Source organism: Pieris brassicae, chromosome 8 (assembly GCF_905147105.1).
Source record: "Pieris brassicae chromosome 8, ilPieBrab1.1, whole genome shotgun sequence".
In the NCBI taxonomy this organism is placed as follows: Eukaryota; Metazoa; Arthropoda; class Insecta; order Lepidoptera; family Pieridae; genus Pieris; species Pieris brassicae.
The window spans coordinates 3,868,517-3,928,507 of NC_059672.1; the positions used below are offsets into that span (position 1 = coordinate 3,868,517).

The following is a 59,991-nucleotide window of genomic DNA, read 5'->3' on the forward strand; positions in this document are numbered from 1 at the left end:
GTAATGTAACGCAGCAGTCGACGCGCGTTTGCCGGTTTGCTTCAGTCAATTCGTGAGGTACCCACCTTTCAAGCTTTTTAATCTTCCCAATTTGCTTCAAGTGAATTAAAACAGTTTTATCACTAACACCGCAGCCTGCAGATAACTCGAACGTGGTTTGCGATGGATCCGCTTCCACAATAGCCTTCAATACTTCATTATCAACTTGGGTTTCAGGCCGTCCACGGGGCTTGTTCTGTAGGTCGAAATTTCCAGAACGAAAACGTTGGAGACCAAAAACGAAGTGTGTTTTCTTTTGCAACATGACCGCCCTACACATCATTCACCCTTCGAGTCGTTTCCGCAGCACTAGTGCCACGGCGGAACTCGTACTCGTAAATAATGCGATACTTTAAGTTTTCCATTTTGTAAAATGAGTGACGCAAACAGAAAAAAACAGAAGAAAAAAACAAATGAATGACGGTCATCGAAGCACAAATACATGAGTAAATAGCTGTACAAATTTGAATTTGGAATACCTTACCAAAGAGGAGAACATCGTGATTAAAGTGGCCAGTACGAAATCCGCCAATTTCATATGTAAGGACCTAATATTTCTGTTATCGTAACATTCGTAATATCGTAGTTTTATTTAGTTTCCTTAGTTAGATTACTTTCTTTCAGAATGTAAAAATACTCGGCAGGTATTGAAATATTCTTGATTGCAAGTAGGTAATGTAAGAATTTCAAAATTATTTCGAACTTTGGGTTATATTGCTGCATTTTTTTCTGTGGTTTCACTGAAGCAGATTTCTGTTAGTACAAGAATTATTGAAATCGGTCCAGTGGTTTTTGTGTCAAAACATTACAAACATACATACAAAAACACAATTTTTTCCTCTTTATAATATTAGTATAGATAAGTGTGGACCAACTAAAGATCAGTTTTGACCGCAACTGACTGGTCCATTTTTGATTGGTTCGTTTAGAGATTCACAAAAACAAGATATATTCATCTTTCTATATTTCAATCTTTATAACAATGGAAAATGATTTTTGTAACATTGTCTTAAAACTATAAACACTATACTATATATATATATACTAATAAATAATTATATAGCTTATTACATTGTGACTTACTCAGAGTCGTTCATTTAACAATCCCGGTATTGAAATGTAATGTTGTGATTAGTTAACGGCTTCCGATTGAATGTTCAAGTACTTAAATAAAATCAAATAATCGTAAACGACTCTAAGAAATATTATTTGCAAGTATTATATTAAAAGCAATATCAAAAAAGAAATTATGAGTTTCCAAATTTTAATGTAAATCATGTCTGTCAAGTCTACGTTTACCAATTAGTTAAGGCACGTTAAGGGATTTCAAGTGATCAAATATCACAAATTACAGATCAGTTGAAAGTTAATTAAAAATAATATTTTAACATTAATTGTTATTAAATTTAAATTAATTTGGTAAGCATTTATTACGGCTATTTTCTTAAATACTTTAAGTGATCTATCTTCATTACTATGTATTACTATCCTTTTAAACCAAAATCAGTATATGTTGTTACCAATCCATAAATATATTTTGATAATATAATCAACTACCACTACAACTAAATATTTCGACCGCATTTCACTCATACATAAGTAGCTTTATTGATTTTATAACGTACAGATTGAGCTTTATATTTTTATTAATAAAACATATTATATGTGTATTTTTTTAAGTACATATTATATGTGTATTTTTTTAAAACTAATCTTATTACATTATTTTAATTTAAAAAAAGCTTCTTGTCCGCTCAACGCGCTTGACTTGGGTAGGAAATGTAAATATAGAATCAATTTAACATCTTTTCTGTTGACGTTCATAAGTGTTTACCTACATTAATAAAGTATACAGTATCTCTTTTCATCACAGCGTAAACTTAATTTAATAGAAAGAGATGAAGAACTTTTGACCGGAATGCAATGGTTTCGATTTACTAATAAGAATATTGAAAATTTTATTTATCTGAGGATCAGAAAAATGCTTCCAAATTAATCGCTTGTACGACAAAGTGTTCTGAAATAAGCGAAAAAGTAATTACCTATTTTTAAATACCACGTCATACATTTAAATGTAACATTATTTTCAATATAATTTAGTATGATGTAAAGTTCGGCAGATTCAATTTCTGCATCTGTTACAATGATTATCGAACTATAACCACTAAGCGACGGCAAATGAACTCAATAATTTCAATTTAAACATTAATTTTATATTGGAGTTAATGTAATCAAAAACAATATTTTTAGAGGAAAATTGGGTGCTTGCTAACTTACCTTATTATTGAGATTTGACAGTTGACAAAACAGGACATTGCGTCTACCATAATCGTCAATATTATGGCAATAGTTTTAACTTTTTGCCAGTTTCAAGTAAAAGGTTGGGAAACTAAACGCGAGAAAAAAGCTAAGCTAGTTAAAAACAAAATATGTACATAAATATACTCTTCTTCTTAATATTATAATTGATTATGAAAGATAATACAATAAAGGATAAAGCACCCAAATCCTTTTAGACACTGCTTGAATGAAATGCTCGTGTCAAGGTTTTAAATTGATTTGACTTTGACGTTTTAATATGAGATCTGACAGAATGACAATGACAGCTGAGAGTAACATTGTTCCGGTATAATACAAGATAACTCACCAATCTTGATATATTTCTTTTTGATAAATAAAATCGTGTATATATTTTTGTAACGCATTAAATGCTATGTGCTATGCGCGTTACTGCAACTTTAGTATTCAATATCGAAGTTCTCTGTATATTCGTAGCGCTGACATCGCTTAGAATCGCGCGGTACAAACCTTCATTTTATTTCCTTCATTATTCGGGCGCCTTTAAATTTGCCGCAACGTGCCGCGCTACTTTGTAAATCTATGTAAATAAACAACGCGCGGTTGTAGCGCATCAGTTCATCGATCGACTAAGGCTGCGCGCACGTATTTTTTGTAAAAAAAAGCAAAATTCAAAGCAATAATATAAAACTGTGTATAAATGTGGTTTACTTCAAAAATAAAACGATTATATTATGGATTTGGTGGCAATTTTTACTTACCTGAGTGTTATTGATTGACTCTTATATTAGTATTTCCTAACCGGGGAGTAATTCGTAGAATTGTGTTCTTGACAATCTTAAATAATTCTAAAATTGTTTGTGACTGTAGCCTTTTACTTTAGAAAATTCAGTTTGTTATACAAAATAAAAACAACGTTTTCTTAGGTTTCTTTTTTTGTTTTTTGCCTTAAATCTTTTTCGCTTTAATAGTAATACTAAAAGTAGTGTTTCTTCGTCAGAGTCCATCGTGAAAATATGTACGATTCTCAAACTAGTGACAGAGCTGTGCTGCCGCCGCGTGGCACGTTGCGGCAAATTTGAAGGCCCTCATCACTATAGTATATATCGCATTGTATTAGGAATTACAGAGTACCTACAGACACTGAATTGAATTATATTTAGTACTAAGAATGGATGCTATGAGAAATATACACTCAGCATACATATATGAAATGATTTTTACTATTTTAGTATCCAGAAAATATATTGTTTTTAAAGATAACACTTATGTTAATTAAAAAATATATAAATTATTCGATATTCGAGAAACGTACTATAAACGTTAATTAGCTATTGAATCTTAAAGGTTCTAAGCTCGACTGTGCATCTGTAAAGTTCTTTATACAATTACCTTGAAGGAAAACTTAAGCGTGATTTTAATTAACGTTTATAGTATGTATAAGATACAAGATCCAATATTAGTCTTAATCATATCATTCGAAATTTCTTCTCTCGTCCTGCCATAAACTTAAATCTATTGATGGTAGACGGTTGCAGGGAACTGGTGTATTTCTAGAAAAATATTTATTTAAAATCAGTTATCATTTTTTTTATATTAAATAAATATAAATATTGTTTATTTTTAAAGAATTTAACTGAAGTACTCATCTGCTCTTTCTATCAGAGCAAGACACGATTGGACAAAAATAGACGAAAGATAGAAGGTTATTGTGAAAAGTCTAATTGCGTGACTGAGTGAGATAGCTCCATGGAACTTAAAATTGATTTCAATAAACAAAAATTCATAAAAAGAAAATTAGTGTAAAATGAAAAATAGCAAATCTTTTTGATAATTATCAAACCTATTACACAAAAATTTAAAAGCTAAATGAGAAATAAAAAAGAATTGTATTTAATATAAGTTAGTATTACGTTAGGATAGATTATAAAATTGTTCTAGTGCAGAGACAATTTACTAAAAAAATATGTCAAAGATTAAAAATATTTACCCAGCACTGATAAGTTCAAAGGCCCGTGGCTGCATAAAGTGAATATCGTTCGCATTATCGCAAAGGATTCGTGCCATTGACGCTCCTTTACGAATAGATTGCAGTTGACCTGATAAACATACCAAAGTATTAATAAAAGTTTTTTTCAATTATTTGCAAACGTTTCTCGTTATCGTCATCAGCCTCTTTATTAAGTCCATTTGTGGACGTAGGACCCCTTCATTTTCCTCCAGTATGCCCTGCACTGGCCTCTGTATATCCACTGAGAGCAAACCTCCTCGACGATGTCGTCAGTGCACCTAGTGGATGAGCCACGCGGTCTTTTGTACTGTCCAGTTCTTCATTCAAGGAGCCTGCTTCAAATGTTTTGTTAACCACGCGAACTTCGTTTCGCCATTATAAGTTTTACGTTCGTTTCAGGCCGTTGACACTGCTGCCAATGCTGGACAGCTGCCTCTCACCTAAATTTCCAGTACAACGGGTCCAGGTGATCTGATCACCAAGAGGGAGACATTCTAACGCTTCAACGGCCGCGGCCTCTATTCCAGGAGTTTTTCCCCCATCGGCCATCCGTTTTTCGGGAAATGCATCTCGCCCACTGCCATTTATGGTTATATATGGCTTATACGCCTTGTTTGCTATTTTTCTTTAGTTCTCCTACGAATCTCTTTATGTCTAATACGATTCGTGTAGAGAAACACCGAGAGATTTTTTTACATTCTTTCAATTTTTTTCCAAAAAAGGCTTCCTTAGTTTTCAAAGAATAATTTAAAGAAGTATATATATAGTCTTCGAGTTTCGAGCTTAGCCACATATTTTTCTTCATAAAGTCAGGCCTCATTAAAACCAGTAAATATATTCAAGAGTGCAAGTTATCGAATAATAATAATAAACTTTATGCATAACAAAATAGATCTGAAGCTAGTTCACACACTAGGGAGCTCGTGTTGTTAGTGACTGGGTATATGTATAAAACCAAAGTAAGATAAGTTATGTATAAGCATTTTTAAGAAAAAGTATTCTTTACTTTTTTCTAACAAAAAATCGTTACTTAAGAAAACTAGATGATTTACAAAAAAAATATACTAAAATAAGATTATAAAGAAGTTTGTTTGAACACTTTTATCTCAGAAACTACTGGTTGGGATTAAAAATTAAAACTGCGAGGCATAGGTGATATTATATGGTGTTTAACGGTACTTACTTAAGGTAAAGGCAACTTCAGGATCTCCATTTTCATAGAAATATCTATCACCCACTCTGGTTCTGTAGAATTGTTCAGTGAGGATGCATAGGAACGTGGGACCAGCTTGCGCTCCATGTGCGTTTAACTCCAAAGATCCAGCGACGACCAATTCGACGTCTCTCACATCGCTGTATATAGTTTCGAGTAGGTGTACACTCTGAAAGAAAGGTTCTCTTAAACGTGTAAATTGATGACTTGAAGAGAAAAGAAGAGAAGTAGTATAGTATATTTGCTACTAAAATGAGTAAAAATTTAAAATAAATTTGATTAAGAGCGAAAATTTTAACAACAATCATTAGCGACTCTCATCCCTGTGGTCGTAGGTTCGATAAACAGCTGTGCACCAGTCACTAATGGAATTTCTTTCTATGTGCGTATTTAACACTCGAACGAAACATCGTGAGGAGAACTCCTCCTTAGACTCTAACAATATATGACGTATCCGGCACAGAATGCCTATTAGAAAAAACTAATGTTCACGAAAAAGATACACAAATCTGAAGCCCAGAACCACATGGTTGTACCAGTTTCTAGGTTAAGACTCTAAATGAAGACTCTAGATGAAAAATTAATCTCCCGATTGTCTTATGTAATTACGTTTTTAATAAATGCTCAAAAAGTGGCGTATTTCCAGGACGTATAGCAATCGGGAAAAAGCTCTACTATGTAATTACATATATATACATCATACGACGAATTTATTGCATGGAGAGAAGAAGAAATAGCAAATAGTTTCATTTTTTTGCTTCATTTTTTTGCAACTGTATGAAAAATAGTTGTTCAGTACACGCGCAAAACCGTCGTTGCAACTTGTTCCAACTGTCAACCCTCACCTACGGCTGCGTCTCGGCTTTGGTAGACATTTGTCGGAACTCTTTGCAATGACAGGCTTTCCACACTCGTAATGATATACTATTTTGACACACAGCAGTTTTATCGCGAAGTCGTGATTCTAAATCTTTTGCATAGTATTATTGATATTATAATAATAGGTTAGTTCGTGCTTAGAATATTATTCAGACGAGACGTAACTCGAACCGCCATACCGATTTTTACAGCAGTTAGCTAACTCTACACTCGAATTAGTATAATGAACACTTTATTTACATCTGAAACAATATCAGAAAACAGGTAAATACAAAAAGAGACAAAGGAATCAAATACGCTTACTGCTAGCAGTTTCCTCCAACCATAATTGACTCTGAATCTTTCTGCAAAATGCCAATTTCAATTGACAATTAGAACAAAGCACCAACGTGGGATGCGATGTAATTGATCCAAATTTAGCTAATGTCGTTACGCAAACAAAACATTCATGCGTCTTTTTTTTAAGCCAGTAAAACGCAGTAAAACCTTCACTAGATCATTGTTCTAAGCGTTGTTAGTCTAATCGTATAAATTGCATTGCGAAGCTCTCGATACAATACGCAGCAATCAAGACTTGTTCGTATGGTGAATAAAATCAACACAATTGAAGTATAACAAGCATGGGGATGTGGCGCCATTTTCATGGCAGACATTATTTCATGCTTTGCACCGGGCTACACGGTGATCCAAGGCTTGTTTCCCGGCTACAACACATGTGTGTTTCGAAAGGTACAGAAAGCGATAACCTTGCACTAATGATTTTTAAATGTAAAATACTATCGGTACTTCAAAACATCTATTTTACTTTACGCATAGCGTCACTCAGCGTTATATACCGTTACGTCACTTTATATATATTATATGTTATATAACGTGAATTTCAGGTCGAGTAAATGGTCTTAGCAATCTGAACGAAGGAAGTCTCAATAAATCGCAGAAATAATAGCAAAGACATTCCTCAAGAGAGCATTCAAGCCGTCTACGTGTGACGAAAAACAATTGGAAGCCGAAGTGTAAAAAGAAAAGTGTTTTCCGTTTGATAAAAACGTTGATAACGTTTCATTTGCTAGTATTTCCGCAAATATTTTGATTTAGTGATATTAGTTTCTTAGACGGTAATAAATTTACTAAAATAATATTCAGTAGGGTGGCAAGTTTTTGAAGGGTCGAAATATATTTGCGGGACTTAATAAATATTATTTTTAACATACATTGGTTTATCAGAACAATTAAGTATTAATTGGGAAAATCATGTTCACAACATTTTATAAATCAATCATTATTAAAATGACAAAAATTCAATTACAAATATTAAATTTCAGTAACAGCTTACGATGGGCTAAAATATTTGATTAATTTAGTTTTTAACTAATCTGACAGTCAAAGTCTAAAACAATATAGTTCATTTATTTTAAAATATTTTAAAAATCTCCAAAAAGAAAAACACTTTTTGAACGGATTAAAGCTATGTAGTATTATTAAAAACATATATAATTATTTACATAATTTCAAATTTTAATTTTTTTCCGACGATAATATTTTAGTCGATATCAACTTCGGGGCAATAAATACAGATAACACAACTTTCTCTGCAGTTGTGATACTTTTGACATTTAACACCTTTTGTCTTGAGTCACCGTGACCACGCACGCTGAAAAGCACGCGAAACGTTGAAAAATTTTTTTTTTATAATTATAAGTTTTTAATAATAATAATACATAGCTTTAATCCGTTCCGTGTTTTTCTTAATGTGTAAAAGCTATTTTAACAAAAGACTATACAATCTCCAAAAAATCAAAAATGTATTTGTTGTAAATACATTTTTGATTTTTTTCCATATTTTCTACCACAAGGAACTTACTTCTTTAGGTATGAAATCTCTCATATCCTGGAAGTTTCGGGGTACTGGGAGACCGCAGGCAGCTCTAGTGTCAACGTAGCTACCCAAGCCATGGTCGCGACCACGTTGTATGTCTGTCGCTCGTAGATCACCGCCAAATGTTTGGTTACGGCTAAACAAAGCATAAAAATATTTAACCAAAATGCCGGAAAAGATTATAATAATAGATTTAAAATCGAATTGGTACATCAGTGCATATTCTTTTCACTGCAAACTCTTTGCACGGACTAATATCAATTAGTCCGTGCAAAGAGTTTAGCTTTACTAAGAAACATACAAAAATAAATAATATCATTTATTCAGCCTCTCTGAAATACTAAACAGAGGTAAGTAAAAAAGTAGAACACAAGAACTCGTCTTTTCCTTAATTTAGATTGTAAGTAGTTTATTGGGCACTTTCTAATGTTAAATATGCTTTTAAGTAAATAAGGTTACACTTAAATTACTGATTTATGTTAGGCTAGATCGTTATGTTCCATGATGTCTCAGTGAATACATACGTATATATAAAAAACTAATTTATTCTGCACAACATGCCATTTCACATTATTTACGCTTAATTATTAGTTAATTAAGAAATAATCTAGAAATAAGCTTTGTTAAAGGCTAAATTTTCTGTCATTTTGGTCCTGAAAACTAATATAAATAAAAAATTGCTAAACGAAGGATGTTTGAATACAATTATATACTAAACTTTAGTAAGTAATTGACTGCTAAATAAATATATTATTATAAGCAAAGCTTTCAATAACTATTCAAGCTCGAAGGCTATAAAAGTTATTTAAGATAGTTTAAACTTCTGTGTAAACTATGTTCGTAATAAAATTTACGATCACTCTCAAAAGTTTCAAAACTGTGTTCTGTAAACACTTAATGTTATTTGGAACTGTATTTGGAAAATTGTGTACATTTATATTTCTTATATAATACAATTAGTCAGAAACATTTCGACCAATGTTTTTTTTTAATAATACGTATATATAGAAGACCTCATCCAATAACAAAACTTAACGTGAATTTGTTCAGCAATCGTGAGCAACGTCGCATAGCGGTGTTGGCCTAGTGGCTTCAGCGACTCTCTATATAGGAATGTATATAGATTAATTTCCCGGCTGTGCTCCAATGACATTTTGTCTATGTGCGCATTTAACATTCGCCCGAACGGTGAAGGATAACTCCGTGAGAAAACCAACTTGCCTCAAACTCAAAAAGGCTCAGGAGTTTTTCTATCAGACGTGTTTATTTGAAATTACTTACATAAATCAGTGTATTATAAAATTGATTTAGTTTTAAATTTTGCGGGATAAGGGTCCATAAACAAGCTTTCTCCTTCGCATTTATCAAAACAATTTCTAGCTTTCTTACCTAGTATAGCTGTTTTAAAAATTGCATATCCTACAGTTGTTATTATCGTTATTTGTTGTAACATTAGGAGATGTTTTCAGTTTACTATTCACTCTTGGTATTACCGCAAAATAATTCTATAATCAATTTTTTTCCGGGTCTATTTGGTTTAAGAATAAAAACCTAGTAACTAGGCATGTATGTGATATATTATTCCTTAAATACATATGAGTTCGTAATAAATGAGGATGCCGTAACTTACCGGAAAAGGAACTGTGTTATTTCGCTATCCCAAAAGCGATCGCTGAACCCTTGTGGCTGAGATGTAAGTCCCAAAGTCAACTTGTCGAAGGTGTTCTCGATTTCTAAAAGTAGTGGTCGATTGAACCAATCACTCAAACGGGCGTAGCCTGCAAGCTGTCTGTCCTCCGTTATCAAGCTATGAAACAATAATCGTTTAAGTACCAAACACCAGTAAGGTAGCCGCAAATAGTAGATTTTTACAAGGAAGAACTTTTATACAAAAGCTCATCATAGTCGTTCTTTTATATAGACAAATGTAAAGGTTAAAGTATAATTGAAGAGAGTATAATAATTATTAATGAATAAAATTAAGAAAACACTTTTTAAACGGATTGAAGCTATGTAGACGTTTCGCGTATGCACGCACGCTATAATTTAAAATTATGTAAATAATTATAAGTTTTTGTTAATAATACATAGCTTCAATCCGTTTAAAAAGTATTTTCTTAATGTGTAAAAGCTATGTTAACAAAAGACAATACAATGAATAAAATTACTTGTTTTCTTTATATAATGCATAAATATAATATAAATCAAACTAAAATCTGCCTGTCAAATTTTCATCATAAAGTTATTTTATATAATAATAATTTATTGCAAGAATATGGTACAAAAATGTGTAAGGTGATACAATAGTAAGTTCGCATATTCTGCCACACAAAATGGCGCGCAAATCTGTCCTTAAAGGAGTTTTACATTTTACACTATTAGTCATATGAATTTGTCAATTTTTATATTATTTGTATCGTATTAAACGTAAAGTCTCCTTGATACTTGATAGAATTGTCAAAAACACGCTTTATTTGTTTGCACCGACTATATACATACAAAGAAAACTCGAAACTACAGATATAGTAATATAATAGTCTAGTATAAAATGTTAACAATAACACCCCACATATACATATATTATACATACATAAAGCAAGCCAAACCAAACATAACAGTTGCTCGTATAGTAAAGAAAAACGTGGAGGACTGATCATATGTCAAAACCAAAAATTTACGACATGTCTGACAGACTTTTAAGTAGATCAGTCTCGAAGCCTATGAGATAATGATCAATAAAATGAATGCAATCTTAGACCAAACCCCATTTAGAGTCGTAGCGCCACTGGATAATTAGTTTTTGAGATTTAATTCAATTATTTTGTAACCAAATAACAGTAGACTAACAGAACATTCGTAATATATCAAATCATATTTACAAATCCTGAAAGCCGAGAAAGATTCTCTTGGATTTTAAGGGTAAACTTGTCTGAAAATATTTTGGATAATATATTGTAGATGAAATTACCTTAACGTACATTGGATACAAACCTCTTTGGTTGGTATAAAAATGAATGGAACAACTGGATACACGTTTTATATATTTTATTTAACAGCTGTGATGCAATTAATCGTTGTATCTGAAAGTGCTGTGCACCGATTGATATTAAATTACATAAAAACTCCTTTAGCATAATTTAAACAACGCTTAAATAAATAAAAAAAACAATAAAACAGATGCAGCCCATGCCTTATTAAAGTAATGGGGGATGTCATACTTAGAATCAAAGTAAAGGCGATCATCAGATCATAAACCATAAAATGAAGTATATATATGTATTATTGTCTTTTGTTAACATAGCTTTTACACAGTAAGAAAACACTTTTTATACGGAGTTTATAATAATAATACATAGCTTCAATCCGTTTAAAAAGTGTTTTCTTAATATATATATGTAGTTGTTTTTCAAACCTCAAAACCTCGCATTCAAGTAAAAATAACTTGTACAGAATCAATAATAAAAACGAGATCATGTTGTTTTATGAAATAAATACTCACTGCAAATATCCACGTATCAAAGTATGGAAATGTCTGAAGGCTGCCGTAGCATGTTCGTCCAGAACGGATGGATCCACTCGAGCGTTGTAGTCGGACACGTATAAATCAACACCGCGATATATTAACTTGTTCTTTAACATGTTTTCCAATCCTACAAGATATAAGAATAATTTTTAATTCCGTCAACCGCTAATTCACGTTCACGGTGACGTTTCGACTTTCAGTTCAACCAATCACAATCGAACGAAAGGCTCTATAGTTACTTTTTGTCAAAGACAATTGATTTAATTAAGTTATAACCCTAAAAAGGGGTTCCTTTAAAAAAATCTATTTAAAGATCGAATACATCTTTAGCAATAATTTTTTTCTTAAATTTTGGACTATTACTGTCACAACATATAGTATACATACGTATAGTAACTATCTACATAATTACTATACGTATGTTTAGTAATTATGTAGATAGATATTGTCGAGGAGGTGTTTTTACTAATGTTTATATACCTACATACTACATAGTCTTTATTTATATAAATATTTAAAAAGAAAGTGTAATCCTATTTAGGAAAAATACCTAGCACATAAAAACGTTCGCTACTAATAACGAGACGTTGTAACAAAAGGAATGCCTTGAAGTTCAATAAACGTACTTAATTGAAATTCTTTAAATATCTAATTTAATTCTCGTACTTTGACAGTAACATATTAAGACCTACTAAAATTCTTATAGCATTAGAGAACATATCTCGTGTAGAAAATTAGAAAATACAATCTTTTTTCTATAAAAGAAGCTTAACTATTAAAACTTGTTAAGAATTGCCTCAGACAATAAGGAACTATAAACGTTATAAAATCTAATTTTAAAATTCTTGGTAACTTGTACTTTGCAATTCTGCTAAGAATATAAATAGGTATCCGTACATCGTACTATCGGTGTGTAAATAGGTTGCCTTATCAAGTCTTACAATATAATGGTGTTCATATTGGGAAATACTATTATCCTCTAAGTTTCGAGATTGATTTATATTTAAGCCAGTTTGAAAGGTGATAATTTTACGAATATACGTAACAAGTTTTGTTTAGAAGTTCTAAGCAATGTGTGCTTTACAATAATTAAATTCTTAAAGATTAGTTGAAACCATTAATACGAAACTATACAATTCGAACGAGTAGCTCCCGAGATTGGCGCAATTGACGCAATTGGCGGTTAACAAGCAAAAAATTCTTTATATAACCTCTCTAAAAGAATTTGTATGCTTTTGGCGCCCTGAATCGTTTAGATTCACAAATCAGCCCGGCAGATGGCGCTGTAATCGGTATCTAGGTTATCTATATAGCAAATAAACAGCTGGTATATATATAAAACGATGCATGTGTTCGTTATTAAACAGCTAAAGGCTGGGCACATTTTGATGAAATTTGTGTGTTCAAGTGGAGTGGAGAATGATTTACATAATTAGATATTTTTGTACGTTTGTCGCTCCGCTAGTATTAGTTTAAATTGAAAAGTTTACAGGTATAAGAGATACCTGTAAAATTACGATGAACTGTCAAGAAATTTCTACTCAACATTCTTTGAGACAAGACAGCTAGGGGAGCCAGACTTGTAGAATAAACGAAAATTAAATAATGTTCTGTATTTCCTACTTGCTCGATTTACATACCGCTATGATTTTAACTTTGAATACCGGAAGTCAAGATGGTAATTATATATGGTATTCATAGTATCCAAAATGTCAGAATTACATTTGATTGCCCTTTGAGTAAAGTATAAGAGGCATGAGTCACACCTTACCTTATACCATACGTACATTTAGCGTCAGCTTAGAATATAGCAATGCATGATGCGATTTGTATCTATTTATTTATTAAAGTTTACCACATCATACATAGTCCTAAATCTATTGCATATTTTCAAAACTCTTTCATCTAAAATGTATCACAATTGAAGCAAAGATAGGTGTTTCAAAAATACAATTAAAACATATAATGAGCACACAATAAAATTAACAGAATTTTTTGGTAAAAGAGAAATAAAAAAAATCATCAAAACAGCGAATTACGTTCGAGATAGGCACCCAGCAATGCTTTCTCTAAGACCGAAACCGTATCAAAGTAATAAAGATAATTTTAATTTAAGTTCAAAAAACTATTGAATCCAATATCCTGATTTGTTACAATAAGTAATTTTATATTGTACTAGCTGCCCCCGCGAGCTTCGTTTCTCCTTAATGTGATTTTACTTAGGCTACCTTTTTAGTACATACTAACAGTTCAGTTTTCCGGAATAATTTTTTTTAGGTTTTTTTGTGAATATTTCTCTATATAAACCTCAGAATTAAAGTTATAAGATTTTAACAAATAAAAAAAGGGATTGATCGTAGAAGGGTGAAAGCTAGGGTTGTATGTAAAAACAAAAAAAAATGAGATGTCAAAAAAATTAAATTAGGACCGTTAACATTTATAGGCATGAAAAATAGATGTTGTCCGATTCGCAGACCTAACCAATATGCACACAGAATTTCACGGAAATCGGACAAGCCATTTCGGAGTAGTTTAATTACAAACACCGTGACCCGAGAATTTCATATATTAGATTTGGTCTATATGAAATAAATAACTTTTAGGTTGCCTTTTATACTATTTTAACTTTCCATATATATACAAATATGCTTATAGATTGCATGCAAACGTGTGACAACGTAAAAATCAATTTTATGGCAATATACAAATGAGATAACTTAATATGAAGAATGCTTTGGTCGTGGTACTCAAAACGTAATGCAAATAATGTAATAAAATTGCATTTATATAAAAATTATCTTTAAAAGTTTTTTAGATGTCTATCTTGTAAAATTATTTTAGTAAACATTATAGACAAGCCATTACTTACCAAGGAATATAGGAAGATATTCATAATAATTAATATGCTGTATTTGTGCGATATGAATCCGTCGCGATTCTTGGAACGTTGTCTCATCGCTCCACCAGGGATTCATTGATGCGAGCTTGTTCGCGATGCGATTATGTTCGCGGAGCAAAATAACTTGTAGAATCGTTAACTGTGGATTCTGATTAACACGTATGTCACCTGAAAATGAACTTTATTATTGTAATATCTTGAATTTGCATCAATGAACTGGGACTATAAGGATTTTTGTTAACAATATTTTAAACTAAAAGCACCCAGGGGCCTTAGTCAAGATGCCTTAACATAGTAGTAGTGTATGTAGAAAGACGTAAACTAAATTTTGTTTGAAGATGACAGTTTTTTTTTGTTTCGTTCAATTACAATTTTGATTTCTTTTTCATTGACAATAATAATAATAGTTTGTTACTGATTTCATTATCTGTCTCTCTGAGTCAGTAAACACATGTGAGAAACATGGTCAGGTGTATAGTGGTGCTAATAGTTTCCTCCTAGTTTTTCTTTGTGTCTTGATCGGTTCACCGGATCGCGAAAGACCTCACTATATTAGTGTTTAAATCTGTTGTTGCATTTATAAGTTGACGCATTACGAATTTTGCACTGGTTACGTACATTTTAAAGTTTATATTTAAATGATTTGATTATTACAATTACACACAATATGCATAAATAACCAAGGATTCTATATAGAGACATTTTACTCCATTAATTTTTCATTATTGTTAAAACGTGGAAATGAAACTGGGGTACTTTGAAAATATTCCTGAATTCTTAACGTTGAAATTGTAAGGAGCTTAGTAATTTATTCGTACAATTATTTTAGTAGAAATACTTTACTTGGTTTACGGGTACTGTTGTTATATATGTTTAATAAGACATGTATACAGTTTCTATAAAATATATTAGTACTCTTATAGTCTAGCATACAAGATGCAGTCATTTAACGCCATTATGTTTATGTTATGTGATTCCATTTCTTCATGTATTTCATTCCATTTAACCAAGGCGTAAATTGCTTAATGTTTGTTCTCGTTGTTTCGAATGAGATTTATATCAGGATAAATGTTATCTCAGAAACCATTACTATTTTTTTTACAAAGAATTTATATAGAACTGTACGGAAAGATAGATCCGAAATTTCACCACCGTAAAGCGCACACATCTTCATAGTTGGTCTAGCATTTTATTTATAGTCGGGTACACCAATTTGTGATTCCACGAAAGAATTACAATTGGCAGGATTCAATATCTCCGACCTGAGGTTTTTAAAATAATTGGAAACCGAGGGCTTGGAGATATGTCATCTTAGCTGATGCCAAGAATAGATTTTCATTTGCATAACTAATGTCATAAAATAATAACTTTACAACCTCTGATCAATTTTTCCATTTACATGTGAAGTTTGCTAAAAGCTAACTTTTAGCAAACAAAACATTTATTAATCAACATTTAATACTCATTAGGTTGCGTTCTCAGGCGATACTCGCGCGCAACGCTGAAAATTGCATACCGCAAAACTAGGAAACTGTGAACTCTTACCATATACAATATATATGATGATCTGTTTTTACGACCAAATATGAGTAGTCCCTTCGATGTCTTTATAATAGATTTTTATCTTACCAGCCAAGTAGCACGGTTCGTTCGGTGACTGAGCAGATTCGCACGTCGTTGTGACATTAGGGTCCTGCGGGGGCCACTCACGGCCATTCCTCAATACTGTCAATAATCTCCCGCCACGGAATTCACGGATAGACCGCAATTGGCTCTCACTGTTTCCATAGACTAGCGAAAGATCCATGTATGCGGTGACAGTTGACAGCTATTGACAAAGACAATTGACTAAAGTAGCATGACAGGTGTTTCATGATTATTAAGCCAAGTACACTAATTAAATAAACCGAGAAAAGTATGGTTTCGTGAATAATCGAATTCAAGGACCAAGAGTGATACGCAATATTAGTTAGTTCTAAAGATTTACAAATTAAAATTATAGAATAAAATTTCGTTGCTGTTTGGTCTATGGAGGCTTTCTTTTAGTATTGGGCAAAGGCAATAATAACAATCTTTGACAGGAATAAAGGCTTTGACAGATGACAGTTTAAATCTATTGAAGTTCTAGAATAAGTGCCTCAGAGTTACGACTTAGGGATAAGCATGAGCGCTTGTTAAAAACGTATTAGATATTGACCAAAAGGGAATCTTAGTCCGCGTCGTTTAAGCCACATTCGCAAATGACGTACCGGCTGCGCAGGAGCATTGGCTGGTGTGCACCTCCTGTCTCTCGTTGTTCCAGTTCTGACAAAATTCATACATTGTGTGCCCTGAGGTGCGTGTATTGGGTCATTTGGTGGTATAAGAACAGGGGCGCACTTTGGGTTTTTCCCATAGTCCGACGCGAGATTACCGTTTTCATCGCAACAAACGATTGGATTACGATCTGCAAAGAGAAGTAATCAAAACTATAACATAAAATATCTCTATATCTTTGTAGTTTTAACTTACATTTAAATTGTTATATTATATTAAAATATATTAAAAAGTCAACTGTTTTAATTTATTATGTTTCTAGTTATAAGATATTATTGTAATGCTCGTTGGCAGACCTTTTTATAAATAAATAAATATATAATGTCTAATCAGATATTCATCTATACTACATTGCAAGCAATAAGCAACATTCTTCATTAGACTTAACGAAAAAACATGTTTAATAGACATAAACATAAAAAACTTCTTTAACAATCAGTTTCAGTCTAATTGCACTTTTTTATTAAAATATTATTTCACCTTTGTCTAGCAGTTTGTGTTTACACTGTGGTGAAAACAGACAAAAGAGTAACTAATTGAACTTATTAGGTTTTTATGAACCAGGAATTCTTAATACATATTTACTTAATTTGTACCTAGTATCAAGATTTAATTATTTAAAGTTAATAAATTATTACCCTTACCTTCTACAATATTTTAAAAAATATGGAATACGTTACCTTTTAATGTAAAGTTGTATTTTTGAATTAACCATAAACTGTAGATATTAAAATTCTACACGGGTTGTTACTAACGAACCAGCATTCATGCAAGCAATTTTTAAACTATAGTCTGCGGGAAATGAATCAACGAATATATAGTTGTAGTAGTGCTATATAACCTATTTTGATAACACTGATAATATGTAAAAAAATTAGTTCATAAAATGACGCGTAATTACTTTCTGTATATAGTTTGGCTCACAACTGGTTTTGTGTGTTGAATTCATCACGATAAATTAATTAATTTAAATAAATATTATTTAAAATTAAGACTCATAAATTATACACTGACAGGTAATATGACGTTGTTAAACATAATTGTACAAATATTTATTCATTTTATTGTAATGTTCTGTTATCCGAACTGCGTAAACGTTAAAAGTTTCTTGTCAATGAAATAGATACTATACCTAATAAACACTAGATAACTATCACCAAAAATAATGTTTCATCCAGATGTGAGAATAAAACACTGATATAGTATGACTAGTTAAGTTAAGTTAACAATATTTTTTACTAAAGTCAAGAGAACAACAATTGACTATTACTTAATGGCGCGAAAAGCTTTTCGGCGCCCAAACGTCAAAGTCGCTGTACCGTAGATGATTTTTTTTTGGATTTTATGACCTGGTATCTACAACCAATTACCGTAGATAAGTAGTATATAGTAATAGTATTAGTTAGTTACATAGACATAACAAGTCACGTATATGTCTATGGATATTTATTTATTGTTTTTGATATGATATTGATTTTTTATTGTGCTGTTATATGTCATTGTGATCTGTTCCGCTGTTAATAATTATAATTAGATAATATTTCGATAATTTTTTGTTAATATTTTATTTAGACCTCCAAAATGTTATGTTATTTTATCTTTGTTCTGTAAACTTATTTCAATTAATTATACTCCTAAACATAACCCATGATTAAATTATGTAATATCAAAAATTCTTACGACTTTGCGGGTTTCCAGCAGTTAGAGACATGTCATGAGTGATGATTTGTCCCCATTGCTGGGCGTTTAAGTTCCATTTAGGGTCTATTAGAGGCTTGTCTGGGAAAGCAGTTATACTGATTTCACGTGCATTTGGCAGTTCTTCTCCAGTAACCGACTTGGGTAGTTGGCTAATACCTATAAAAAAAATATGAATAAGTTTTCAAATAAATGTAAAAATTTCTTTGTCACTTATGAATAAACAAAATTATGTATTGTAGACAGTAGATTGGAATGTCCATAGAAACTTTCACCAAAAGAAATTTATACAAGAAAAACAAAATTGTATAAAATTTAATTTATGTATATCTGTATACCTTTAGTAATAAAATATGATATAAAGATAGATTTGTATTTTTGAATTAATCAAATATAAACTATTTAATAACAACTATTGCTAATGCAATCATGTTCAATAAATACACAACAAAATAAATTTAAATGCGATCATGTTTAAACTCGTGTAACCGGCAATGGGACGTGGGATAAACATTGTACTTTTTAAGGCCAGTAGGTGAAGCTAAACAGACGCATGACTTTCAAACGACGTCGATATTTTAGATTGATATTTACTGTAAATAGTACTTTATTTTATATATATTTCTTAATTTACATTTACATTGCGTAGATATTATTATTAGTAGCTGAGGCAAACTAGAAATCAATCAAATTATTATGAACACGGGAACTACACCGTAGTTATATAATGCAACTAGCTGCCCCCGCGAAACTTCGTTTCTCCTTAATGTGGTTTTCGTTAGCCTTAATACCGAGACACGAAATAATAATTTCACTGTATTATCGTCACTATAATTTGAATTTGATTTACACTTCGGTCTAAGTAACACGTAGTTGGCTATGCTAACACCAAAAATTAAAAAATAGAAATAATTGAATTTCACGGTATTTCGTTTACTACAAAATAAATTTAATAATACTTTAGCCTCAATAACACGTGGTAATCATGATATTGAATTGTAGCTTATATGACACGTTTGTCGGTTTACCATAGCAGTGCCATCTATTGTTTACTTACTCAATTAAGTCGAAAAGTATCGACATCTGTTAGAATCATTTGGAGTTAACAGATAATTGTGATTGTCAATAAAATAAAATTGCTACTATAATTAAAGATCTAAGCTATCCTATCTCTTAAGTTGGACCAGACTGCTCACGGTGTGCCAATTTAATTTAAAATCGGTTAGGTAGTTTAGGAGTCCATCGCGGATAGACAGGAGATTTATATATATTAGATTAAACAATATTTAAAATTTTCTTGACCTACAAAGTAAAGATTAAAATTATTAAAAAGGAAATAAAAGAAAATCAAAAGTCTCTACTCCAAATGGAACACAATTGAAGTTGGAGGAAAGACTCTTATATTATATAGACCGTAGTTATATACGTGCCTTAATATAAATTAACAAATGCAGCAACCAAACACACGCTGTTACTACATTCAACTATTATATGTGAAATTCGCCTCCAACTATAAATTTTGTACCGTCCCAAGACTACAATGAATTAATCAAGAGTAAAATTAAATACAATAATTCAACCTAAACCTTACATGTTTCAAAGACAACGTAAGAGTTCTAGACACTGCGCACAAGTTTACTTAATTATACTAAGCATTGTTCTAAGTGGTATTGTATGTCTGGGAAGGTCCCAAAGCACGGATTTTAAAATGAACTTTCTTCATTAGGGACAAATGGTAAAATGACAACGATAAGACAGAAATATTCTGATATATTCCAGACTTAAAAATGATTTTATGGTTCTCGTCTAGTTTTAGTTTAAAGATTGAGTTTGTTAATTGCTTTTTAACAAAAAATATAACCTTCTCCAAAATGAACTTTAAAGTATTAAACATTTTATTTATATGGACGTGTATTATAAGAAATGTATAAAGTGTTAGTTAAAAATATGCCCGTCAAAAATTTATTGGATTTTAACATATAAGAGTCGCCAAATCTCATTTCTGAATCTCAGCCGGAAATGCGACGAAGCTTATCTGTTGTTGTCTTTTTATGTTTTAAGAATTAACGTTTTGAACACTCGAAGCGAGTGTACACAAAATTGTAATGCTAAATTAATACATAGCCTATTATTTCATATATCAAACTAATTATTATTTATGGTACAAAACGTTATCGCAGTAATAGTGTCACAGCTAAGATGACAAAGTATAATATTGATCTTTATAAATGTAGCATGAAAAAATATAGTTAGTTTTGTATATTTTATGTATTATTTTTTTAAACAGATACCATAAATTATAAATAATAAACAACACTTATTCTAATATTATTCTAATATATTAATTTATGTATGATATGTATTAATTTTTTTAAACAGATACCATAAATTATAAATAATAAACAATACTTATTCTAAATATATAGCAAAAATTTGCATATAGATAATATTTACAAAAGGGTTTAAACATATACAACTAAGTAATACCTAATTCGGCTGGTATGAAATTGAGTGATACGTAAGCGTGTGTATGTGAGTTGTTCTCACGAAGCAGTTAATTTAGCGCTTTCGATATTCTTAACACTCCTTTGAAGCATATTCCACGATAGCTTAAACAAGTAAATAGTGATTGTTACTTGTATAAATATTTTGTAGGTATAAGTGTTGTTATAAATAGTGTTATTTGAATGAATAAATGAAGCTTAATCATAATTGAGCAACGTATAAACCGGGCATTTTTAATTAAAAAAATCGTTTTTTTTTTCATTTTTCATAAGATTACTTGTTTACCACAGGCTAATATCACGTATTTATCCGAATTGGAGTCGCATAATTGAAACGTTCTGCCAATGTCAAAGAGACAATTTCGCCTTTTATTTAGTAGGGTGATTTATTACACGCTTATATGTCAATGGTAGGGGTATATTAAACGATGATAGAGTGGTTACGTTGAGCTTTTATATGTGTCCTTTTAATCCTATTATCTTATAAAAAATATTAATGCTTGATATACTGACGTATTTTTTATGATTGTTCCTTTAATACTTCAAGATTGTTATGTGTTTTTCTATAACACACACACTATTTATTTTTTAAGTTCCTACTCATGCATGAGCATGTCATGTTTTTTTATTAATTAAATAAATATATTTGAAATATTTATAGTATTAACAAAACAACGGAAAGACAAATATCATGATAGTTGAACAAATAATCAATTTTATTAATTTTATTATAAATAATTTACACGTTCACTTTAATATTTAAGGAGTTTTATATAGTCTGTGTCGATGTCAACGCCAATAAGCGCGCGGTAACATTTTCCTCTAAAACTGACAATTCGATTGTTTACGCGGCAAAACGTTTAATGGTAAGCAAGGACTTTTCTTTCTTAAGTCTTGACAATTTTTCTACATATTATGAAATAATTGAAAGTAAATCTAATTTTTTTTTTTTTTTTTATAAAATAGGGGGCAAACGGGCAGGAGGCTCACCTGATGTTAAGTGATACCGCCGCCCATGGACACTCTCAATGCCAGAGGGCTCGCGAGTGCGTTGCCGGCCTTTTAAGAATTTGTACGCTCTTTTCTTGAAGGACCCTAAGTCGAATTGGTTCGGAAATACTTCAGTGGGCAGCTGGTTCCACATAGCGGTGGTGCGCGGCAAAAATTGCCTTGAGAAACGCTCAGTCGTGGAACGTCGGACGTCGAGGTGATACGGGTGGAATTTTGTATTTTGCCTCGACGTCCGATGCTGAAACTCAGCTGCAGGTATTAATCCGAACAACTCCTCTGAACACTCTCCATGGTAAATGCGGTAGAAGATGCAGAGTGACCCCACATCTCTACGCAACGCCAAAGGATCGAGCCGCTCGGAGAGGGATTGGTCATCGACGATTCGAACCGCTCTTCGTTGGATACGGTCAAGTGGAAGGAGCTGGTACTGGGGAGCCCCCGCCCAGAGGTGAGAACAGTATTCCATGTGGGGCCGTATTTGCGCTTTATAGAGTTGCAAGCGGTGGCCCGGAGTGAAGTACCGTCTCGCCTTGCTGAGCACACCAAGCTTTTTGGAGGCTAATTTAGCCTTTCCCTCCAAATGACCGCGAAACTGAACGTCGTTCGATATGTCAACGCCAAGTATTCCGATGCTGGCTGTGGCTTCAAGAAGAGTGTTTTCGAAAAGAGGAGTAGCGACAAAGGGTATTTTTTTCGCGGAAAACGCGCAAACTTGTGTCTTCTTGGGGTTAAATTGGACTAGGTTTAGTCTACCCCAGTCCGAGACTCCACGTAAAAGAGTTTCGACTTCAGACACAAGTTTGTTCCGGTACTCATCGACAACTGCCCGAGAAATACCTGCCCGGCCAGTGTAAAGAGTATCCCCAGTGCTGTCGTCCGCATAGCAATGAATGTTGCTAAGTTGCAACATGTCATTGATATGCAGAAGAAACAGGGTCGGGGACAGAACACAGCCTTGTGGGACCCTAGCATTCACGGGTTTAAGGTCGGAACATGCTCCGTCGACGACGACCTTGATGCTCCGATCGGCTAGAAAGCTGGAGATCCAGTCGCATAATTTCTCAGGAAGCCCGTAGGCTGGTAGCTTCGAGAGCAGTGCTTTGTGCCACACCCGATCGAAGGCTTTCGCTATGTCCAAACTAACCGCTAGTGCCTCCCCCTTGGACTCAATTGCCTCTGCCCATCTATGAGTAAGGTATACTAGAAGATCACCAGCTGAACGACCACGACGAAAGCCGTACTGATAATCGCTAATCAGCTGGTGGCCCTCTAGATAACTCAAGAGCTGGCCATTAATAATGGATTCCATTATTTTGGAGAACAAGAAGGTTATTGCGATTGGGCGATAGTTGGATGGATCAGTGCGATCGCCTTTTTTAGGGATCGGATGTATCGAAGCGGTCTTCCAGCACTTCGGGACAGTGCCGAGCGAGTACAGGTACCGGAAAAGGCGCGTTAGGACCGGAGCCAACTCAGGAGCACATGTACGCAGCACAATTGGAGGGATACCATCCGGCCCGCTCGACTTATGAATGTCCAAGGAAGATAGTGCTCTGCGAACAGCACGTTGCTGGAATGTGATTTCCGGCATTGAGTTATCACACCGCGAAATCGCCGGTGGTGATCTCCCCTGGTCATCCAAAGTCTAGTTGGACGCAAAGAGACAGCCCAAGAGGTCGGCCTTCTCCTTCGCAGTGTGGGCGAGCGAGTCATCCTCTCTGTGCAGCGGTGGTATCGATGGCTGACAAAAATTCCCTTGTACAGCTTTGGCGAGAGACCAGAAGGCTCGGGTCCCAGAAGGGAGTTGGGCCAATCTCTCGCCAAATCTGGCGATGTGCTCTGACTTTGCCTTAGCGATTTCCCGTTTGAAGGACCTGGAGGCTGAGTTATATGCTTTTTTATGTTCGCTGGTATTGGCATCACGAGATATCGCCGCTTCCGCCCATGCATTAAAGCATTCTCGCTTTCGACGCGATGCCGCCTTGCAAGAACGCTTAAACCAGGGCTGTGACCTGCCACCGATCGGCACCGCAGAGAATGGAATAAAAAGTTCCATGCCCTGCAGAACCACTTCGGCGACAGAGGCAGCGACGGAATCTGGAGCTTCCGACGAAAAGCACATAGGCCCCCAAGGGTAGGACGCAAAGAAAGACCGCATCCCATTTCAGAAATTATTAAAATGAACATCTTCAATGAGAATTAAGATTTTAATATAGTATTTATCGTAAACAGCCGATACTTGGACAAATTTGTCATTAAATAATTAATTTGAAAAACTGTTTGTACGCACAATCTAATTTTATGAATATAGAATAAAAGAAATGTAGAATTTATATATTTTTTTGATATAAAAACATAATTGCTAAATTAAACGTTTCAAAATATTGTATCAACAAACTCCCTTAACGTATTTGAAAGCCTCAAAAACTATTTAATGATTGCGTGGGATATATATACCGTGCAGATCAGAAAAATGCAAAATTTTGATTGCAATCTGTCATAATTCAAATGTCAAAATGTTGATTGCAGATGTAAATCATATCAAATTGTACAAAAAATTTAACCTTACCTATGTCTACGCAAAAATATAATTTTGTAATTTTTTAGTCTTAATATAAGTGTGCTTAAAGGATTTATCTACAATATAGTGCTTGTCTTCCTGAGGTTATTCAAACTATTCGATATCTATATTAAATTTAACGGTTAACTTAACTTTTCTTACCATCGCGGATTTGCCCTCATTTACTTGGAAATGTGTTTGATAATATTAAACAAGTACGTACCGTCGTAATAGGTGTACGGAAGCAACCTCTGGTAAGGTGTCTGTGGCATACCAAGACTGGGTCTCAAAGGGTTATTGCAGCTGCCATCGAGAGAACGGTAGCGAGATTTAGGGCAAAACGATGGTGACACTGCGCATGTTTGCGCTGCTTGATCCTGCGCGGAGCCTGGTGGTGGTGGTGGGTTGCTAAAGCTGTCAATTATAAATGTTTTAATATTGATTTCGATAATTTATCGATTGCCTTTGACTTTTGTAAGCAATAGAAGTTGTTAATAAAATATAATATGTACATATGTACTACTAGCTCACGTTTTCATCTTTAGGAATCAAACCCGACCGTAGTAAATACATGTCATGTAAATATGTTTCTCTATAGTTAAACCATGTGGAAAATACTCTTATTAATAATTAATTACATACATTATATTTTTTTATATATTACAATTTCGGGCCTATTTCATTTCTCATATTTAAGAAGTCGTTGATTAACGTAAATTATTGAATGTATTCCTCACAATGTTTTCCTCACCGTACAAGTATGAATAACGCATGGACAGCGTCCATGATCCAGCCGGGATTCGAACGGACGACTTGTTGATTAAATTATTTGAAACGATTGAACCATATTCTTCATTAAACCATTCAAAGTGATGTTCATTAGAGCAGTTTGAAGTAATTAATAAATAGTTACCTTAGATAGCCTCCTGTGCCTGTTAATGTACTTTTAATGTCTCTGTTAACAAAGGGTGCTGTCATTAGGAATTTAAATGTTAACACATCATGTTAGTATGAATATAATCGATAAATGTTTATTGCAATTAAAATAACTCATGCTGGCTAGCGCATATTTCATAACATTACACATTTGTAGGTACAGACAATATAGCTAAGTGACAACCATAATATAAAGACGCAGATACAGTCATAAGTCAAAATGACAGTTGACAGTTCACTTTGTAAAAACGTTATTTAATGTCTTTGAATATATAAAGTAATGTTTAAATATATTGAAAATTTCAGACAGCGCTTGCCCATCGCCAATCGTACCTGTGGCTTATCTGTATATTGTTATGAAATATGTGCTTTGGTATCGGCAGGAACATCTGCACGTAACCACTCTAGCCAATTAACGTTCCGGGAACTATATTATAAAATCAATTAGTTTTAAAAATAAATATTAGTAGATTTATCAAAAATATTCAATGGTGGCAAAAAATATTGACTGAGTTAAAATTCCACCTTTAATTATTCTTCACAAATTATTTATTATTAAAAATTATATCGAATATATCGTGCAAAGTGCAAATTATTATTTTACGAATTACATTTTATACCAATAACGATATGGGGCCAAGCCAATGTATAAATTAGATATTCTTTAGTAAAAAATATGAGCATCCACAAAGTGTTAACACATCTGTTATTGTTTAAATTATACAGCGAACTGTCACTCCCATCTGTCAAATTTAGTTTTGTGACAGATTGGATTTAGTTCGCGGCTTTCACAAAATATGTTGTCAACAAGTGTTCGTGAATACCGCAAGAAATATATATGTGAAAACAATGTTGGAATTTAACTTAAGTATTAATATATTACATAATTAATATTTTTGGACAATGTTGACAGAAAATAATTAGATATAATTTCAGTGTCTGATAAAAATTACAGGTACTTAATCATTTTAGGTTATACCTCGTTTTCTTCTATACAACTATTACAGCCATCACCATGTACCAATAATTACAACCATTTTTTCTACAACTATCAGTAGATAATTTTCATATGATTAACTAATGTTTAAATTTAGAAACCTGGTGAGAAGATAAAACGAAATTCCAGTTTGATTTTGATTGATCTACAGCATTTCTATTCGGACGCGATGACAGTTGAGTCGCAACAAAACGCATAGTTTCGTCTTTCAACTGTCCTACTACGGCATTACCTGATTTTATTGTAAAACTATATTTAAAGAAATTATTTGTGGTGTTCAATTTTATTCATATATATCGTTATTTTAATAACCTTTTTCTAATTTAGAACACACTGGCTTGCGCTTATAAACCTATTTTTTTAATAATGTATTATTTTTCCTTAAATCTTATGAGTAGTTCCTTAAGCCTTACCCAAACCCATTAACTGGCAGTCTTTCAGCCTCTACACCGCCATCCGCAACCCTGTTATCCTCTTGATAACCCGAAAGATCTTGAAAGAAGGTAGGATTTGTATAGAGGTTGTAATCCCCACTCACTACAGCGCAGATCGCAAGGAGCAGTATAACCATCGCCATTTCTGAAATAAGATTTTGAATTGCACTAATCCGAAATAGCGTTTTATTTAGCTGATATTAATAAATATATTTTAAACAGGTTTTATTATACAATTAAATTAAATATCATGAAAAAGTTGTGATAATTATTACAGTGATTTCAATTGATATTACTTTTAAAAAACCTTAAAAACAGATGGAAAATGCTTAGAGCTGTATTTAAGAATACTATGACAATTTTTCATTCATTAATGAAGCGTTATTTCCCCTAATTGTAAAAGAAGTCTATCATTTTAATTAACGCAACGTCAACGCAAATATTTTTTTTGTTATAAAAGAAAGTTATCTTAGTAAACCATTAACAGTTTTGATAACCACGCTTCAATATATATAAAAAATAATAAAACATTGCGTTTAAACAAAATATTTTCTGTATACATAAGTATTCGTCAGATAAAACGTAGTTGATACAAATGAATCTTATCAATCTACGCGAAATACGTAATATGGCCAAACAATAACAGGAAAAAGTGTTAGACACATTTCAATTTATATATCTACATTCGGATTGAATTACTTAACAGTATAAATTAACGACAATATAGAGCAATTGCAATGTATGAGTAATGAGCAATGTATAATAATTTTATATTATATGCTCACATTATTTTCTATAAGAGCCAAAGAAACAGAACCTTAGCATATGTCCTCCACTTAGAACTCACTTGTGTCATGGAGTGTCACTCGGATATTTTTAAGCAGAACACGAATAGTAGTACAGTATAAAATAAATGCCTCTATAGACATCACCATTCTCCGAAAAGAGGCTGTTTTTCACACCTCAACCATAACCAATAATGTGCTTGGTGATAGTAGGTATTCCTACATCGAACTTTAACATATTTAATTAAGTATAATTGTAGTGTATTTTACTGTATCTTCTTGCATATTATCGATTTTGATTGTTGTTTTATATGTATGGTCCTTTTCTTAGGTATTTATCAGCCTTATATATATAAGAGCAGTGTTAGCAATCACAGCCTGAAGTCATGAGTTCTTGACTCAGCTGTGCAGATCTATTAAGTTGCAACATTTAAAAAGTAGTAGTAGAAGTAAAGTGATGCAATGTTCAAAACGGGTCTAAATAAACAAAGACGTCAGTCAACACACGCTAATTAACTAGCCTATAACGCAAGATGATTGGTAAGTACTTACGAGGTTGAGATTCAGAATCTAGACTAAGCGCTAAGTTAAAAATGTATTCGATTTCGACCTACGGGAGTCATTGTTAAGATAATGTCTGTTAACATTCTATAACTATATATTTACTAGGGGATCCGACAGACGTTGTACACAGGTAAATTAACGAACATTCACGTATTGCAACATAAAATTATCAAAATACTGTTCCATTATAATTATCTTTCACCTACCATAAATATATACAAAGACACAAACTTAATGAATTTAAAACAACTTTATGTTATAATACATGTATTCTTGTCAAAAATATTATAAAAACTTTTCTCCAAACCGCAACGACTCATAGAAGTATGCGTCGTAAACCTAAAAAAGCCATTTAGGAGTTTTCTTACGAACACATGCACAGACGATTTATGTATACCAGCTGTTTATTTTCTGTATAGATGAATAACCTAGTTATTGAATGCAGCGCCATCTGCTGGGCTGATTTATAAATCTAAATCATCCAGGGCGCCAACCAAAAGCATACAAAAAAATAATTGAAATCCGTCAATCCGTTTAAGAAGAGTTCAATATCATACATACGTACAGTAGAATTAAATATATTATATTAAAATAAAATAATTAAACTTAAGTGGAAATGGGCGGGGTACATGGCAAGAGAAACAGAAAAGTGAAGCAAAAAAGTACTAAACTGGTGCCCAAGGTACAATAAACGTAAAAGAGGAAAACAAATTAGATAGAAATTGCGGTATTTGGAGGAGGGGTTAGCCGAAATAGGCCACACAGATATTTAAAAAGAATGAAATTATAGAAATATAAATGAGTTTAAGTGTAAAAGTATCTGAAATAAAAGGCTTTTATTATTATATGCTATATATATTTAAAATAAAACGGGTGACAAATGAAGCCCTGTTATAAGGCTCGAAGCTTTTCTTCGAAAATATACACAAAGTGGCCTTCAATTTTATTTCGGACTTTGCCGGTGTTCCGTACTCATGAAGGATCTTTGAAAATCGAATGCTTCGACAAGATTGAAAACTTAATCACATATTCAATTATTATTAGTCGCCCTATTATTTCTTAGTTAAGGATACAAATCAATGTCTAGCACAAACTGTGAGTCAATTATTATATTTATGGCATTTGGCATACTTAACGTTCCTTTTTACAATATTCCTTTTTTTAATATCGTGTAAAATCTATTTGCATTTCTACAATGGACTTCGAAAATGTTAAAGAATGATTTGAATTTATTGTAGATGTTTTAGATTAGATTAAAATATATTGTCAATATTTTAAAACATTTTAAATAATGTCTATTAAGATGTATCAGATAAACTAATCATATTAGTTCGAATTTGTTCTCTTTGGGGTAGCTCTAGTATTAGATACTCTTTGGATTTAAGTTGACGTCTGGTAGACGGTACCGGTGACCACAGAGTTGGTACTTTTCTCGATCAACGAATAAGTATCGAAATGCTGCCAGTGTTAAAGGTATACTGCCACAGGGACCAAACTTTTTAATTTTCTTTTAATACATTTTTATTAAATATGTAGGTATAATTGTTATGCTTAAGTTTTAATCAACAATATTTATCATTTAAGTTAAGCATAGTGTAATTTATATTAAGGATCCTTATATACTTTCTTAATCACCTCCTAATTATATATATTTTTTATATAAAACAATAGAAACTTATCGGTAGCCCAAAAACTACATTTGTTAAATCTATTTAAATGAATCGCAAAATATGTTGCTAAGCGCAAAATTCAAGGACGGCTGGCTCAATGCGAGTATTTAATTTAAATTTATTCCATGAAATCTGAGGAAGATTATGGTAAGAAAAATTGCTGAGAAAACCCTAAAACTACTAGCGTACACTCTCTATGATAGCATAGCAATATGTTGGTATGTAGCTACTAAAACGGGAGGCTAAGTGAAAAAATCATATTGAGGCGAGACGCGTAATTACGCGCGGGGGCAGCTAGTAGTCTATATATATTTATATATATGTGTGTAAAAATGAATCCCTATTTCCCTTGGTCACGGCATCGCGTGTGAACGGCTGGACCGATTTTTCTAATTCTTTTTTTGTTGTGTTTGTTATTGTCAGGAGAGGGTTTCTATTAAAGAAAAAAATAAGAAAATAGCGTGGAAATTAGAAAATTTAAGAATACTTAACCACCATATTAAGTAATCGGTAAAAGGATGGCTTCGATCGGAGTTATTGATAAAAACCATATAAAATAATTACAGTCGCTTATCGTTTGTGGCATTAATCTTGAAATTCCATATATTTCACATAGCCAGTTATATGTCGTCTGTTCCAGTGTCGGAATGCCAACAAAACTATTTATATACTCGCCAGAAAAACAAACAAAGAATATTGTATATCATAAAGCATTAGAATAATAAACACTTTGTGTCTGAATTATTTTTTAGATAATTATACCAATTCGAAATCAATATTTATAGTTAAGACAGGACAACGTCTGTCGGGTCCGCTAGTATTATATAAAAAAAATCAATGGCGCTACAACTTTTTTAGGTCTGGGCCTCAGATTTCTGTATCTGTTTCATGATCATTTGTAAATTTAATAGGCAAGTAAGCAACGACGTAAGTCGACCTTTTGTGTTTAAGGCAAGTTTCCTCACGGTGTTTTCCTTCACCGTTCGAGCTAATGTTAAATGCGCACATAGAAAGAAAATCTAACCTACCACCTCAGGGAAGAGAGTCGCACGCTGAAGCCACTAACCCAACACTGCTCTAGTATTATATAATTACTGTCGTAGATTTTCTAGGACAATTTAGATGTCAGATTTCCAAAAGAAATAGGCCCTCGAAGTAATGAAAACAAGAAACATATACATAAAGGTTGACTAAGCAGTTGTTTCGTTGTTATTTTATACACGTTAAGTACATATAATTGTTACTACGAACCCTTACCTAACAAAAGAAACGTGAAACAATAGTAGTTGCTCTTTTGAGGAAATATTTGTGCCGAATAATAATATTTATTTTCCAGTACATACCGCATTATGAAATAATTTTTTTACATGCAGTATTGTGCTTATTTCCAGTGAACGCGGTACTTCCCTTCTATACGCGGTCGTTCCCCGTTTCACTTAGTGTATAACGCGGTTTTCTATAACACGGTACCTCTATAGGGGGGATTACGTATATATAATCATTTTAATGTATTACTTGCGGTACGTAAGTATAAACATAACGGGCACATGTCGATAATGTCCCTAATAAGTAATACTATTATTTCATAAATAATTTATATTTACCTAAGAAAACGTTCCGTAACTTATAAATATTTAGTGCTAGTTATCACAATTTGGACAAAATATTTGCCTATTGAATATTTTCTTTTAGTATTTAGATTACATTCCAAACAACTTAACAAGATCCTTGCGGTTAGTGATAACATTTTATAACACAATCCATTTTGGCTGCGCCGTTAAGTGTACACACGTCACACACACAGTCTACATATTATGTTTACGTTGTGACGAAAAGAGATGAGCTTTATAATCTGCTCTTACAAATGACGATGACGTCATACCCTGTAACGCACTAAAAAGTTATTCCAGTGGTGATCAGTGGTTAGATTAGGTTGGACGAACCACCATCCATACACCAAAAATTTCACATGAATCTTAATCACTTCGCATTATTAGTATATAATAATTTTCTATATATAGAACTTTCTTTATATGTAACCTGTCAACTACTTGAATTTTGTCAAAAGCTTCCTGTTTGCCCTATAAAAAGTGGGCGCAAATATTTACCGAAATAGTTGTACAAATAAAGCGAAACCACGGGCGGAACTAACAATTATTTACTCTACTCTCGCAAGCTCTGTTAGGTAAATGATACAAGTATATATATATATATATTTCTACCCTTAGACACATCGCAAACGTTAGATTGTGTGTACATATAATATTCCCATACGTTAGACACCTCAAGTCCGTTATAAATTTTGCTGAGTGTTAAAGACAATTTTATACTTCTGAGGTACATTAAAATATTTAAATTTAAAGACTATACTACTAGTTATTGTAAGACCTTCTTCTTTGCGATTTTATTACTAAAGGTTGTACTAAAGGATATAAAAGTGAATTGCCGGTCCACTCCCGTACGTTTCTCAAGCATAACTTCTTTCTTCTACCAGACCGTATCTTGCCTTGAATTTTGCCTTTCATAAGCAACAAGTCGTCGATGATGACGCAAAACGTGTCCGAAATATGCGACTATCCGTATTTTAAGTCTCCATAAACTTTCGTGTCGTCCCGTCAACGAAGGACTCTTTCATTTGTTGAAGGACATTTTGGAACCAGCTGATATCAAGGTCTTTTGGTATTTTTAGGTTTGCCTTAACTCTTATATCAAAAATCTTGCCTTTGTTGGAGGGTAAGAAAAGTCGTGAAAGTCGCAAATCACATATCGCAAAGTCTAACCCATTTTTGGCGAAAGTAATTCTTAGCGCTCTCTGCCTGCTTTAACCTATAAACCCATTGGTGTCTATATACCTTAAACTTCTGAAGGATGCTCTTTTAAACATTAATAATGTTACGCGGAGTTATACGTAAGATGCTAAAAATTATTGAAAAATATAATTCGAGTGAAACAGACACCTGGACTACAGTTAGTATTAAAATAAATGTTGGGGCAAGCGAAGTGCACGACATATTTATTACTCAATAATACGCTACGGATATTTCAACTGGGGACATATATAAGAGATTCTTATATATTATCTTATTCATAGACGCTATTTTAGCCTAAATATGATATTGTCAGTTTATTAGCAAAGTGAAGCGAGAGTGAATGGACCAATTAGATGCCCTTTGATGCTACTTTAAAGAACTGAAAATTTAGTTCGATTCGAAATTTGAAATTCCAAAGAAAACGTTCACGTTTAAACTACATTTTTTTTTAGGGCAGAAGGCTCACCTGATTTCAATTGATACCGTTGCCCACGGCCACTCTCAAAGCCAGAGGGCTCGCGAGTGTGTTGCCGGCCTTTTAAGAACTGGTTCGCTCTTTTCTCGAAGGACCCTAAGTCAAATTGGTTCGGAAATACTCAAGTGGCAGCTGGTTCTACATACATTGCGCTTGGCAAACTGCCTTAAAAAACGTTCAAACGTGGAACGACGGACGTGGAGGTGATTCAGGTGAAATTTCGTATTCTACTTCTACTACTTCTACGTCCAATGATAAAACTCAGCTCGAACGTGTAAGAATAAGGCGTACTCGTACTGTACTGTAAAGATTATGCGACTCGGGAGCAACTATTCCCCGTTATATAACTATATATAATCCGTTAATCAACGCAATAAGTACTTTGACTCTGTAGCGACATCTACAATCTGCGCTTACAAACCACTGCGATGATGTCATACCCTGAAATGCGGTTACGAAGTGTTTTCGCTACAACTTCTCCTTAGACTGGGCGAGGAACTAGTTTACAGCATTAACACTGTATGACTAATAAAACAAATAAAAAACCATAACGTCTCGTCACTAACAATGATATCTGGATTGACAGAACGCAACTCTATAATTAGCGCGAACATTGTGTTATTCATGTGATAGTAATAAATGAGATATTAGTTAGATCTTTCTCGAGCATTATTAGGCGTAATTCTGTAAAACCTGCCTCTATGAATTGGCCAGTGCACGATGATGTTAGCAGAGTATTCCAAAACAATGTAAACTACAAAATTCCTTTGTAAATAATGTAAGCTTGCTTTAATCTCATTTAATTAATCCTAGACAGCATCTGTCCCAAAGGGCATGTTGATTGTTGCAAGAGTTTAAGTATATAATACTTGTGCTATGTTATTGTAATCTTAGCCTTATCTGAGTTCATCTTGATTATTTACATATACGCCTCCGTAATATTACGGGTGTGAAACATAAAATTGTTATTGTGATATTGTTTAGTTTTTTATAAAACTGTTTATTTACAATCCACAGTTTGAGTCTTTAAGATAATATTTACAATGAATAAATATGGCCAAATCGGATTATACATTTACGAAAAATTACTACTAAAACATTATATCCTAACCAAGATAATTTAATTATAATTTATTCGTCGAGGTGGGTGTGGGAATGTGTGTAAGTGTGCGTTTTAATTTAGTTTCTAAATGTATCAATTTATATGGTGTCACCAACATCTTTAACATATAACGATACGGTATAATAGATGTGAAAGTATTTTATTAAATGATACAAGCAGTGTTGACTTAGTGGCTTCACTCTCATCCCTGAGGTCGTAGGTTCAATCTCTGCAGTGCACAAACTGACTTTAGAATTCGCTCGAAATCAGAAACCTGAGGCCCAGACCTAAAAAGGTTGTTGCACCACTGATATGTTTATTTATATTTTATATGTAAACATTAAATCTTGTGATATAAAGACAACAACAAATAAATAATTCAGTGAAGACAGTTTTTAAACTGGGACTAAGCCACACAGAAACTTTCTCGCTTCAACGACTTGGCCACATAGATAAAAGCTACAGGATTTTCCTTCTTTATTCTTTTGTAAACTCTTACGCCAAATTCTTGAGTATCCCTACCGCCATATGCTTTTTCTTCAATTCAAACTGTGTTGTTTTTAAAATCAGAACACTGAATAACGCAGTTACTACACCTTTAAATATCACTTTTTTAGCGAAAATAAACGTAAATTTTAGTTAACAGTTGTCGAGTAGTTTAACTCTTTTTAATGGGTGTGGTACATTTGTGAATCAGTTTGCGTGACAATAAACAATTTATTTAATTACATCATCTAACACTGACCTAGTGCATCTTTATAACCTTTGGGGATACTGTAAAGTTTTCCTTCCGTGCATTCTTCACAAGGTTTCAGATATCAATTCAATGCCGTTAAAGCAACCGGTCGGACATAAACCATATTATTGAATTTAGCATATAAACACATAAATATTTTGAAAAATATACAATAGAGAAATATTTTTGGAACTTTACTTATTATATGCATAAAAATATATATTCTACGTAGTTATATGTATCTATGGTGTAAGGACGCATCGTGAACCAAGAAACATCTGAGGAAATGAATAATTTAAAATCCCTTACACATACTGTTTTTCTTAGATTTCGTTTTTTGGTTACTGAATTTTTAAATGCCTATTATTGTTATCCCGCTTTTTACATTCCTCTCATGTATCCTATGATCTCATTCGTGCTTCAAATAGATATATAAAAATAGGGATATATTTTTGAATTAGACTCTTATCAATTCGCCAGTTATCTAAATAATGACACTCCCCGTAACGTAGGCTCAAAATAATTAATGTTTTGTCCTTGTCACTCTTATGGCATTGATAATAAATAAAAAAACCATTACTATGTCGTGTGAATTGTTTGTGTATAAATAGACTTTGGTACCTAATGTTTTGTTTACTTCTCGATAAGGTTTCTATTAAGGTCAAGTAAAGAGAATATAATTGTATTTAATAGTAGTGACGCTACTTGGCTTTAGATTTCTGAATCCCTTTCCTCGGCATTTTTCCTTAGCCCGTCACACAAGTTTAGTGACCACAAACATTCGATGGACACACTTTTTGGTTGCTGAACTAATTTATTCAATGGCTCAAATAATTCTTAAACAACGAGTCTACGTACGACTGTAATACATAATATATGACTCTTAGTACGACTTTAATACGATAACCCTACGACGTCATTACATACAAGCATTAATAACGCATATATAGCATATACATTTATGTTAGGTAATAGATATATATGTAATAAATAAATACTATGAAAAAAGATTCTGTTTGACACTATGCACACCTTTTCTCGGAATGAACAAACATCAGCCTTCATATTTACTAAGTAAACACTGTACGTTATCATATATCCGCTAATCGCGTAAGGAATTATCACGTGACCCAAATTTGTGACCTCACGTTATAGTTTATAGACTTTACGACACCAGTAATATAGGTGAGCTAAATATTATTGTTCCCTTTACGATAATGGACGACATAAGACATATAAAGTCCTTCTATCACTTTTAGGAATGCGATTGCTAAAATATAATGTAAAACTGTATTTATTGTTGTGTCTTCTTAATTCCGCCTGACGGATTTTAGTGCTCAAACTTTTGTTTGAAAGTAATATCTATGCACAGAGATGTGGCCCAGGGTGAATGGGGTTGGCAAGAGATGTAATGACTTGGGGTGGTTTAGGGAACCTACAGGGGTGGCTAATAGAGATTATTTTTTCAATTAAACTTATGATCGTTCTGGTTCTAGTGTAATACAGAATAGTAGAATAAGATTTTTTATTTAACCTCAATACAGGGAATTGGAATAGTGTTACTGAAGACATTTACAATTGAAATAGATAATTTACTGTAATAGTTTAAAGTAAATATATGACATAAATGTTCATTCCTGGTAAATGTAAAGGAACAGTTGCGAGAAATCCAGCAATTCTGACAGTGTTTGTCAGAACTGTTACAAATGGCTGACATTCATTCTCTTTGCTATATATATTATCCTTAATGTTAGTTGCAATATTTTGTATTTAACAAAATAATAACCACACGGACTTATCGTACTCTTAAATTATTTAATTATTATAAAGATGAAAGACGACGAAAACAGAGGCCTGAACTTTTCTTTCATTGCCTATAGTATTTTTGGAATATCAACGGAAGTTAGAGTTGCATCATCCAATCGTTACGCAGCAGGAGTAAAATAATGAAAAACGTTCACTGATAGGCAATGAACGATCAATAAGTACAATCTGCAAATGAACGGTAATTATATATATTTTAAAATATAACGACATCTCGTGTTTGTGTGACTTTTTCAAGTTGTGACGAACTAATAAATAAAACTATAAAATTTAAATGATTGAACTCATTTGCATCCTATTGAAATATATTCACATAGTATATTAAAAAATATGTATATACGTGAGGGTGTGGGGATATGAAATCCTAAAGATTTGAAGCCCTTATCTTTACTTCTTATTTATTTACTCATAGTTGTTTTTGATTTAAGCTATATTTAGCTTCACGTAAGAAGTGAAACATCTTTATGACCTTATTTTTCGAAAAATTATCTACTATATGCAACTGTACAGAAATTGGTTAAATAAAATTAAATAAGGTAACTTAGAATAAATACACTTTACCTTATTACTACTAAGATTATTACAGAATTTTATTAAATGTAATATAATTATTATCGTTGTTGTATATTTTTGTTAATAATGGCTTCGAATATCTTCGAATCAACCGTGGTAGGGACAAGAAAAAAATGGTGCGTAACAGTAAAATGTCACGCGTAACGGAAAAATGTCACGCATAACGGAAAAATGTCACGCGTAACGGAATAATGTGACGCGTAACCGAAACATGTGACGGTAATTTTTTTTACAACGCCAATAAAGAAGTTTCTCTTCAAAAAATATCTAACAATTCTAATCTGTGTAAGTAATTGAACTCCCTTAATTGCGTATAGAGAATAAATACCAAGTCATATGAACCTATCAACAAGAATTAAATATTTCGTCCTACCTATGTATGTACCTAATTCGACTTAGGGACTTCAATAAAAAGGCGTGTTAATTCAATTCAATTCCTCTCTGGCAATGTGAGTATCTATGGTAATCACTTAACGTCATGTGGGCCCGTTTGACCCCTGTTATATATAACACAGACCAATGAACTAGCGCGATCTGAAGACAAAGCATTGAAGACTATTTTAAGTTTCTTAATAGGAACTCTGGAATTACAAAATCGATGACATCTAGTAAGCTAAACACAGATACAATATTAATAAACATATCCTTTTCGATTTACTTTAACTAATTTCACCGTCAAACGTTCATAACGCTGTATAGAAGCAAAAACCGTAACTTACTGTAAGCAAAATTGGATACCTGACATGGACGATTCAAGCGATAATGTTATTTAAGACTATCGAGTAAAGCTTGAAATGGTTCTTCGTGCTTTGCCAAACTTTTTCACAAATTCTCAAGGCCCTTTCCTCAATTCATTAATTACAGCGGTGTTCATCCATAAGTTGAGCCTATTTGGTTTGTTTTTACTAGTTATTCTTAGATGTATCTACAATCGACGGCTACAATCAGTATGATGATATCGCTGTCAAAGTATTATCAAGTGCCACTCGACATCTCGTTACTTACTACTGGGGCTAACTGGGGCTAACTGGGGCTACTGGGGCACACTACTCTTTCTAACTTATAAGTTGGAGGAACAACGCCCCTTGCCTTACTCCACATATGTCAAAATTAACAATGCGAGCAGTCTGTGTTTCTATGTCCTTAAAGAACTATAGTATATATGCATAGAGGATATATGCAACGGCCAAGGTCAAGATTTTTGACGACGATTTTTTCGACGAGGTCTGCTTACTACACGTTTCCTAATAAAATGTATCATTTTCGCTGTACATCGCTTTTTAGTGTATAATATTGAGTTATTTTATAAAACCTAACCTAACATTACACTGTTACTGTTACTGTTAAAACAACTATTTTTGTAACTGCAATAACTTTCTGCCCATAAATTTAATATAGATTATAAACTTTGTAAAATAACGTATTCATGTGTAGCATCTGTTAAAAATTGTGACAATTAGCAAGCATTTGATGCATGTTTACACTTGAATGGGTAAGATTTAAGAAAACAAGTGCAACGTTAGAATAACAAGTGAAATTACATATAGGAAAATAAGTCAAAATTAGTGACCGAAAATAAGTCTTGGCTAAAAGGTCTCGTTACCAGGCCATAATAATAATAAAAAAATGGTGACATACGAAGAAATTATCTACACTATTACGGCCATCTTTAATTGCCACTTGCATATTGCGTTATAATTTTGGTCGCCGTGCGTAACTAATAGGCACATTATATTGTTTTGTAAGATTATGTTCATTGTGCGTTAGGTAAGATTAGATGAAAATGAATGCTCGACCTTCGAAGGTTTTCGAGGTAAATTTAAATTAGATCGAACGTTATACACATTGAATAATGAGTCAACGAATGACAATGATTAGTTTGTATTATATTTGAATACTTTTGAATTATCTTTATTTTCTGAAAGATTCAATTTAGAAATGATTCATTCATTACAATTTTTATATATTTGTACGCAAATACAGAGCGTATCACAATAATGTAATACAGTTATAAATCAATGCTCAACAAACTAGACTTAGTCCCAATTACGTAGTTTTAGGGAAGTTCGAACCTACACTTTCATTTGTCAATTGGTTAAAGGATTTTGACAGTTGAGAAAGTTCAGACTTGTCTCGGTATATTAACCTAAATCCCTTAACAGCGACAGTTAAAGTTGAGGTCGTAGCCCCTCGTGGCAAAGACTCTGTGTAACTTGGTGTAACGGAAAACTAAGTGAGCCTCAGTCTTTCCCTGATTTAAAATCCAAAAACGCTAAATCTAATTCTGAAGTACACTTTAAATAATTAGTTAATTAATCTCATGCAAAAGTTTCGTAGATATATACAAAACAATATCAGTTTTAATATTTAAATAATATTTTATTTGATGAAATTGTATTTTAAATTAAATAGTAAGCAATAATAATACTCTTTATGGCTACATCCCTATGTGGGTCTTGGCCAAAGATTGCATCAGTTTTTCGATCATTTAAATTTCATAGACAAGCAAGTTCTATGCCCGACACATGCCAGCGTCTTGCTGCGTCTAAGGCATGCCGGTTTTCCTACGATCTTTCACCATACACAAACTAACTTTATGCATATAGGTAACCCAGTACACTTATGAACGGTTTAAATTAACATTTCTCATATCAAATACGTAGAGCGGGAAAAAAAATGAGGTAAGAAACTGTCCGCCCCACTTTTTAATCCCCAAGTTTTGTGTCATACAAATTGTTTGAACTGCAGCAAATCAATCCCAATGATTAGGATCATTTAAATAATCGTCAAATTTATAAAATGCTTATCGATTAATTTACGTTTAACGTAAGTTTTGAATTTATTCACTGATAATACGGTATCATATGCGCGCTGAGATAGAATAGATAGTCCATCGGCGCACAACCGGGGTTCGAACCTACGACCTCAAAGGGGTGAACGGTTGCATGCTGAAGCCAACATTTAAATATTTCCGTATAATTTGTTACGCTTTACTACACTTTATTTTTAGATCAAGGTTAGTATTATAAATTAGTTTGTCTCGTGACTCGCCCTTTTTAGTGAGTCTAGCATGACAACAATGAAATTGCGCTTTAACCTCAATTTTTTTCTATCTGCAGTATATTCTGTTAAAATATATTTCAATAATTTAGCCACCATTTTTAATTGACGAGAGTTTGAAGCTATGGAAACAATCTATGTTCTATATCTTGCATGATGAAGGGACATATCGCGAAGGAAGCGGCTTGTCTTAGACCCGACTACGTGTCAGGAATAGAAAGCTCACAATTCTTTTATAAAAATTTTTTTCATCTGTTTCCTTGTTTTTTCTTTGTAGAGATTAATTTTTATTATTCTAACTGCAACATCACACTATAAATGTTACTAGCGCATTTGTGGACAAAACAGTAATATTTTATTTTAGTTACACATATTTATAAACTATTATCAAAATATATAGCAAACAAACATAGCTGGTATACTATGTTTGTTCTAACGCGGTGCATTTATTATAAATAATGGCTAAGTTACGAGGCAAGGGCTTATTTCCATGACTCCTAAAACTTTGAGGGTTTGAGAAAGCTTTTTACTTATAACTTCCGATATTGGAATATCCCTAATAAGGGTTCCTCGTAACGGAAGGTCAAAATATATTGCCACTAAAAGTATTTCATAACATCAACCTAAACGTAATGATGTTTGTTTATTTTAGACTTCATGTTAATTTGATTTAAAGATATTGTATTTGTATTTATTATTTAAAACTCGTTGAATTTGCAATTTAACAATGAATTCGATGTGTTCAATGAAAAATGTTTTAATTCAAAAAAATATTTATTTATTAAACTAATTCATATAAGGAATAATAAAACTTTGTTCTTTTGCAACATATAGCTGTTTTCACCTAACCTAAAAACCAATATTTTGGCCAAAAAATATGTTTAAACATACCCCAGAGCTGGTGCTTTCCTGGATCAACGAATAAGCATCGCAATACAGCGAAGAATAGCTGCCAGAGTTAAAGGACCAAACTTTTAAAATTTGATTTAATTTTCTTTTTATTATTTTTTTTTACATTTTTATTATTACTATGTAGTAAGAAAATTTTGAATACTGTACATTTGATAGTTACGATTACTAATAAACAGAATCTTCTTTAATAAATAAATGTTATCATAACTTGGTAAACATTAGACAGATTTAATTTAATTTATTATTTTAATATAAATTTAAAACCTTCTCGTACAGTACATACTAATCGGGCAAATTATGCAAACTATTAACTAACATTATACATCCGTCCTACGGCCTAATATCGAATAACTTATTCGATACTGTTATTATATCTAATGTAGGTCAGAGAAGTCATTGTTTAAAGTAACTTGAACGCAGTATATCCTGTTATTATTACGATGTTAGTCGTCTCCGTGGATCAGTTATATAACTAATACGCAATATATCAATTCTAAGATTTTTCTTTATACAACATAACCATTGACTTTGTAGATACGCACTCAAAACGCTCTGGTTATAAACCCGTGTCAATAGATTTTTATTTCTATATATTTATATTTCTAAATTAATTTTTATTCTTATACTAATCATAAAGAATCTGTACAAAAACTGTCATATATAAAATATAGTGGTTTTTAAAACCCTTACACAAGGCCCAGGTCTATGCAAGACAAATCTAAAATATTTCAAAGGAATAATACCTACAATCTGCCTATGATTGGTAAATTTTAAAGTTTAATCTGAGTAACGCAAGGTTATTAACAATAAAAAATAATAAGTATAATTTACCTTTCTTAAAAAATATATATCACCTATTTGAGGCCCACAATTAAAGGCTGTAGCACAGTAGTACTAGTAAGTTCTTGACTGATTATGGTTATGGTTCATCTTCACTTTTTCGTAACATTGCGTAAAAGGAAGGTGTCAATCCAATTGGTTAGGGTCAAAGCAAAAAGATCACATTCATTCGTCGCGCAAGACCTTTAGTAAATTCATAAGAAATACATAAATGAGATTTTAATGATTACGTTGTGACGGAGCTGATAGCGAAGGTAACATTAATATTTTTTACCAGCTCAAGGTGGAAGAAGATATGTGAATTTCATATCGCAATTGGGCGAGTAACAGCTAAAGGCATATATTTAATTGGTATTATGCCTCGAGCCGGTAATGTAGTATTACACTTTGTTGTATTCTGAAAAGTTTCAACAGATTTAGTTTTCTTTTTTACAGCCTTTTTAACACCTTGGTTAGTGGAGTACTTATTTAAAAATATTTAATATTCAGGAATAATGTAGGGTTCTAATGGTGAATGATTTTGTGATTTGGTGATTTCGTTCCAGTAGATTCCTACAAACCCTACAAACAATCAAACGTTTCATCGTTATAATATAATATTAGTATAGATAACGTATAACATAGCTATGTCATGAAAAGTGTCTGATGTCACTTGACGACACACTTTTGTTTTAAATATAAATATCACAAACCTTAACATTTAAAAGTTAATATAACACCTAATAAATATAAATACAACAATAAAGATATTATCAGTACCAATCATTATACAAAACATTTCACGGTTGACATAATTTGAATTGGAAACCTCTCGAATTCTCGAAATAAATTCTCAATTTTGCTTAAGGTTGTCAATATGCAATCAAAGTTCATGCTATTTACATGGTGTATATATTGAACTGAATCGTTTGTTTGGTTGATGGACGCGCTACTGTCGGGGAAAAGCTCACGCTAAAAGCGAATTAAAGCGGGTGAAAGCGTATGTAATAATTATAAACTTAACTATCTTTAATGATATCGTAAACATCCCTTTGTAAAAACTTACACACAGTTATTAATTATTAAAAAAATTAAATTAATAATTTGCTACAACACAATTATTAAATAAATATTTCGACTCTCTGTACTTAACACACAACTTTTATACGCACAAACAAAACACTGTAGTAAATTTACCGTCCAACTTTCATTTTATAAGTCAGCTACATACAGGCCAATAATGTGGCCTTGTATAGTAGTACCATGTGAGAGAAAGAGCCTCAGGCTCCATAGCCTTTAAGACAGCAAATCTGGGTTATACTTACACAATATTTTAAGATAACAGATACGTATTCATTATGGGTGGAAACGGTGAAGAGTCTGTAACCCCATAAATGAGACCACTTATTTTTCTAATAGGTAAGTAGGGGATCAGTCTTCTGAGCCTTACAAACGCCGTTGATTTTGGGTCTAAGATTTACTCACGATGTTTTTCTTCAACGTACGAGCGTGTCAAATAAGCACATAGGTATAAGGTATAAGAGTCGCACGCCAAGTTAGGCAAGCATTGTCCTCATCCCCGAATGAATAAGGATACATATATGCGTCTGTATTATAGATAATTTCTTTATATTGTGTTCCGGTTGAGCTGACGACGTCGATTTCGTCTAAGACATGCCGCTTTAATGTTTCTCTCTTTCTTTCTTTACTTAGCAAAGCACACAGATGAAGAGATAAAGTTTACGATACAAAGTTCTTGAAAAACAAATATACGCTAATAAATATTAACCTTGAGCATTGAAAGGAACTCTTGTAGAACCGGGGTTCGAACGCAAATTCTTAAGAGATTTGCACGCTTTACTTAAATATACATAGCAAGCGGACCCGACAGACGTTGTCCTGTCTTAACTATGAACATTGATTTCTAATTGGTATAATTAACTCAAAATGCTTTATGATATACAACTTTCTTTGTTTTGTTTTTCTGGCGAGTATATAAATAGTTTTGTTGGTATTCCAACATGGGAACAGGCGACATATAACTGGCCATGTGATAAATATGGATTTTCAAGATTGTTTTAAACGATTTGCAGCACGCATTATGTCAATGTTATGTCAAACGCCAAAAGGTTATATGAAAAAAAAAATTGCTGTCGTAACAAAAGTATTCTTAAATTTTAAAATTTTCCGCGCAGTTTTCTAAATTTTGTCTTTCATAAGAACCTTCACATGACAATAACAAACACAACAAAAAAATAATTACCAAAATCGGGCCAGTGGTCCACGCGTGATGCCGTGACCAAGGGAAATAGGAATTCATTTTGATATATATGTATAGATATCCTTAGATATATATGATAATATACATAAAAATTATGACTTTATAAGATTAAGTCTCTTACAATAGAAACACTATTCCCAAAAAACTAGCAACGTTCAAAGATCCTCAAATTTCATTTTGTCACGTTTCCCATTTCTTATCATACGTCCAGAGATTCAATGCCATTACAGTCTTAAATATTCAAATATTATTTTACGAAAACAGGAACTGTGTGAATCCTTTTGTATTATAAGAATCAAAACGTTCCTCTGAAATGTTTCTTTTAATTGTTTAATAAATGTTTGATGATATTTATACTTTAAACAATCGCAAAAGTGTGTCTTCAAGTGATGTTAGACATTTTTTTGACAACTACGTTATACGTTATCTATGTATATTATAAATAGAAAAGATTTGATTGTTTGCAATCTATTAGACCGATTTGAAAAAATCTTTCTCTCTATGCTATATTCTAAATAGAATCGAGAATATCTTCAAAAAAAAATCTTTAAGACTCTCTATGAAATTACGATAGCGTAACCCAAAAGGGTAATAAGCATAAAGTTAAGACTATTGCCATAAAAAAATAGAAAAAATTCCTAAATCGTGCGTAAACTATTGAAAATAGAGCAAAGTACTACAATTTTATAGAAGCAATTAACATCTACAAATAGTCTGCGATACCATATGTCAAACAAAATCTTAAGGCTATAGAAAATTATCCTACGACCAAATAAATGCGGGTGGAACCAATATATTAAAATACCTATACTTATAAGGGAATGACACACAAAGATAAATTTAATTACTAAAGTAAATGAATACCTCAGCTATGAAACAATGGTTATCTATGGAACCGGAAACAAAATTTTCGTTCTATTAACCGCGTAAATTGAATTTCTAATAGACAATAGAACGCCATATCCTTACGCTACTTTGAAACGGAAATTACAGGTGACATTGCTTAGTACTGTTTACACTTCGAATAGTCTATGTATTTTATTTATTTATTTATACAAGTTTACTACACCATACATAATTCGAAATGTATGTAGTAATTTATATAGAATTTACTTATATCTAGTTTAGATTTGAGTGAAATTTATGAAATAACCGGGAAAGGTTCAACGACCTCAGGTTTGGGAGTCACGCACATACGCTACATAAACACTGCACTGCAGTCTGCACATAGTTTGCGATACTTACTTCAATAAATATATAGCGTACGTACAATTATAAGAATAAATTACACCTAGCAGATATTTTTCGAAGCTGCAAAAATATTAAATTTAAGAAAAAAGATTATGAGAGATTCTTAATTTTTTACTATTTAATTATTTTCTGTTACTTAATTTGTTGCAATAATCATCTATTTTCAGATTTCAATGTTATAGTATTTATTAATTTGGCTTTAGACCTGTTTGATTATTTTCTAATAATTTATTGTTGAAGTGAAACTTCTTTATCGGCGTTGTAAAAAAAAACGTCACATTTTTCGGTTACGCGTCACATTTTCCCGTTACGTGTCACATTTTTCGTTACGCGCCATCTTTTTCAAGTCCCTACCACGGTTGATTCGAAGAGATTCGAAGCCACTAATAACAAAAATATATAATAACGATAACAATGATAGTAATAATTCTATTACAATTAATGAAATTCTGTAATAATCTTAGTAGTAATAAGGTAAAATGAAATAATTGTATTATTTGTATTCATGTCTATGATAATAAAAGCCTTTTGTTAAACTTTATCTTATTTAACATTATTTAACCAATTTCTGTAAAGTTGCATATAGTAGATAATTTTTCGAAAACTGAGACCATGAAGAAGTTTCACTTCTAACGTGTGTACACTAGTACACGCTCCCATTTTTTTGTTTTGTTTCGTGTGTTTTTTATTCTTGTAGATAGGGTAGCCTTTGAGGCAACGATTGTCTTTTTTGTAAATAAATAGTATTAGTATTAAGGGGCGTTTACATACCTTAAATAAAATACAATAATATATATTATTAAATACGTATATAAAGTCAGTTGACACTTTCCTAAGTCTGCTTTATATTCAAATTCCTAAAAACCTCAACTCGCATATAACATATTTTCGTTAATTGAATTTAGTCATTGGATTAGATGTAGGTAACTTAAACCGCTCCTATAAACTTTTATTACAACATTATACGCACAAAATTATTTAACCATGATAGAATTTGCTCCAATGTCGTATTATTTTATTGAACTGTCATTGAATGACGTAAAACAAAGTGGCAATGTAATCTGTGCTAGAACATAAAATTGATTACACAACAGTCAATCACAACGGGCATAATATTTGACTGACGATCAATTCGTTAAAATGGTATTCTTGTTTTGTTTATTAGCTTTGTCCTTCGAAATTTATTTCTATGGAAAGATGATATATAGCTTATGGGATTCCGTGTCGCGCTTTAGCACTAAGTAGGACTTCCGCTTGTCAAAAACGCATTGGATCTTGACATAGCGCTTACAAAAATTCTTAACCCTGAACTCGGACAATACAAAGTGACGTAGTTTTAGATTATGAAAGTACTTTTCCTGTTGAATCACTCTGTTCTTAATAAAAACCGCATTGAAATCAGTTCGTTAACATGTATATCATATAGTATACGGCGTTATTTTTATTAATTTAGTTACAATATTTTGTGTGTTCCACATTTTTTCAATTCAATTCAAATGTGATTCTACATTTACATTTTAAAATTCCACATTCAAATATTATTTGACGTACAAGAATTACAATGCATTTTTAAAATTTAAAATAATATACACAGAAAATTTATTATATAATATCAACAACATAACAGATCATATTAATTATTGTCTTCGGTATGTGCAACTTGTGTAAATCACCAACAGTGTTTCTAACCTGTGCTTACTGTCTCAGCTCTCTCTCAGCACGCACTCACTTGAGCGCGTAACGTAAACAAAGTAACTTTATTTAGATTTAGTACGAAGTTATAACGAATCCTTAACCAGTAACTTCGCCTAAATATTATTAGAATCAAATCCTCTTCAAACTTAGTGAATCCTATTAAATTCATATTTTGAAAGGACGCTATTAATTATAATTATTGGCCTATGGAATATTAAATTAGTACGTAAATATATCCGTCTTGACTTGGTTTTTAATACGGGTTCTGTGAACCTTGATAATATGGTTTTGCATTATTTTTATATTAGGCTAGTTTTGATCCATAAAATGTATCTAATAATACATATAAATAACAAAACTATCCTGCGAATGTCCGATGAACCGCGATGTCAAGTATTTCTATTGACAATGACAAGGGAAATTTCAAGCCACCCATGTTTATTCTTTATGTGCGCAGAGCAATAAACAAAGCAACGAGAAACACAAAATCGCTTAAAGATAACAACTTTAGCTTTAATGACGTCAGTACAAAATAAAGTTGATTACAGATGTAAACGTTTAAAATGATATAAGTTGCCCATTTACGTAAAGTAACAATACACTACGATTCGAAGGATCAAGTACAAAGTTAGTCTTAAAACGTAGAATGTCCAAGTATTCAAATAAGAATATTTTTGATATACGCGACAAATTCCGCTTATTAGATGAATCTTGTATTCTCTTTATCACATGTTTAGCCTTCCGTCTGTTGAAAAGCTTCCCTTCTAATTTCACAACTTAATAACAATCTATAGTACATCGTCAGGCTCTATTGACACGCAGTCAGTACTCAAAGTTCCGTATTACGTCATAATATAATGTTCTCCAGACTTGGCCACAGCTTATCTCGATGCCATATACGTAGTCTGTGCGCAGAGTGCACACTCTATTTCTTAATTCTCATAACAATGGGATTTATTTCCGACACAATCCAGTATCACAAAAGCAGATGCTTATTTCCATAACATTAAATAAAATAAGCAATTTTCGAAGTCGGGACAGGACGTATTATATTAATAACGTTTAAAATCTTTTACATAAATTTCGTTAGTGATTACAATTTCTACTGTTTAAGTTGGTTTAGATTAAATAGATTTATTTTTTTTCTTTAAAAGAAGGACATTCTTTAGACACAAAAGATTTATTTTTAAAAGTTAGGCAGACATATAAATACTAAAAGAACAATATTCATTAGATATAATTAATCTGCCATAAGAATATTTTTTGATTATAGCATTTTGTATATTTAATAACAAGCGATTTCTCCGAGGAAAAGTTTATATAAAAATGATAAGCATTTATTACGGCAACATTGAAGACATTATAACGTAATAAAGGTAAGAATTTCGGCGAGACAATATCTTTTCTCCCACAGTGTTAAAATTACACATTTTTGTCACATACTGGAAGCAAATATCGTTATTGTGTCTAAGATAGCAGCTTTCGTGTCTGCATTTAAAGTAACATGTGAAATCGTTCTCAATTTGTTTTGTGTACGAAACAACACTGTGTAAAGTCCGATAGTAATCGTAAAATATTCCACTCGCGCACAATAAGAAGCTCGTTAGGCAGAAAACGATAAGTGAGGTGGATAAACGTTACCGGCAGGACCTATCTCAAACGTCAAACTTACCAAAAAATACTTCATATACAATTAAAAAATGCTCTTAAGCTGTTAAAAGAAAAAAAGGTTACTTCAAAGTATAAATTCTGACAGCACACACGCACATTCTGCTAACTGCAACTGCAGCACTTGCAAAAAAGTCGTTCGGAGATAAACGCGCTTAACCTATTTTTAGGTGTGATATTTTTAATACTAAGGAACATTTTTTAAATAAAAATTAAGAAAATATCTATTAAAATAATATTTTTCTGTAGCCCCATCCGAATCTTAATCTTATTGTTGCATTTAGTTCTAACATACAAATGGTCACAACAACTAAATGCAGCATTTGCGCTTAGTACTGTAAATTAATCTAGAATACTATCAATAACGCATATTTAGTTAGTAAACCATTTCTTTTTTCAATGCCTAGTACTTAGTAAAAATGTTATTAATCGATATAATAGAATAATTTATTAATTAAAGAGATTCTTGTTCTTTTTTGTTATTTTTAGACTATCTTATTGTAACAATCAGGTTTCTTTAATTTCATCACCGAATATCGGGCCAGAAAATTATTATAACAATTTGTATAATCACATCAAATAATGACAAATTTTGTAATTATCTATATCAAACCCTTGTAATTATTTTATAAAATATAGAACTGTATTTTACGGTTTCAACTAAACGAGGCTTTGCTTTGCGTTAAATTGAGAAACCGTTAAATTTTGAAATGATAAATGTAGACCGATGCAAGCAGTAATACTTGCAAGTGCTGCATTTCTTTTCGGCAATATAGAAGTATGTACTGCATTTCTTTCCAGTACACATTGCGTTTCGTACTAGCATATGTTCTGCACTTACTATACGTAAAAGTAGAAGTTTCATGCAGTTACCTCGTATGTCGTTATTAAAAAAAGGATTTCTGCTAAAAAGCGAAAATCTCAAAAATATCCATTAATGATTTATAGCCAAATACAAGATAATTTAAAATAGATTTATGGATCTTTATCCTCTTAATGACATGCGCTTTTGCGACATGGAAATGTTTCCAATAATGAAATACGTTCACGATTTGCAATCGATTACAAAATGAAATCATAGATTAATAAATCCATGGAACAGATATAAAAGGTTGTAGAAGCTTTTGTGCTTACCCAAAGTAGTACAACACTTATGTCTGATAATTTCTATTACTAATTTCACTTATGATATAGACAACAGTAAAACTTTATCTTACCCGCCATAGATATGGATATTTCGGGTCTTCCACTAGAGAAGAATCGGTAACATTAATTCAAACCACAGTGGTTTACTAATATAATAACTACTAAATATATCATAGATTTTATTATATTATTTTGTAAAAATTTTTTTTTAAAGAAAACAGATTACAAAAATTTGCAATCGCTGATTGAACCCGAAACATTGACGAAACCGCTTTAGCCGCGAGGCTTTTTATATGTATAATCTCATATTAGCTTGTCAGTAAATTCAAATGACATATAAAGCTACTCGCTAAGGCCTATTAGAGATAAGTTACGTCAGATCTAACTTCAATGTGTGGTTTGTAAACATATTTAAGAATTATCTGACTGGCTGAGTTTCTTTGATTATTTGTTATGAATATTAATCTCGTCGCAACCCAAAGGCTCCGTAAATGGAAACCTCGGCAGAACAAAAATCCGCCTGATAATGACCAATAAGATGGATCGACGACATCACAAAGCCTTGTGGGAAAGGTTTCAATACATATTTGTGAACTGTCTGGCGTTCCTAAGGATAACATGTGCCCGGAACTCGAGGTTGAGACTGAGTAAATGCGAGGAGTTGCGATTTTAACAATATTTATGCTTGTCCTCATTCAAAATTCAGAAAATTCTATATTCAATAAAGTATTGGAGGACCTGAACCTAGGGAGTCCTTTACATCGGGGTACTTTCGACCCGAGATTCGACATTCAGTGAAACGAACAACTTAATTTAATTATATAAAACTTTGAACGTGGTTGCTTTTAGTTTTAAAAAAGAAACATCACGAAGCATGTAGGCTGTAAATATATGCTTGATGCAATCCTACTCCAGTCGAAGTAGATTCTAGGAGACCAACAATAGATCCAAAATAATGACTGATGATGATCATATATTTATAAATATTTCAAATCTTCGGAAAAATATTCATGTTATTAAACCACTTAAAACTATTATAACTTTAAGTTTAAAGGTACTCTAACATAATTTAAACTGTACTGCACACACACACACACATTCTCACTTGATTTTAGGGCTAGATCGACAAGGTGTTAGTCAATATTTTGAGTAATTGTGCCGGCGGCAAATTGTCTAGTACTATGGCAATACACGTTTCATTTTTACACAACCAAAACAAATATTTGTATGTTACGACATTCATATTTGAATATTCATACATCATAAATTTAATAGTTAAAAGAATTAGAACTATTACTTATTCATAAAAACATGTTTAACATATCTGACAGCGCTCACGACGAGTGTGACTTAAGATACGAATTAGAAATATGTACTTGAGGCGCAGATAAATAATTAGTGAGCATAAATATTCTGAATTAAACTGAATAAAATTATATTAATATAAAACTGCAACATTAAACATAATATCTACGTAACTGAATAGACATTTTCTGAAGTGTTACATATTTTGTTATTTAGTTTTCTGTTAATCAAATATGATTAATATGACGCAAATTTGCGTGAGATAAGGTAATTTGATCTCTGTTAGAGGTTGATCTTTCACAACATTTGGTATCGTGTCGAGGAAAAAACGTGCGAACGTTTTATAATAATAGCTATTGTGCTTTACTTCATTCAATTATTCGTTACAATATCGCAAAGCAATTAAAACAATACGTATAACATTGACTTGAGGCTGATATCTGCGTCATTTTTTACTTACGGACAAGATTGTAAAATGACACTTGACTTAGTGTAAATTGTCTGAGTGACAGCCGTTTTGCACAATTGTCTGCTGACACAGGCGAACATTATTAACAATCATTGATATTCTACTTTAAGAAAAGCTGACATCTGCCAGTCCGTGGGCGTATTTGACGTATAGATAGTAATAAATAATATTAATATAAATAAAAAAAATGCGTAAAGTCATTTTACCATCACCGCGGGTATCGAAATTATTCTCCTCAAGACAAATAATTTAATTTATAAAGATATTTATAACGATAATTTCAGAATTTTGTTTAATTTTACTGTCATATTAAAAGTCATATTCCTACAAAAAAGACAATGATACATCTAGCTATTGAGCTAGATGTATCATTGTCTTTTTACATCAATATGTATTCGACAAAACTTAGATATAACAAAATTTACTTTGGCTAATAAGAAATCTCCTTCAAGTAATTCGAGTTATCTGAAAAGTGAATTTTCATAGCAAAAGAGGTTTATAATAGACAAACTTTTTAAAACTATAATTTTTAACTCTTCTATAATTTTTTAAATTTTGTTTTTGTTATAATATGTACCCTAATGAATGTCTCAGGAATTGAATATATGACCTCCGAATGTTATAAATTCGTGACAAATAAATTAAAAATAGTAATTTAATAAAAACTGTCGAAACAGACGAAATAAAAACAGATAACAGTCAATAATAAATTAAAATTTGTTGTCGCAAATTTCTTTGTTCGTAATTATATTTTAATGAAAAAGAAATATGTATTCATTAAAATATACACGAAAATATTTGGTGTTTAAACATGTTTGGTGGTAAACAAAAGGTGTTTTACTTCAAATAATTTCAGTTTCCTACAAAAACCTACATTTTCTTTGTAGCTGTAGCAAATATTGGTCGCCGTATTATTAGTATTAATTACTTAAGTAGTCAATTGGAACATGGTGTAATGGAGCAGCGCCTTACAAACATTGTGTAAAAGAAAAGCTTGGCGATTAAAAAGAGTGGCGGAGAGAGGCAATAGCCAGTTCTTCTCTTTCGTTCTACGCCCTTGATTTGAGAACTGGCAGTAAATGTAAAATTAGAAGCATTTAATATGTATTTCATTTTTGACGATCATAACTGTACATTGTGTTTTCTATATGATTTTGACTTTGACTTTATATAAAGCGAGATCGACAACGGAGCTTCTCTAACGCGGCCTTGGGCCTCAGGTAGATCCTAATCTAGCCGATGTGGTTTTAGAAGGAATTGCTCACTCAGTCTATGAACAGCAGATAGTCTAGTGTGGGGTATTTGCTACTATCAGGGGCATGCTCAAATGTATTTTGACCTCGAATTTATATATCTGATTTCAGCCGATATGATCATACACGGGTGTGATGAGCGTCATCTTTGGATATATTTAAATCTTTAATTAATATTTGGCGTCTCGACCGCTCAATTTAATGTTACGGGCAGTATTATATTTTAAAAAGTATTACTAACATCCAGTATATGTATTACATAGATAAAAAAGATCTTTTTTACACTACACAGGTCACATGACATGATATTTATGATTTTATGTATTAAATATGTGGAATGTCAAACGCAAGATATCCATTTTAAGCTTAAAAAACACGCAAATAATTAGAACTTCATATTATTCCATATAAGGTGCTTAATAACAGACATTTATGTCCGTGGTATTTCTTTAGTTGACACGAATGTTTCAAATTTTGACCCTGTTTTATTCAAAACTGGATCCTGGGCTGGCTTAAGATTTTAAGTTTTTTCGATTGTTTTCGAAATGCTTTCTTATAAAAACATTGAAACGAAACATCTGGTAGGTACACATAGTATTTTGAAAATACCTATTATAAATATAAAGTTAATAATTTAAATTACAATGTTCAAGACTAAAAAAAAGAATTTGTCATTCAAAAATTAACGATAAGTAATGTCATCAGATTCGATATTTAATTTTCGCTAACTTTACTCTTTTGTTTCTATATCATATCTGTGGTAGCAACCGCTTTAGCGAGAAACACAAAATTCTTTTTGGCGCCATTCGTACGTTTTTAGTACCATAATGTCATGAGAATAATTAACCACATTAGTTGTGCCATGAAATATTATAAAACATTTTTTTTTTTGGAAAACGTAGTAAGTACTGGTTCTCTGTAACCAACCCAATAGCGATAGTGACTGTGTTTAGCAAGCCCAGTTACAACGTCAGCGCATACAAAGCATACATGTCGGATCGCACTATTGCTGTGGGAAATTAATGATTACTGTCACCGGTTTAATTACAACTGTCGTGGGTTTTAAAGTTACGGTAGATAAAATATAGGTAATAAAACGCCGCACATGGCAAGATACGGCTAGTTCTCATATGTAATTGTCACAGTAATATAAAGAAGAGTTTTTTTATTTTATCTGTCTTGCAACACCTTGAATTTTCAGGTTCAATTAACTTTAACTCTGTAATGATGGGAACGAAACCAACATAAAATCTAACGTTATCATGGTAGGTACAATTAGTAACTTTTGTAGCAACCGTATTATTATTTATTTATTAACACTTCATTGCATACAGAAATATGATACAATTGATTATTTTATTAAATTAAAATACGGGCAACTGGCGGCGTTATCGCTTTTGAGCGATCTCTTCCAGGCGACCAGTTGAGAAAACAAAATGAATTAGATGAGGTTCGCAAGTGCAAACAAACAATATATATATAGTTATTTGGACAAAACCAAATCGGGAACAAAAAACTAAACTAAAAAAGGACACATGAAAAAAAAAGTGCACATGAATCACGATAATTTTAGATCAGTTTACGTAATGATTGTACATTAGAGATTTAAAGGAAGATAGAGAAGAAGCTAAGTGAATGAAGACGGAAAGTGAATTCCATAACCTCACTGCAGAGACCTTAAGATGGCGAATCCCCTAAGGTCTCTGCAGTGAGAAAGAGATGGATATAGTTGAATAATGTAAATACCAACTTTTGCTAATTGGCGTTAACCTGGAAACATTTCAACTGTCTAATTACCGACTGAAGGACTTTATCCATGGTCATACCATAAATTAAAACAAATTATTCATAATATCAAAAAGTCTCCATCAACTTGATCTGACACTTGCAGGCCGTGGTTGATACAATTCACGTTTTTATCCGTTAAATAAATATATCCTTAACTAACAAGTAACAAATACAACGTTATACAGTCTATATAATATTTATATTTTAATTAATATTGTAAACGAATAAATTAATGCCTTTACCTCTTATAATAAATAACTGCCAATTTAAGTAAAAAGTAAACTTCTTTCAAAGACATTGAAGATTAGGGAAATAATATTATTTATTCAAAACCATGGCATCATTTACTTTAAACTAACACAGGTGAGTATAATTTTCACTTGGGAAAGATATAGAAGAAATTAAAAAGGTATAATTTAGCATAGGTTTATCCCGGGAAAATTTAATTTAAATTCCCGTGGGAATAATAAAAAGGACAGTGACTAAATTAAAATTATAACACATTGCACGAGCTCCCGAGTCCGGCTTCCGGTTCAACTATACGTATAATTGTTACGAGTTAAAGATCGATGTCGTAAAAAATGTAACTCAACGTAACAGAAGTTTATATATAAATATATAGTTGTCCCATAAATAATCTATTTAAATTATATTAAATTCTAATAACTCACCGTTATTTTTAATTACTAAGCACCTTGCACTACGGCACTATCAGTGTTGTTTCTCATAAGAACTAAACCTCGCGAAAGGAAATAATTCAGTTTTATACTAACGGCGGGGATTAACTAAAAGATGTGTACATGGTGTCTATTATTTTATACTTTTGATTTCTATATTAATGTGATGACGGTTGTTAAACAACAGTGGCAAGGACTAATCATAATATTCAAGTGACAAACAACATTTAGTACTAAATTTCAAAAATAATATATATTTATTGAGATATTTGAATTTTTACTTTATATTATCGTTTTGGTGTTATCTTATCAATAAGAAAGGATATTGGGCATTTCGGAATCATATAATCAGACGAATACTTACCTTACTCATAAAAAGCACCGTTTAATATCTGTCTCCTTTCATCACAGAGTAACTGCAATTCGACAGAAAGAGACAAAAGACTTAGTTGAAAGAGTTCAATACGATTCTTTTAGTTTTTATGAATAAGGGACAAACTCAAAGATTTAGTTGCTCTTCAAGACAAGCGCCACAATCTTTATTGAGACTCACCCAGAAGATATAGTGGAGAAAACTACGCAGAGACCAGTATGCCCTTGATTGTACCTCAACATACGGTCAAATATGTCGTATATACATCAACAAACTTAATAATTATTTATAGATAACTTTTTACTAAAATTTAATTAACTTTTTGTACCTTAAAATAGTATTTGAGTTTATTTAAAATAAACAATTCAATTTATTTTTCTTGTAATTTACATAAGCAAGGCATTAAGATAAGTTTCTAAAGTGAAACCTACTTATTTATTACAATTTCATTTGATATTTTTAATATATTCTTTAAATAATACTTCAGATAAGGATGAGTTAAAATATTTTATTTCCACACAGCATTTGCTATATATAGGTATATTGTATTTATTCATTTTATTAAAATATATGACTAACTTTACTTTATATACCAATAATTATACTGAAGAATGGTTTATGTTAAAATTTCTATCACTTCTACTATTACTCAATTCCATATATAGTACTTGAATCACCAGTAACCCTTATAGTAAATAAACATCTGCAATTAAACACACAAATTTATGTTAAAATTGAATAAAATATTGAGAAAAACTTAATATATATTAAGATATATTAAGCGTTGTAATTTGTTAAAATAATTTTAAGTATTAGCTAATAAATAAAATGTAAACTTTTTATTAATTTTAGTTCACTGGTCCATTTTTAATTGAAATTATTACAATCAGATTGAGATTCAAATTCTTACTGATTGTTACTTAAATTAAAATTAAACAAAACCTAGATAGGGTAACATCCAAACTGTTTAAATAGTAATTAATAAAATATTTACCATGAGTGTGTTAATATATTAATATTATTAAATTTACCAGTTATGAAAAGAATAATGGCAAAACATTCAATTCATAACATTAATTGACAAAATTAACAAATACAAAATGATTTGATGATGACATTTTAAAATTAATGTTTCGGGTTTTTCCTGAGGCTAAAATATTTTATTGAAGCACAATAATCTATTGAACGATAGCAATTATAGCAAGAGCTGAAAGCCGATGTTATGTGATAATTTTAAGCCTCGAAAAACACATTTCAGCAGACGCAACTGTAACAGGTGTGGTAGCAATAATTCTCGGGACTCTTACGATAGTGGGGTAAACTTCAGTTATTTTTTTGTTGTTCTTATTATTTAATTTAGCACCGAAATAATGTCGTCGTTGCCTTCATACACACGGAGGTACATAATCAATTTTTCGTATAAGTTCTCCTACTGTCATATATGCAAGTCGCTGCATTGCTTCAAAAGTTCACTTTCACTAATAATAATATTTTATAATATAGATTAAATCAAATATGCTCTCATGATGTTGAAGAGCTTCAAATCTAAGATGGCAGCTTGCGCTCACATTGTCGACAATAACATAAAAATAGTTAGTTTTGAAAACTTCTTACGCATTCAATTCATGAGCTCTGAACTGTCTGACGCATAAAAAGACCTCAGGTTAATAAAGATTATATCTCAATTAAATAAAGTTTATATCTCAGGTTAACAAAGTTTTTATATCAATTTTATAAAGTGTATATCACTTCTTAGTAAAGTTTATAACTCAATTTAATCAAATTTATATCTCAATTTAGTATAGTTTATACCTTAGATAAATAAAGTTTGTACCTCAATTTAATAAAATGTATATTTCAATTAAATAAAGTTTATATCTCAAATTAATAAAGTTTATATCTCAAGTTAATAAAATGTATCCTTAAACGTAGAAAAATAAAAATGAATAAATGACGATACAAGCTTTTTAGGTTTGACCCTCAGATTTCTGTATCTGATTCATGATCATTTGTTAATCTAATAGGCAAGTAGGTGGCCTGACGCTCGCCATCGACTTTTTTTTTCGTCTAAGGCAAGCTGATTTCCTCACGATGTTTTCCTTCACCGTTCAAACGAAGATTAAATGCGCACATTAAAAAAAGTCCATTAGCGCACAGCCGGGGATCGAATGTACGACTTCAGGGATGAGAGTCGCACGCTGAAGCCACTAGGCCAACACTGCTCTATTCTTAAACATGTCAACCCCTATTTCAAAGTTAATAGACAGAACCTAGTTTATCAAGCCATATCTAATCATAAAGTTCCAAAGCCTTAATAAAGCACGCCTCAAAAAAGTACAACTTTTCCTGGTTCTCGTGTAATATGAATAAGTATTTTATGTATGAGTTATAAGCCAAAAAGTATTTTCTTTTATGAGCGGCCGTACATATCTTGTACTTTTTGTACTACGTCGAAAATCGTTTGAGTTACGGGGAACAAGGAGGCGCCCTCTGATGTAGAGTATTTGTTTTATTACACGTAATTCTGTTAGATATGTAAATATTCATAAATTGGTAAATACGTGATCCTTGATGCTTTAGACCCAAAAAATCGACGGCGTGAGTCTCACAGAAGTCTGCCCGTCTACTTGCGTATTAAATGATTAAGAGACAGTATAATCCGAAAACCAGGCCTTAAAGATTGTAACCAATGTTTTTTTTATTGTAAAATGAAATCACTGTCATTGCATTCCTCTACTAAAGTACTCTTCTCTCTCATTCTGTTGTCTATACGCTGTAAAGGATATACGGGTATTTTATTTAAAGTGGAATAATTTGAGTTATCTTTAATGAAAAGTATTTTGCTTACAAGGTTTTAAATTAATGATAGAACGTTGTTATCGTTTATTTAAAAAGTAGTTTTACTCGTATTCCAAACGTCTTACTTTGTTGTTGTCTCGTTGCTTGCAACTGGTTAAGGAGAAAAACAAATGTGAGACATCACACTCAGATCCATCGTGGAGCCTATCTGTCCCAGCAGTACTTAATTCGTCAATTTATATGGATTATGCAGCACTAAATAAACCTCGCGACTGACACTCTCAATGCCAGAGGGTTCGCGAGTGCGTTACCGGAATTTTAAGAATTGGTACGCTCCTTTCTTGAAAAACCCTAGGTCGTCGTCGTTGGTTCGGAAATACTTCAGTGGGCAGCTGATTCAACATAGTAGTTATGCACTTTAAAAAACGCTCAATTGCGGAACCTCGGACGTCGACATGATACGGGTGGAATTTCTGTCTCGACGTTCGACGTTAACAGATTTTAATCCATACAACGCTTTTGAACACTCTCCGCGCTAAATGCGGTGGAAGGTGCAGAGAGATCTCTCTAAGTAACGCCAAAGGATCAAGCCGCGCGGAAAGGGATTGGTCGTCGACAATTCGAACCGCTCTTCTTTGAATGATAATAGTATTAAGAAAAACCGTTGGTCACCGTGACCACGCAGTCGGAAAAAAAATAAAATTTAGAATTATGTAAATAATTATAAGTTTTTAATCCGTTCAAAAAGTGTTTTTCTTAATG

At 32.1% G+C, this 59,991-nt stretch overlaps 1 protein-coding gene across 3 annotated transcripts; it reads right to left on the reverse strand.

The window, feature by feature from the left end:
* Positions 1–3,018: 3,018 nt before the first annotated feature.
* On the reverse strand, positions 3,019–56,142 carry LOC123713776 (peroxidase-like). 3 transcript variants are annotated; one of them, XM_045667617.1, is made up of 14 exons: positions 56,052–56,142; positions 27,174–27,339; positions 25,741–25,782; positions 25,051–25,241; positions 18,735–18,911; positions 16,988–17,184; positions 16,368–16,566; positions 14,709–14,906; positions 11,816–11,966; positions 9,947–10,123; positions 8,302–8,452; positions 5,532–5,730; positions 4,328–4,436; positions 3,019–3,890 (listed from the first exon to the last, which is right to left on the reverse strand). In XM_045667617.1, exons 2-14 carry the CDS (start codon positions 27,335–27,337, stop codon positions 3,812–3,814), a joined length of 2,034 nt encoding a protein of 677 aa, XP_045523573.1. In that variant the 5' UTR covers positions 27,338–27,339; positions 56,052–56,142; the 3' UTR covers positions 3,019–3,811. The 3 variants fall into 3 exon arrangements, with proteins under 3 accessions (XP_045523573.1, XP_045523574.1, XP_045523575.1); XM_045667618.1 differs by lacking the exon at positions 56,052–56,142 and adding an exon at positions 33,939–33,997; XM_045667619.1 differs by lacking the exon at positions 25,741–25,782.
* Positions 56,143–59,991: the final 3,849 nt, after the last annotated feature.

What these genes read in the sequence shown, in the direction of transcription:
- LOC123713776 (XM_045667617.1), bottom strand. Translation starts at nt 27,337, where the DNA reads ATGGCGATGGTTATACTGCTCCTTGCGATCTGCGCTGTAGTGAGTGGG. An exon ending in ATATCTTCCTATATTCCTTG is followed by an intron (nt 11,967 to 14,708) that starts GTAAGTAATGGC and finishes TATATCTTGTAG; the next exon opens with GATTGGAAAACATGTTAAAG. An exon ending in TTTGAACTTATCAGTGCTGG is followed by an intron (nt 3,891 to 4,327) that starts GTAAATATTTTT and finishes ATATTTTTCTAG; the next exon opens with AAATACACCAGTTCCCTGCA.